The 61,102-nt window shown below is 38.9% G+C and overlaps 2 protein-coding genes across 3 annotated transcripts; one reads left to right on the top strand and one right to left on the bottom strand.

The window, feature by feature from the left end:
* Positions 1-2,711: 2,711 nt before the first annotated feature.
* Positions 2,712-23,971, bottom strand: mvb12ba (multivesicular body subunit 12Ba). The gene is made up of 10 exons (XM_035184869.2): positions 23,692-23,971; positions 15,740-15,862; positions 13,606-13,713; positions 13,306-13,402; positions 12,101-12,230; positions 10,656-10,799; positions 7,952-8,046; positions 6,858-6,913; positions 6,646-6,705; positions 2,712-6,157 (listed from the first exon to the last, which is right to left on the bottom strand). The coding sequence occupies exons 2-10, from the start codon at positions 15,848-15,850 to the stop codon at positions 6,071-6,073; spliced, it is 888 nt and encodes a 295-aa protein (XP_035040760.1). The 5' UTR covers positions 15,851-15,862; positions 23,692-23,971; the 3' UTR covers positions 2,712-6,070.
* A 7,469-nt stretch (positions 23,972-31,440) lies between these two features.
* Positions 31,441-50,571, top strand: mapkap1 (MAPK associated protein 1). Of its 2 annotated transcripts, none has more exons than XM_035184661.2 (12): positions 31,441-31,565; positions 32,773-33,256; positions 36,219-36,308; positions 37,079-37,227; positions 38,357-38,529; positions 38,626-38,802; positions 40,006-40,115; positions 41,306-41,413; positions 46,491-46,631; positions 47,752-47,889; positions 48,828-48,925; positions 49,929-50,571. In XM_035184661.2, exons 2-12 carry the CDS (start codon positions 32,983-32,985, stop codon positions 50,049-50,051), a joined length of 1,581 nt encoding a protein of 526 aa, XP_035040552.1. In that variant the 5' UTR covers positions 31,441-31,565; positions 32,773-32,982; the 3' UTR covers positions 50,052-50,571. The 2 variants fall into 2 exon arrangements, with proteins under 2 accessions (XP_035040552.1, XP_035040553.1); XM_035184662.2 differs by lacking the exon at positions 31,441-31,565 and adding an exon at positions 31,572-31,936.
* The last annotated feature ends 10,531 nt before the right edge of the window (positions 50,572-61,102 follow it).

Here is a 61,102-nt window from a genome sequence, read left to right as displayed (position 1 = left end):
TTTTCTTCTACAGGGAGTTATTTTTCAACAGGTATCTTATTTATTGTAGCAGCAGGCTTCTGTGAAATATCATTGATCGTCATCAATGTACAACCTTCTGCATGTGAAATAGAGGAAAGTTCTTGAACTTTGAAATGTGGTATTTTGTATAAAAGTGATCCACAGTTGAGTTCACGTTGCTTTGTACTGACTGTGATAGGAATTTAGAGAAAACTGAACTCAATATTGAGCAATATGTTTAGCAATTGCAAAAAACTGTAATGGTTTGCATACTTCTCCAAACTATTTACATGAACCGGAGCATCTGGAGAGAACAGTTTTTAATTATGTGAGTAAAACCCCACAAACTCGATGGCGGGCACAGCAAAGATGCACTTATCTCTGTTCAGTGTGAGGTTGTGCAAGGACATTGAGCACCCTAGTGAGGTGCTCATCATGGATGGCCGGTGTCGCACCATGTACCACTATGTCATCCAGGTAGATGACTACTCCTGGAATGCCAGCGAAGATGGTGGCCATGATTTTCTGAAAGCAGCTGGGGGCGGAGCTGAGGCCAAAAGGCATGCGGGTGTAACGAAAAACCCCAACGTGGGACAAAAAAGCTGTAAGGTAGCGGATGCTAGGATGAAGTGGCACCTGCAGGTAGCCCTGGCGAAGGTGGAGGAGCCGTAGAACTTGGCTCCTCCACGTTCTTCCTCCACTGTTGGTAGTGGATACTTGTCCGTGATCACAGCCTTGTTCACTGACCTGAGGTCAATGCATGGGCACAGTCCTCCTGACTTTTTTCTCACCACCACCAAGATGGAAATCCAGGAGGACACGTCCACCCGCTCGATTATACCCGCCTCCAGCAGCTTTTGTAGTTCAGCAGTCACGTCGTCGCGCGGGGCAAGGGGTAGGCGGCGCAGGGGCTGAATGACAGGACGCACCTCAGGGTTGAGAAGGGGCTGGTGATCAAAAGCAGTGAGGCAGCCCAGACCGTTGAACAGTGAAGGCCAGCGCTGCACCCAAGATTGGGTGGATGTGGCGTTGAGCTGGCAGCAGCGGGGACAGAGCGACAGGCAAAATGGTTCTGTTTGCCGCAGCGTTGACACCTCTGCCCCTTGGTAGGGCAGGTCGGGGCTCGTGTGGGGTGCCAAGAAGAGCCGCATTACCACAGATCTGGCGTGCTGCTGCCCCCCAGTGTCCGGCAAAGTTAACCTCTGAGATGTCCTGGGGAGACTTATGACTAGGATACCCAGTGGGTGTGTTAAGTGTTGAATGCTATTTCCACAGCCTTTGTCAGAGTTAATCGTCAGGGGACATCAGCAGTTTCTCCCTGAGTTTCGGGTTGTTAGTGTGTTCAGCTAACTGGTCCCTTTTCAGTTCATCCTCCAGTGCCCCAAATTTATAGAGGCTGGCCAAGCCCCTCAGATTGGCTACGTAATGGTGGCTCACCTGACTCACCTGCCTGTTGCCGGCGCTGGCGGAAAACGATCCGCTGGAGCATAATGTTCTGTGGGGCAGCGAAATGTCCAGGCCGTGTGACATATTTGGCGTATGTAGTAGCGGGTCCGAGAGTCCAATAAATACACTGTCCCTCGCTGCTCAGGTTGTGGATCAGCATGGCTCTTAACCGGACGTCACTAGCATCCGTTAATCCAATAGTGGGGTGAAAGAGGAAATAGAAGGGGATGAAGATGAAGATTTGGTTGAAAAGTAATTTCAGAAGGTGGGTTTGAGAATGAGTTATCTATCTTTTTTGTAAAATAGTTGACAAAGCGGCTTGGTTGAAGGGCAGAATGAGAGGGGACTGGAGGGGGGGGAGAAGGGGGGGTCAAAGAGGTTGGAAAAGATCGTTTTTTGGGGTTGGAAAATGAGCAATGTATTTTTGTTTGACAAAAAGAGCTTTTGGCTACAGAAATCGAGGCATAAAAGGAGGAGAGAATTTATCTGAATTATGAATTGCCTTGTGGGGTATATGGCCTGGAAGCCGGACATTCCCAGATCAGTTCATTAAGTTTTATCAAAAAAACTTACTGTAGTCACAAAGGCCCCCAAGTGAAATTGAACAACACTATTCCTATTTTGAGATGAACAAAAGCTCATGTAAAAAACTGAACTGTTTTGTCAATAGTCCAAAAACAATTTGTTTTGTCAATTCAGACATTAAGTTATAGAATGTCCCCACCTTTTCATAAGGACTTAGGAGTCAAGGTTTTTATGTATTTGTCATTATGTTATTGTCATTATGTTATTGTCGTTATATATATATATATATATGACTTATTTCATTTATTGTTCTAGTAACAGAGATGCTCATCATATTATTTTTAATCAGCTAAGTGTGAAATTCCACTGCAAAAATGGATGGAGTCAAAAATGTAGCTGATCTGATGGATGGAAACATTGGAACCAATAAGAAAACAGTTTTAACCTGTGTATGTTTTCATTGTGGCAAACAGGCACCATCACATGAATTTAACAGTAGCTCAACAATGATATTTTCAGTGAATATCATTGACATTGTGAAAATTTAATTCCACACCCACTGTAAAATGTAAGAGATTAGCTATCACATTTCAGCAGATGCAGGTGGAAATTATAGTCTTTAACACTGCACAGTGAAGCTCAAATACATACGTGTTTCAAATTTAATTCAAAACCTCAAGTTTAGTCTTGCTCCGGCTTGAAGCAGTGACCTCACCAATCTGACCAAAAATAAAATTCAACACGTTTGTCACAGTTTAATAAAACTTCCTTATAATACAAAGGCATCTGATGCGGTTTTGTTCATTCTATAGTGAATAAAATCTATTTGAGGCAAAAATCTAACTTAAAACTTTTACAAAAATAACTGTCACTGAAACTTCATGCATGCAAACTAACAGACATAATCAAAAGAGAATTGTGATTTGCTGTCAATGCAGACATCATATTAGTTTGATATTAAATGTTTCTGCAGAATTGACTGGAAGTTAACACCACAGCTGACAAATGACATGTGTAGCTTATCACAGAGCAGCCAGCTCATATACAGAGAATGTTACGTAGGTATGAACTGTGTGTTTTTTTCCTCCAAACATGTCAGAACTGCCTATCGCATTGGTTACAATTCTGAAAACATTGTCACGACACTGAAATGACTAATACATTAATCAAACAAAAATATAAAGGACCTAATCCATGTTTTTATGAATGGATAATATTGCAGAGACACTTGTGGCAAAAAAGGAAAATGGTATGTTCTTGTAAACATCTGTCTTATGTAACAAATGGAGTGAACAAAGAAAAAATAAAAAATAAAACACCAGTCATTGGTGCTGCTTTGTACAATACTGTATAACCATAAAGAAAAAGTGCCACTAAAAACACAGACATGAAGTGAATTTAAGATTAATACCTGAATAAATACATGACTAGATTTTGAGATTTTTTATCAATAGTACTTAAGGTCAAGATGGACTTTTATGCGGATATGTAACAGTCAGCTTTAGCTCATCACAGATTGTGTTTTTGAACAAATTAAAAGCCTGCCAAATAATGATTCAGCAACTGACAGGTCTTACATTGAAACATCTGGAGTGTTAAAGTGATGTTTAGATTCACTGACTATAGCTTAAAAGCTATTTAAAACAACTGGGGGTTAAATTCAAGAATACTTTTGAGAAACAATGTCTTGTGCAACTTCTTAATAGAAATAGTCTATATTCTCAGTCACCAGAAGCACCAGGAGAAGCAGAGAGGACAGATGTGAAAATAGACTCCTTAAACTAAAATGATGAACTTATAAAAAAAGCTGCAGGTTGAAGAGACTTATAAATGAAGCTTGTGATCCACCAATACTATTATACAGTGCTTGTGTTGTGGGATAACACTGACTGTGAACAAGTGAGAATGAAGTCTGGTTCAGTGCTCACTCAGAGCTAGCACTTGTCCCGTCAGTCTCATTTGAAATAAATTCTGGTGGTCCTGAGTGGGTAGTGGTCTTCACATGTCAAATGGGTTAAAAAAAATGTACATTTCTAAAATAATTCTTGCTTATTCAGATCACAAGGAAGTTTACAAAGGTTTCGAACAAACTGAATCAAAGATCTACCACATTTTTCTTATCTAACCAGTTCAATCGAATAAGAACAGCACTTTTGCTTGATCACGTATGATGTGATGAGTCGACTACCAGTTGTAAAATCCACACTGCAAAATGTTGCCTTTTAACATTGTTCTTAAAAAGTAATGAAAAACGGGGAGGAATGTATATATATGGTTAACAGAACTTTCGGACCTTAATACTTTGTTACTGACTGAATTGTGTCCAAGGCACAGTCCATCAGTAACTGTCAAGAACCAAATGTGATCACGTTGTTTGGTAAAGAAAAGGATGGCAATTAAAAGAAAATCTTATTCACGGCTGTGAAGGATTGTCCTCTGACCAGAAGGTTGGCCGTTCGATCCCCTTCTCCCCCATTCCACATGTCAAAGTGTCCTTGGGCAAGATACTGAACCCCAAAAGTGCCCCTGATGGCTGTGCCAGCAGTCAGTTAATGATGTGTGATAGAGAAAGTGCTGCACATAGAAGCACTGTATGAATGCTTGTGAATGGGTGGATGGCAAAACTGTAATCACTTTGAGTGGTCATCAAGACTAGTAAAGCACTATATAAATACAGACCATTTATCCAACGTGGGATTTACTATTAGTTCAAGGTGATTATAGTGGGATTTTTGTATGTCCGCAAATCATTCAATCATTCAACACTGCTTTGAACATGACGGTTTCTACTTCTGATATCCAGGTATGTTGTAGACACTCAAGATTAACAGTAAACCCTTGGGACACATTTCAATCTTTGAGAGGGCGATGACAGAAACCTTTCATGATACTTATAGTTGAATAAGCTATTGAAACATCAATTAGACTGATTAATCCAGAATTCAAAGAACCCTACTTAGTTTGAAAAGAGATTAAGAGAGTGACCAACTTTAGCTGGGTCACAGTCCTTCTGCTGGTATACAAATTGTCCATAGATGACTGTGGGAAGGACATTGTGTGAACATTTTAAGGAGGGTGTTAAAGCTAAAACAGAACGTTCAAATGTTAAAACAATCATATGAATTCAAAGTAAGGTATTGGGTAAAAAGTATTGTTTTGTCACCTGCAAAAATCTTAGGTATTGAATTATCACTGATATGGAAACATTTTCAGCAACAACAGTAGACAATACATTAAATATGGTTCACAGAATCCTACTAACAGTGCAGTGTAACCTGTGTCCTGGTTTCTAACTTTTAAACACTAACAGTGGTTCTATATCCAGCCAACGTTGCCGGCTCATGTAGAGACTGAAAAGGAGTGGTTTACATAGTATCTGTGGAAACAGGAAGCACACTGAAATTTCCAAACACAAAGTGCACTCACAGTTACACAAGTATATCACAGAAACATCTATAGAACAAGGAGATCATTACCTACAAAGAAGATCAGTACAAGCATGAAAAAATCCCACAAAGATTCCTTTTATATTTCCAACAGATGAGCTGGGATGAGTCACCCTCCTGAATGCAGCAGGTCACTCTTGACTAAGGAAGGCTAACATGCCATCTGCTTTGAGAATCAGTCCATTTGGGACAGTAAAGGCCAGACAGGTGCCATCCATCATGGCAAAGTATCCTTGGATCTTCAAGAGGGCTGTGGTTATTTGTATTACATGGGACCCACAATTCACCATTCTTTTTAGAAAAAATGTATTTTAAAATCATTTAAGATTCTCAATTTCAATATCCTTCTGCAAAAACGTCCAATGGGCCATTTTAAAATCCATCTCATCAATGTTGTATATAGTTGTCTCAGGCACACCTCCAGAGCCCCTCAATGTTCTCCTCGTCTCTTTGTGTTTTCAGTTTCCTTTTCATTTCCAAGCACAACTAATACAGAAAAAACACGTCCCAGAAATCATCTTTTTTTTCTTCTTTCTGTCTTCTCAGTACAGTTGTTTTGGACAGGTGGGATGTCACGGTTTCCTGTAGGTAGGTCAGTAGTTGTGTACAGGTCTCACTTGCTGTCATCGGGAGGGGAGAGTGTTAGTGGGGTCTCAGGCCTCAGAGCTCAGAGAGGTCCTTGTTGGACTGGGAGGGAGGCGAGCTGCTGCGCTGTGCTCTGTGCGGAAACTGTAATCATACTGACAGAGGGAGAGATGTACATTATTTTTAACATTAAACAACAAAAATCTGGCTTTTCTACTCTGGCTATGATTCACAAAAATACAGTGAATCAAACTAAAAAACCCACTGACCTCTGGTGGACACATTGTGGAACCACATTCTTCAACACAAACCAGTGGAGCATCTTATTTTCATAAACAAAAATACCTCTTACACAAGTTGGAGGATAATTCCTGTTTATTACAACTTGTGTCTTTATAGAAATACTAAAATTAAGTCCCGCTACTGCTACAACAAAGTCCAAGGACCAATGCTGGATTATTTGACTTTCTAAATTACTGATCTGATCGTCCGACTGCTCGTGTACTTGGCATATTCCCACATCTCAGGAATCCCATTGGTGACAACAGGGTTATCATGACAAGTAGAAATGATTGACAAGCTTGAATTCTGCTTAAATATTATGAGAATTGTAACCTGTACCTGACTACATCTTTCTACTCACCTCTTTCTCGATCTCAGTCAGGGACTTAATCGTGATGTTCATCAGATCCACCTGCTGCAGCTGGACATAAACAGGGTTGGTTTATTAGTTATAATCACTTATCAATCAACCACTGACTGATTATTTCCTTTCCTCGTATTCCTCTGTTACATTAAACAACATTCAGCAGTGTTAAACCTAAGACTCAACTCAGATAAGTTAAGGTAACTTACATCAGACGAGGCACAGGCAAACTTCTCAGATATCATGAAAGGCACTCCATCCATTGCTTAAAAAAGACAGTTCAAATAGAAACTGTTACATAAATGTATCTTCTGCAGCAAAACCACAGAAATAACAGTAAAAACATACATTCATTCAAGTGAAAAACAAAAACAACTCAAAAATGAAATAATGCAATTGTGGATCTGGATGGATATAGAGTGGCACTATAGGAACTCAAATTCAGACTTTCACACTGACAAATTCACTCACTATCTACTCACCACTAAGCCGATGGAGGGGTGGGTGAAGTGTTTTAGTTCACAAAACACTTCAGGAGTTTCAGGGGTAAACAGCACTGCAGCCAAATCCACTACAATTAAAGTAAATGGTGAGCTATTCTTCATTCGTAAAAAAACATAAAAAAACATAAAATGCCTCCATACGGCTCCTGTGGTGTCATCCTAGTGTCTGCAAGCCCCGACATTCAAATTTAACTCGAAACGGCGTCATTAACACCCTGTTTCTAGCCTAAATGTCTACTGGGATCCTCCAGTAGACACGCTGCATTTGTGTGCAAATCATACAAACATGAGGTAAATGACCGAGTTTCGAGTGGAATTTGAATGTCTGGGCTTATGGATACTTGGATGACATCACAGGAGCAGTATGGAGGCATTTTATTTATTTGTTTCTGTTCTTTCTTTACGTTTAAAAGGAAGTGGTGACCATTTATTTCAATTGTATTGAATTTGCCTGCAATCCTGTTTACCCCTCAAACTCCAGAAGTGTTTTGTGGACTCACACACTTTCCCCCACCCCTCCATCGGCATAGTGGTGAGTAGATGAATGAATTTTTATTTTTGGTTGAACTATCCCTTTAAGTAACACCAATTTTTTCCTAATAAATTGAAATGGATGTTGGACCTCGCACCCTTCAACCCTTTGATGTAAACTGCAAATTGTGAATATGGGCTATACAAATAAAATCTGATTAGATTTTTACACAGTAACAACACTGTGTGTATTAAGTGTGATTGGAAGATTAAAACTTTGATTTTGGGAAGAGAATGTTGAGAAGAAGACAGAAGTAATTCCTGCTGACCTGAGATAGCATACAGGCTAGAGTTCTGGTGCTCATAATCTGGTCTGGTCGTGTTCTTCCCTCTGAAGCTAGCCGGTAGGGTCATGGAAATATGCCTTGGGACAAAAAAAAAAAAATTAGAGTATTAAACATATGGTTACTTCAATGGATAACTAGAAATACAGATACTGCCAAACAGTGCAGTTTCTGTCAATATAAAATATTTTCAGATGTATATAAGGTCACTGTGACATTTACCTTTCACCACTGAGATGTAATTAGTTCAGCTTTGAGACCAAGTGACAAATGATCAAAAGTTTAAGAGATTCCATGAAGGTGCTCTTGAAATATCAAATTCAAGAGGCCAAAAAATATGATTTGTGAGGCCACTGTGACCTTGGCCTAGGACCATTGATCACAAAGATCTAATCAGTTAATTTGTGAGTCCAAGTGAACATGTGTGCCAAATTTGAAAGAATTCCATTGAGGTGTTCCTGAGAGATCACATTCACAAGGCAAAACAACACATATTTGACCTTCAGGCACCAAAATATAATCAGTTCATCTTTGCGTGACCTTGACTTTTGACCGTTACCTACCAAAATCAAATCCATGAACAAGTAAATGTTTGTGGCAATTGAAAAGTTTCCCTCAAGGCGTTCTGGAGATATTGCATTCATAGAGCAAAATGTTGCTTTTTGAAGAGGCAGTGACCTTGAACAATGACCACAAAATTTGAATCAGGTCATCCTTGAGACAACAGCATTACGCATTACAACATAAGTGCCGCAAAGCACCACGCAGCACCAATTCTCGTGCGTGCAGCCGCCTAGCTGCTCACACCGGACGCGCATTTCCCCGCGATTCCGCCTATTCTGCTACTTTGTAATCTCATAGCTGAGATGTTGTTGTATGCTCCGTTCAATGTAGGGGTTCGGGGGTAAATGATGATGTCTTCACAAGCGACTGACCTACACAAGCCTAAAGTCGGTTACCTTTTTTTTTCTTTTTCTCAGAAATATCTTTATTAAGTTTTCACATATTAAACACATATCCCATATCCCTTCCCAACTTTAAACCCAAGTGCCATGCCTGAGGGAATATCACATTCTTGGAGTGGTATGTCTGGAATGTCTGGTTCAGTGTCATTACAAACATATACAAGAAAAAAATTGAAAAGACATTGAATTAGAGAATAATTATTTCATACAAAGTGTAATACTAGCAGAGGTCAACTGAGGGATAGATGATAAACAAAACAAAACCCCAAACAAACAGGCTTTAAAGTAAGAAACATTTAATAATTATTAACAATAGTAATAGCAGTAATACTTTTATAATAATACCAAAGGAACATGACAAGGGAGTGCATTGTTATCTTAACTTAAGGCTCTGAAAGTATTTCAGGAAAGGTCCCCACACCCTTTGGAACTTATTATCGGAGCTATAAACTGAGTAGAGGATCTTTTCAAGTTGAAGACATGCCATGATGTCCCTCCGTGTGGGACATCATGGCAGCGTCCCTCCACCTAAGAAGTATCGCCTGGCTGGCCAGCAGGGAGGCAAAGGACAATGTGCGAGCCTTGGTTGGAGTCAGAGGTGTCGACCTCTCCGGTGGTGCCGCAAAGTGCGACCAGAGGGTTAGGGTCCACATTGAGCTCAAGGATTAGGGACAGAGTTTGAAAAATATCCCTCCAATATTTTCCTAGACTAGGACAAGTCCAGAACATGTTTATAAGGGAGGCCTCACCTTTTTTTTTTTACATCTTTCACAGTAGGGGTTCACATCAGGGTAGAAACGAGACAATTTGGCTTCGCACCACCTTAAACTGATATTGAGGAATTAAGGTCCTGCTCCCAGGCGGTTTCAATTTTGTTTAGAAGAGCACAGAAATTCCTAAATGTGTCATTAATTTCAGTGTGGTCAGAGGAGATTCTTCCATCCTCCAATAACAAAACGACCATTTATATCCGATATCACACTGTGATGTTCAAAGGGAACATTTTGGTTTATGAGGATTGAGACCCCCCTAGCCTTGGCCTGAAAGGTGGAGTGAAAGTGCTGCCGCGCCCAGTGCAACATGAGACGGGAGTTGTCCGAGGCACGAATAGGAGTTCCTTGTAAAAAGGCAATTGAAACTTTGAATTGCTTGATGTGCGATAGCACTTTCCTTCTCTTAATGGGGTGGTTTAAACCCTTGGTGTTCCAGCTTAAAAAATTTAGGAGGCTAACCATTCTCCTTAAATGAAAATTTAGAATGGACAAAATCAATAACAAAACTCCAGGCATAAGTCATAGAATGAAAACATAAGGCAAGTATTAAATCAGGAGCAAACCATAGAAGACCAAGGCTTGTAAAGACCCCCAGGACGGTGCAACCCTGAGAACTCTGAGTCTAAGGTGACTTACGAGATTGGTAGAGTTAAAATTTGCAAATGTTTTTATCCCTTTGCAAATTTGTTGCAAATTGCTGTCCTACAGTCACTCTCAGAAAGTGTGAAAAACTCCTACAACCGCAACGCAGTTTTTTGTGTTCTGACACGTCATGCTGGTATGGACAGGCACGGATGAATTGTCTTTATCGGACGTTTAAATCGGCTATAATTTCCGATTCAGATAAATAAATAATAATATAAAATTCCCATTATCGGGCCAATAATATATCGGGCTGATATATATCGTGCATCCCTAGTAAGTACACAAACACAATAAGTGTGAACATACTTGGGCATAGGAGCTGCTGGGACTGGGGCTGAGCTGGAGGAGGAATTCACATTCTGGATATTGTTGGTGGTTGGTGTATGCGTTGAATCCTGGGTCCGAGGTACGTTCCCCATGCGATACCAGATTCCCATGTTGTTGAGCTCTCTGTCAAACAAGTAAATTCGCATTATTAAGCAGGAAGAACTGAAAATAACATCATAAAATAGAAGAAATCACTGGCAGAACCACACTCAATGTGGGCAGCCATCTTCCTCGACAGATTGGGTGTGATGAGAACAATAGGCCCAGTTGAATCTTCCTCTAAGTCTTTTGTAGGGATGTCACGATACCAAAAATTTACAATATACAAAAAACAACAGTGGCTATCACCATAAATAATAAGAAAAGACTTAAAAATTATAAACAGTGGAATGAAGAGAATTATGAGATTTCAGTTATCAGGTATAGCTTAATGTAAGAGCAAACGGCAGAGGCTGCACACTCAATGTATTAACACACACACACACACACACACACACACACACACACACACACACACACACACACACACACACACACACACACACACACACACACACACACACACACACACACACACACACACACACACACACACACACACACACACAGAGTGCAAGCCCTTCAGCGCTGGTCAGCGTGTGTGTGTGTGTGTGTGTGTGTTTTATTTGCTCAGGAGTTTGTGAGAGACGTATTTAAACAAACACAAAACAAACAGACAAATCCAGTCACGGGTGTAGGGCGTGCTGAGCTCCAAAAAACAGGGATGGTAAACAGTTTTCTAACTTTACTCTGCACCATAGACTGTTTTTATAAAAACTCTGTACACAACGTCCAGCACACAAACAATAAAAAGTGCCAGTATATTGTACAGCTGTTTGAAGAGGACTCACTAATCACCAGGAATAATTCTGAAGTAGACTCCAGAGCATTAACACAGGCCAAACAAACAGCCCATTCCGAACAGGCAGGTTCATTAACGGGCACTGCATTAGGACAAATAAAATTGAATAGAGTCCAGTGTTGTTGCTGCAAAATGAGTATGTTTGACCGCTCACAATTGTGTTGAGTGCATTTATTTCCTCATAAAACATTTGCAAAGCATAGGTGCAGCCTATTGGCAGCAATTTCATAGCGCTATCAGAGATCTAAAACTCCACAGGGAGATGTACATCTACTGACTCTGTTGCCTGTGTCTGGACTGAACACAACATATTCTGTAATATCAAAGACACTCCAGCTTCTTCACGCCCTATTTGAAACATGCCTCAGTTACTGGACACCTGAAAAATAACTCTTACAAGTCTTGTGCTTCAACTTAGTGATCCATGTGATTAGTTGTCTCGAGAAAGCTATAAATACATGATCAATTATTTGCCACATCTATATATATAACCAAAATTAAAATGTAATCCCAAGCTACTCACCCTATAAAGGTATACTGAGGGGGGGCCTGTTTGGAGCGTCCCAGGATTCGGATGTCACAAATGGCTGCCTCTGTGGAGTCCCGCGGAATAAACTTGATGCAGAGACGCCTCTTCCTGAAAGCCTGTTCCTCTAAGGGACATACGAAAGACAGGAAGACTGAGTGTCACTTTACCCAGCTCATTTGCTACACACGATTGGAGTGCCTGTTCTAAACATGTCTGTTTGGAATGGGCAGTTTGCTTGGCCTGTGGTATTACTGGTTGCAGCTTTCTTTAGTCATTTTTAGACATGAAAATGTCCACAACAACACAGAAACCCCCAAAGCATTAAGGTGAGGAGTGGTGCTGCATGCAGGAGGCAGGATGTACTGTATTCAAAAGCTCTCAAATCTCGTCGTCTTTCTAATAGAGGTGTGGAAATTTATCGGTTTTTCGATGCATAGTGATCCGGACGTAGACGACTCTGCATCGATTGAGTGACCGAACATAATCGATTCAAGTTGTCTGCAATGTTTGTTGTTTTAGCAATGTCCCACAGCTGCATAATTATAACCACCGCTGCTTCAGGATCAGGACAGACCCACATTAAAAGTCTGTTGGTGTTTTTTCGTGTCAAAGTCTCTTGTCTGAGTGTCCTCCCTCCACTCTGACCAGCGCTCACTTTATACTTTAACAATAAACACCTACACTAATCCCAAGTTAATAGGACCTGGGGCCTCACTTATAAAACAGTGCGTAGGATTCATACTAAAAATGTATGTGCGCACAAAAGCCGAAATGGCATTCGCAAAAAAATGTATCTGATTTATCTGATTTGTTTATTCAAAGTTCGATGAAGCTCGACTCAGATCCCAGAACACCAAACAGAGAATCAGTTGTGGTTGCTGCTGTTGTCAATGCGCCTGTTGACGTGAATGCACTGTTGTCGTGATAGACAAAGTCACTTATGTTGATCAGTCCCATCTGCCACTGCTAATGAGTCGCAGCAGCCACTGCTACAAAGCATTGAATACGTGTGCATTAAAATTGTATTAATATTGAGCGTTTTGTGTCCAAATCAAACGTACATACATACATACATACATGTGCCTACAAAGATTTCTGGAATTATTAAACAGAATAAAGTAAGTCATTAATATTATTTTCAGACATATTCTACAACACAGTCATGCTATCAGTGCTTTTATCATGACTTGATAACTTACGAGTGTCAACTGTCTCCTGGATCGGGATGAAACCCACAGGCAGAGTGTCCTTTATATCTATAAGCTTCATGTCCACAAGAACGTTGCCTAAATGGCTCTGTAGAGGATATCGAGAAGAGGGGGGCATTTGATTAAGAGAGATTATCAGGGGGAAAAGGCCCAAGTTGTACAAAGAAAATAAGAAATTGGAATAGAATAGTGAGTGAATTCAAATTCTCCACCAAATGGTTAATTCAAATGTTATATAAATGTTCAAATAGTATCACACGCATGGCTGGTGGGTGATGTGAGTTTACTTACATTTTCTTTAGAGAAGACCCTGGTAAAACAGAGGTAACGGGTCACCTTGGATTTAAACAGGCCATCTTTCCATAGGTCAGCATCCAGGCCATCTGTTGTTGTTGAGACCTGTGAACAGTCAGGGGACAAGATGACATCGTTACATACAACATTACATCATTAAAGTATCTCTCTCAGAGTTTTTTTCCATCAACCTGAAAAATAACATCTTCAATAGACTAAAATCTTGAGAAATGTCACTGATACTTAAAAGGTAGTTTTTAATTAAGCTTAGTATAAACCATGACAATTTTCCAATAATGGTGTTTCAACTCCTTACCTTTGGGCTGGTTTTGTCACATCTACAGGAGATTTTTATCCTGAGACATTTTTATTCTCACAACTTAATTCAGTGTTTCCCATTATTATCTAAACTCTTGCTGGCCAGCATTTTTATTTTGTCCTGCGTTGTGTGATAATCTGCGGTAGGGCTGCAGTAATCGATAATTATCGATATAACTTTTCCTCAATAGAAATGTAAGACGTGTCGATATATAAAGTCGATAGAACTCATTTCATCCATGTTTTGACGGACAACACGAACAGCCAATGATAATAAGCATAGTGCTGCACTGAACAAATCATGTGGCTGGAATAGAGTTACACCCACATCAAGTTAGGTTGATGCACACAGCACAGAGCGAGGAAGAGCAGCACACGTGTTAATGTTTGGGCTCTGTTGAGTAAAGTAAAATCTGTTTTGTTCATATGAAAAAATGTTTGTATATAAGAAGAACATTGTACATAAACACAAAGGTGCAAAAAATTAATTTTGTGGTTGTTTGATTTATATTGCGATATATATCGATATCGACTGATATGAAATAAATAAGGTGATACGATTTATTTCCATATCGCCCAGATCTAATCTGTGTGTGTGTGTGTGTGTGTGTGTGTGTGTGTGTGTGTGTGTGTGTGTGTGTGTGTGTGTGTGTGTTAGGGCTGTGACGGTGACCGCATTACCGCAATACAGTGGTCATGTGATGCCTACCGCTGCACTGCGCTCATTAAAGTCATCACCGCATGTCGTACTGAGCCATCAGACGGGGGATAATGTGTATCAACCCAATTGTACCAAGTGTACCAAGGGGCAGACACCCAGGGAGCCATGCATTACACCACGGCACGATGTCGCTTAATTACCGCGATGAGAAAAAAACCTATACGGTCACAACCCTAGTGTGTGTCTGCTTGTCGTAATGGTGGATCCAGTATGGCGGATTCTGTATCGTGCTGGCTGATCGTGATAATAATGGCGGATCCTATATCGTGTTGGCATCTGATAATGGTGGTGGACCACGATGGAGGTGGCAGCTGATGTTGGACCCTAATGGCGGAAGTGGACAATGACTGTGGACTATAGTGGCATCCGATCTTGATGGTGGATCATGATCTTGCTGGCTGCTGACCATAGACTATGATTGCAGCAGGACTGCTTGATATATAGTATTTCTCCTCAGATACTCGACCATTACTGACAATAATCCATCAATTCATTGACCTTCAGTTATGCTACAAAGTGTTTATTCTAATCAATGCTGCTAAAACCCTTATCTTTCTGAAGTTCTCCTTTACACGTGACATCTATTGCACTTCTGTCCGTCCTGGGAGAGGGATCCCTCACATGTGGCTCTCTCTGAGGTTTCTACGTTCTTTTTACCCTGTTAAAAGGTTTTTAGTAGTTTTTCCTTCCTCTTGTTGAGGGTTAAGGGCAGAGGATGTCACACCTTGTTAAAGCCCTATGAGGCAAATTGTGATTTCTGAATATGGGCCCTACAAATAAAATTTGATTGATTGATTGATTGATGATTGTCTCTGTTTGTCTTCACACACAAACTGTCAATTACATTTTATACTAAGGGCCCAGATGAAAAAAGTCTGCAGAAACTCCAGAGGCTCTCACTCCTACATTTGCATTCACACATACAGACCCTGCAGAGAAAGTCAAGAGGATCTCCGGAGATCATTGCATGTCCTAAAGCTTTTAAGTGCATCAAAATGTGCAAGTGGGCATTATCATAGAATCAAGAATTATTTTGCATGGTTATTTGGTATTTAGGTGTCCAACTGTGCTGAGTTGCATTCCGTGACTTACCACATCATATCCAGTGGGTGCCCTGTTCCTGGAGGCCACTACGCCGACCCCTGTAATTGGATCCATTGGCATCTCTGGCAAAGCTTCAGAAAGATCCCGAACCTCAGGCATCTTTGTAGATTTCTGCATCAAAAGGTGTCAGAGGAAATAGCACGGTTTCACTGGTTTTACATTATGGATACTATAGAAGGAAAAAGACACACAACACGCAAAATATAGTAAATATAATACCCTAATGAACAAAAATAAAATAATTAAAACAAGTGTCAAGAAAACCAGAAAGGAAGTGGCGCTCCAACAACTGTGCTGAAAATCACTTAGCCTGGAAAGATAGTGTTAAAGCATATAAGAAGGTCCTCCACAAAGCAAGAGCTGCCTACTACTCCACATTAATAGAAGAAAATAAAAACAACAGCACTCTAGGCAAGCTAATAGAGATTTACACCTCCACCGAAGCCAGTATTCCTCGATCCCTGAATAGCAATATCTTCATGAACTTCTTTAATGATAAAATTCTAACTATTAGAAATAAAATCAACCATCTCCTGCCCTCAGTTGACACTAATACACCGTCAAACACAGAAATCTCAGAATTAGCTGAAAATCCTACCAATTATTTAGACAGCTTCTCTCTGATCACCCTTGATCAGCTGACTAAAGTAATCTAATCTTCTAAAACCCACAACTTGTATCTTAGATCCCATTCCTACAACGTTGCTTCTATTAAATTCTACCCGTCCTTAAAAGTTATTCACTGAATACAATCAATCTATCATTATCATCAGGATATGTACCACAGTCCTTTAAACTAGCTGTAATCAAACCCCTTCTCAAAAAACCCACCCTGGACCCGGAGGTTTTAGCCAACTACAGACCGATATCCAACCTCCCCTTCATGTCTAAAATCCTTGAAAAGGTTGTAGCCAATCAGCTGTGTGAGTTTCTCCAGGAAAGTAATGTATATGAAGACTTGGCAAAAGTCACTAATGACCATCAAATTTTATTACAGAAACTAGAACAGTTAATTGGCATTAAAGGAACCGCCCTAAACTGGTTTAAATCCTATTTTTCTGATCGATTCCAATTTGTTCAAATTAATAATGAGTCGTCTATGCGCACCAAAGTTAACCACGGTGTTCCACAGGGCTCTGTGCTCAGCCCATTTTTATTCTCAATATATATGCTTCTACTAGGAAAAATCATCCGGGCACACTCTGTAAATTTCCACTGCTATGCGGATGACACCCAGTTATACTCGTCAATAAAACCAGAACAGTGTAATCAATTAACTAAATTCAAAGCATGTCTCAAGGACATAAAAACCTGGATGACCCGCAATTTTCTCTGATTAAACTCAGATAAAACAGAGGTTCTAATACTTGGCCCTAAACACCTTAGAGATACATTATCTAATGATATAGCTGCGCTAGACGACATTGCCCTTGCTTCCAATGAAACAGTCAGGAACTTGGGAGTGATCTTCGATCCTGATTTGTCCTTTAATTCTCACTTAAAACAAATTTCAAGGACTGCCTTCTTTCACTTGTGAAACATCTCAAAAATCAGACATGTAAAAAGAGGCAGACATGATTGTGGACTACGGTGGCATCCGATCATGATGGTGGATCCTGATTGTGGTGGCTGCTGACCTTGGGCTATGATTACAACAAGACTGCTTGATAATGTATACTCAGATACTCGACCATTACTGACAATAATCCATCAATTCAAATACCTTCCATTATGCTACAAACTGTTTATTCTAATCAATGCTGCAAATACCCTTATCTTTCTGATGTTCTCCTTTACACTTGACATCTATTGCACTTCTGTCCGTCCTGGGAGAGGGATCCCTCACATGTGGCTCTCTCTGAGGTTTCTATGTTCTGGAGGATGTCACACCTTGTTCAAGCCCAATGAGACAAATTGTGATTTGGGAATATGGGCTATACAAATAAAATTTGATTGATTGATAAATTTGTGTTTCCTGTCATCATAAGCAGTGTATGTGTTTGGGACTTTTATTGTGGAAGGGTCACTTATGGGAGCGACGTGTTGACTAGTTGTAAAAACATAAACGGGCATACTGTCCTGGTTCAAGCACACATGCTTCATGTCCTTATAATACTATTACCTCTCAGTAGGGCTGCACCTATCGATTGTCTTTTTATCGATTAATCTAATGATTATTTTTTAGAATAATCGATTAATCTAACGGAAAAATTTCAAATAATCTAACGATTAATTTTTATTACTCAATTCATAAAAAAATGAATTTATCACAAATAAAATTAAAAGGAAATCTAATAAAAAAACAAAGTAAACGGCCCATGTTGTGTAAAATACATTTTCTGGGCTTTTATTATCCGTAATTACTTGAAGGGGGTCAGTAGGTACCCTCAAAGTAAGAAAACAGTCACTCCGTGGACTTTTTCACTCAGTCCATTCTAAGAAATATGTTATCGAAACGGCTCGTTTCGTACTTCTTCCCCCGTATGAGTCATTCGGGATCGCACTCGTCTCTAAGCCGCAACCAGCCGGTACCAGTCGAGCCTCCGAACCCACCACCCCCTCTCCCCGTCACCACCACCACCCCTCCACATCAAACGCGACACCAAGCAGACATGTTGCTGAGGTAGCAGCTTGTTAGCTACCACAGGCTAACCACAACGAACAACACTGAAGAAACAATGCAGCATGGAGGGATGGATGCAAGGAAGAGAATGTGTCCGTGCACGTTTCTCCTAAGAACGTTAGTATTGAAACTCCGTACTGTAACTCGGGACGATACTCCTACATTGGCCAACTGTCCTTCTAAAACTTGAACAAACATGAGGACGGTGTAATTTACTGTTCAGAAACATCCTGTTGTAACCGACTGTGAATATGTGGCTGGTCTAATATAGCTGTATCCAAACATAACAACGTGACTTTCAGCTGTGTTTACCAGAGAAATCGTCAATGCGCCAGAATGAGACCGGTGATAGGCCTGGTCGCATGCCACTCAAAGTGCAGTCAGCCAATCAGAGGAGGGGCTCAAGAGGCAGGCAGAAGAGAGGACATGGAAATACCCATTGCAGCAGTTTTGACTTTAAACCACTGATATATCATCTTAGGGGGACCAATAGCTCAAATTAAGTCCTAGAAAGGTGTAAAATATGGGCCCTTTAAATAGTAAGTCACAAACAAATGTTATTCTTTCAGAGTAATCACCTGAACAACTGAACTCAACAGTGCAGAAAATCGAGGAAAAGACCATAATGGCACACTTTACGCCATGCCACACCGTGTGACAAAAACTCACAAACTTGATAAGATGATACTGAATTTGAAGTTGATCTGATGAAAGATCTAGGAGGAGTTTGTTAAAATGCACGGCCAAAATGGCCACAAAATCCCAAATGGCTTAATTCCTGTTGCATTAATCAAATTGGTGCCAGAGACTTTTTTTTTTGGTCCGGTCATGATACACATTTTGCAACGCCCATTTCGAATTACTCCAGAATACCTACATTTTTATTAGGCGTGCCCGCGAAGTTTAGTGAGTTTTCGAGTATGTTCAAGCCGTCAAAAATGTGATTAATTTTCCTGAATAATCAAATGAAAAGCAATAGGGCCTTCGCACTGTCGGTGCTCGGGCCCTAATAAAATAAATGTTCTTTTCTGGTTTCAAGCAAAATAAGGTTTGCATTTAAAAACAAAACAAAGAGCTTTTAAAAAAGACTTCTTAAAATAAAGTGCTTAATTTTAGAAAATAAAAAAAGATGTAGTTTGAGTTTCTCCTTTTCTTTTCTTAATACATTATATAACTACACAACACATATAAACAATATCAACAAATATTAACAACTATACAGCTTTAACACCTTTTCTCTTTGTTCCCACGTTCTCTTGTTCATTGAAAGAACTAAACTCTACTGTGTGCTACCAGGATTTACTACTAAAAAAAAAGCTGCGCTGGTAAAAATAAGACTACCGTAAATTGGAGAAAAGTTGCGCATGTTAAAATAGAAACACTGTCAGAATCAGGTCTGGATCTGTACAGAAACGAGTCTGGGTCCAGTCCAGAGCAAGGTCCGCCTATTGGTGACCTATGCTAGATGATCGTGGGCGATTTATTTAGCTCCAGGTGGCTCTTCAGGTGAGTCCATGCTGCGACTGTGCGAAGCCACCTTCCTTACGACGCGTCGACACATGTTTCGCAAGCAGACATATTTATGTAATCGATGACATAATTTACATAAATGTAAACAAATTGCACCATTTAAGAAAAATTATGCACTTATCTCAGCCCTGGCTAATTGATAACATGCAAAGCAGAGCATCAGTGGAAGGCCTCCAGGCTCCATGGCCACCTTGAGAACCTAAAAAACTCTAGGCATGCCTATTCTACTAATCTTATTGAATCAAATGCTTTGGACCCGAAGGTGCTTATTAACATTGTTAGCCAGGCCAATGATGCTCCCCCTATCCCCTCTGTAGAGGCTACTCCTCAAGCCTGCAATGACTTTTTAAACTTCTTTAACCAAAAAATCTCCATCAACCGTATTATTGCACCCGTAGATCATTCGTCAGTTACCTACACTGCTCAATACAGTCAAAAAAATGAACCCCTCATCAAGCCCCCTTGACACTTCCCCCTCGATTTTTTCAGTTTTTAGTTTTTAATACAATCTGTCCTTTTATACTGAACATTTTAAATAGCTCCCTCTCCTCTGGGACTGTGCCAAATTGTTTTAAAAAATGCTATTATCCAGTCCCTTTTAAAGAAACCCCAACTTAACTACAATGACTTTAACAACTTTAGACCCATCTCTAAAGTATTTAGCAAAAGTCCTGGAGAAGATCGATGCAAATCAACTTTTAGCTTTTATAATCACAAAACTCATTGTTTGAATACCTTCAGTCTGGTTTTAGAGCCCACCACAGCACCGAAACTGCACTCCTGAAAGTAATGAATGACTTGCTTTTAGCTGCTGATGCTGGACGCCCTCATACACCTGGACGTGCGGCATTCGATACTTCATCATTGTGTGTCTGTAACATACTTGGTCAAAATACCACGGATCATTTAACAGAGTTTTCCTTTAAATGCTAATGAGCCAACTCCCCTCTCCCCTGATAACAATATAAATTACATATTTTATATTATAAATTATCAAATATATCCCAACTTGTACTTCTGTTGTCCCAAAAAGACAGAAATATTTCTGATTGCTACCAACTCTGCACACACCAAACTCACAAACATGCTAGGTCCTTACTCACATCTCATTACTTCTCAGTGTAGAAACCTTGGTGTTATATTTGACAACAACCTCAATTTGAACAGCCACATCAAATTTATCACAGTCATGCTTCTTTCAACTCCGGAAGATTTGTAAAATTAAGCCCTTTCTCTCTGCCAAAAACCTAGAAACAGTCATTCATGCATTTATATCAACACGGTTATATTATTGCAACTTCCTTTTCTCCGTCTGCAGAACAAAATCTCTCTCCTCACTTCAGCTCATCCAAAATGCAGAAAGTAAACATTTAAGCATTTTTCCTCTCGCTGTTAACTCTTTTAGTATTTTGGTTGTACGTTGGTGGAAATAGGGCTGTTATGTTAGTTCCCTCTTCTCAATTAACAGACAGACAAATAGATAGCTCTTACTGTAGTGAAGTATATTTAAATGAAGATATTGACAATATTTGATGTGAGAGAAGTAGAGTCTAAGTACTGAAACCAAATATAAACACAGATCTAAAGATAAATAAATGAAACAATTCAAAAGACTAACATAGCCTGTAAATTGTGGTACAGAAGATGTTAAGTGTATTTAATAAAAAGGGAAAACAGTTATATTGCTATCAATGACAATTATATGACATTAATTATTGATATAGTTTTATCGCCCACCCTATATTAGATTATGATACAGCCACAGACTTGGTAATTAATGGGGAGCAGTAATATTAATAGGATAAGAAAATATATAACATTATACAGCTACACCTTGATGAAAGAAACCCTGCTGCCTCAACCAGTGAAACCTCACCCTCAGCCTTCAATTAATTTCACTATTAACATTTTCTTTCACTTTTTAAACTGTGCAATGTTCATTTATGTCCGTGAAATTCAATGGCTTATGTGCAATCCATTTCACTGTACATATGTTGTCACTGTACATATTCTGTTTACACTGTACATATGTTGTCACTGTACATATTCTGTTTACACTGTACATATTAGTTTTTCTTGTATAAGTATTGCATGCTACTTATTACTTTACCAATGTCTATTTTTAACTGATGGATCACACAAGCCACTTGATCACACAAAATTGTAGTCATTCAAAGTAATCTAATCTGGCAAGCAGCAAGAAAAAAAGAAAAAAGAAAGAAAACAAATATGGGCTTTCAGAGCATTCTAACACCTGAGCTTTTGTATCACAGGGATTAGTTTTTCGATTTTTCTCATATTTTGAAATGTTGGCCATTTTTATTATGGTCAAACTGTGCAAAATTCTTTATACTGGTCATATTTGTAGTTAAAGTCAAAACTGAATTCAATAAAATTGTCAAATCCTTTTTAAGTTGCTTATAATGAGTTTATATTTGTTGAACAGATTTTGTAATATCTACATATAATATTGTTTCATATCGATCCCAGGCAGATAGATGATATTGACAAATATTGTATCATTGTCCAAATAGTAGATATCATATCATAATGACAATGCAGATTTACAACCTTAGCAGCAGGTTATGGTAAGGTTTGGTTTGAGAGAGAGAGAGAGAGAGAGAGAGAGAGAGAGAGAGAGAGAGAGAGAGCAATCACATCTCAAATGCATCCTCAATGTTTTTTGGGTGTTCACCTCTGTTAGACCTTGTGATCTGATCACTCAGGATGGGTGTTAATACCAGATCTAAATGGGGTCTAGGAGTCAGGACCCCTTCGAAGGACTAGTAGATGTTTTCCGGAAATCAAATAAAATTTTTAACCATGAGTGTATTTCAGCCACAATTCTTGAGATATTTATTACACTATTTAAAATAAAACCATGTAAATAAATATATGTCGACAGCCCTCTGATTTTGTATATCCTCACATGACTCATAAAGTGATTATGACAGATTAGTGACAGCATCAGTTTCAGCAGGTCACTTTGCAGCACCACAGGAAACGACTTGTGCATGAGGATGATGTTTTCGTGAAGTGCCTCATATCAATATCCTCTGACTGCTGAAACTTCCTCCAGGAAAATGGTAGTCGCAATTCTCTGTCACCTATATTTTGAGGGTTGGAGGCTGAACAGTCCTGGTTTATTACAGCTCAGGTCTTGGCGTGCGCAATACATGATCGTTATTCACCTCATCTAGAAGTAGTCCGATGTTGAGGCTCATTGCTGACTTTAACATGATGATTGAAAACCTTTCAAAACCAGTTTGAGCGAACACTTAACACCACACACAACAACACAGGGGTAAGAGCACCCACACATTACACCACAGTACACCCCAGTAACATTGCGTTGTTATTGTTAACTAGCAATACACCAAAATCATAGCAACAATTAATATAAATGTCACATCAGCATTGACCGACAAAGCCTAATACCCTTATTACACAGAACATTGTAGGTGTCAATAAGCAGGAGCTAACTATTGCGGAGACAACAATTCTATGCGACACAGCCAACAAGCTAGTCAGCTAGCATGCTAGTAGTAGCTACACACCAGCTGTGATCGAGGCTGTCAGACCTGCCCAGGGTGCTGCAGGCCAGGCCGATGCGCAAACGTTATCCACCGTGCGATTAAAACATGTATCCTTAATATCAGAGTCATTATGCTACCATAGTGTCCAAGACAAAAACTGCCTTTTGTAACGTAGTGTTGCTTGAACACATCGAATCTGCAGTAGCTGCTAATGCTAGCTAACTTGCTAACTAGTTGAGCAGTCCACTTACCCAGCGGTGATAACAGTTGGATCCAAACGGTCTTCGTCTGTTTGTTTCTGATGTGTTAACCTCTCTAACTCCTTTTCACAGCGTCAGGGAGGTTCGCATTTCTACGAAATAACAGTAATCACCAAAGCACTCCACAGCACAAGATGATGTTTGCATAGTGGTCCTTCAGCTAGTGCTTTCAGAGGGTTCAGGAACGGGAGTGGGGGTGTGATCAGCGAACCGACAGTGGGGGCTACCACAAATTGCAGTAAGGACAAGCCTAAATCGTGGCAGCAGCGGCTCGGAGAGGCACTTCCGGTGGCAACAGAAACTGCCACTGATATGTAAAGGCAGCTGCCGCGAACTGAAACTTGAAATCACACTGCTGCCAGGCTGCATCAGGGCACCTGCTTGTGTCTCTGTTGCCACGCTGTCTCAGAGCAACTACATCTGATTGTGATTTATTCAGGGAGATTTGGACTATTTTGTGAACGTTTACTTCCTTGTTATTGATCCGGGGCATGGATGGTTGAGACACTGCATACAGTTATGGTGTTCTCCCTTCACATCTGTTTTATTCTTTTCTACTTCTGTGTTCGTAGACTCTACGACGTAGAGCATTATTTAAAAATGTCCGAATTCCCAAATACATATTTTCTCGACTAAATATCCAGATATATTGTTTTTTCTCTGAAAATAACTGTTCTAGGGGTTTGGTTAAACTTTAATGACCAAATTTATAAACCATTTTATGGGTCCATGCCATGTTCATTCTTTTATTTTTGTTTACTGATCATTTATAAGATGTGCCTGTGCCACACTTCAGACTCCTAACAGCGACACAGAACAAATAACATAATAATGTTTTCAAAGCCAAAGAAATCCAGTCTCCATTGAAACATAAGTTGACTAGTCGGCACATCATGTAGATGAGCTCTTGGGCTACCCACACTAGGTTTCCCTAAAGATCAAGAGAACAAGGTAATTTCTCTTAAGTATTGTGTCCTCATATTGCTTCGTAATTGTGTTTTATAAACTGCAATTAAAAATAAAGTGATATTACTGTTGGATACGTGTATGCTATATTGCATGTTCTGTTGTCAAAAAACTTTTGAGGATACGCTATAAGGGATTGTAGCGTAGTTAAGATGATCGCTCTCTTTCCTCTTCTCCCTCTTCATCACATTAATGTCTCAAAAATTAATGTTACTGACTTGACTTCTCCCATGGAGTCCTTATGCTTTATCATTGCAAATCCAGGGTCGCAGCTACGGCCACATTGTGGATCAAGATTCTGATTGTGGATTAAATATCTGGTCTTTTTCTGCAGATATGCAAATCAGAGGATGTCACAACTTGTTAAAGCCCTATGAGACAAATTGTGATTTGTGAATATGGGCTATACAAATAAAATTTGATTGATTAATCGATTGATAAAGATAACAAAAACCTCCAGTTTCTACTGAGTGACTTCTGTGACCTTTGTAACCTACATAACTGATGTAACTGACTTAACTAACATAACTGATCATCACAGTTACTCAGATCACACCCAGCAGTACATATCTATGAAGCCTGATGAATCTAATCAGTGTGCATTGGACGTCTGGGGGTTCCATACTACTGGACTGCTTGGATTTAGGCTGAGTATATTCTTTAAATAAGCCATTACCACATGGTGCCTGATTGACTCATTAGCAGGGGGTGTGGTCAGCACAGCTGTAGCTAATCTTCGATGACTCTGGTGTAAAAAAACAGGAATTGTTTGAAGTGTCAGCTTCAGCGTCAGTGAAGATTCGTCAGATGAAGACAAAGTTGGAGTCTTTCGGGGGAGGCTGAGTATAACGCTGCTCATATCTACTCGTAGATACTATAGGCCTTGCACTCGTTTACAACCTTACTGTAACCTTTCATCTATTATCTATCCCACCCGTTCCACACATACCCAACACCTTGTCACAACTGTCCAGTCAGCTACCCGCAAAAGGGACTTTATCTCTGGCTTTTCTACCCAGCTATCTGCCAATCGGCTTGTTGCACCCTCACTGCAAGCTAACCACTCAACAAAATCACGACTATTTGCTGTCCTACACATCTTCCGCCGCAGGCTAAAGACACATCTCTTCCGACTTTACCTTGGATAAAAAATTATAATACATTTTTTTGAAAGTAGCACTTTAGTAGCACTTATATGGCACATACATATAGCACTTTGTAGTTTGGCTTTCTTGAAGAAAATTGTACATGCTTGACTCTTGTTGTTCTGGGTTTGTACCCTCATGGTTGAATGCACTCATTGTAAGTCGCTTTGGATAAAAGCGTCAGCTAAATGAAATGCAATGTAATGTAATCACTTCAGGAATGTCTCAAGAACATCAAGGCCTGGATGACCCAGAATTTTTTATTTCTTAATTCAGACAAAACTGAGGTCATTGTAATTGGCCCCAAACATCTCAGAGAAACACTGTCTGACCAGAGAGTCACAATGGATGGTATTAGTTTGGCCCCTAGTGAGGAACCTTGGAGTTATGTTTGACCAGGACATGTTTTGACCCACACATAAACAAGTCTCTAGGACAGCTTTCTTCCACCTGCGCAATATTCAGAAAATTAGGAACATCCTGTCTCAGAGGGTTGCTGAGAAACTAGTCTATGCATTTGTTACCTCTAGACCGGTATCTCTGACTGCAGAGCTGCAGGATTCAGACAAGTATTATTAATTTTACTGTTGAATTAATGTTGCTATAATTAATAACATCTTTACACTCTTATTGTTTTCATTATAACTTTTCAGAGCTGAAACCTGATGGTGCACAACGGTTCCTGAGTTCTCTCCCTATATATATATATATATATATATATATATATATATATATATATATATATATATATATATATATATATATATATATAAATAAATAAATAAATAAATAAATAAATAAATAAAGGTGAAAGGTAGATATTGTTCTGTTTTTTAGTTCACAACAGGGTTCAGCTTTTAACACCTTACATTTATGGATATACGGAGCAGAAAATCCATCTGGATTCTTTGAACAAAAACATACGTGAATTAAGAGAATTATATATTAAGATACCACAAGAAAGAATACTATGTTAAACTTCTGGAGACATATAGAAAGACCACACAAAGGACATGGAGATTACTTAACAGGTCATAGAAAAATAGACTATCCAAATTATTTTGTAAAAGACAATACACTCATAAACAAAGTTTATGAAATTGCCAATGAATTAAATTACTACTTTGTAAATGTCGGATAACTTAACTTAGCAAAACAGATTGTTGACCCACAAAATAAGTTTGGGATGGAAGAAAAAATTGTGCCAAGAAACATCTACTCTATTTTTATTAGAGGGGTTGAGAAACATGAGATATATTACATTGTAAGATAATCGGAGAATTAAAAGTCAATAGACTGGAACGAAATTTACATGTCATTAGTAAAATATATCATATCATGTGTAGTGAAACCTCTGACTCTTATCTGCAACCTGTCCTTACAAACCGATATATTTCCCAATAAAATGAATATAGATCCCATTTAAAAAAGTGAAGATAGACATTTATTTTCCAATTAAAGACCAATTTTACTGCTTACACAATTCTCAAAAATTCTAGAAAAAATCTTTGAGCAAAGACTTGACATTCATAGAAAAACATAACTTACTTTGTGATCATCATTATGGCTTTAGAGCAAACAGATCCACCTCAATGGCAGTGATGGAAATGGCAGAACAGGTATCTACTGCAATGGACATTAAGGAATATACTGTGGGGGTGTTTGTATATTTAAAAAAGTTTTCGACATCATTGACCATAGCTTACTATTGAAGAAATTGGAACGATATGGCATCAGAGGAATAGCATGGTAGTCATGGTTGAACAGTTATCTTGAAGACAGATATCAATATGTACACTTAAACAGTGTTGACTCTAATTTACTGAAGGTCTCTTGTGGGGTGCCAAAGGGTTCCATCTTGGAACCCAAACTGTTTATACTGTATTAATCAGATTTGATTGAAGTCTCAATTGTTAAAATTTGTTCTGTTTGCGGATTATACTAATATAAAGTGTTCAGGAAAGCATTTGGTAGAACTTATATATATAGTGTAAAGAGAGCTGAAAGTTATAAATTAATGGTTTGACACTAACAAGTTATCACTGAATTTAAGTAAAACTAAGATTATAATATTTGGTTTTAGGCTAATCAAAAATCAAGTCAAAATTAGGATCAATGATGTTAAAATAGAAAGCCAGAATAAATTCCAGGGTGTGATTAATAATCTTTTTATAAATTGAAAATCACACGTAAATAATTTCAAAAGAAAACTGTCTAAAAGCATTGCAATACATAAAATACTGTCTACAAAGATTATTTGAATTGCGACAGACCCAATATTACATAAATATACAATGCCTATAAAAAGTATTCACCCCCTTGGATGTTTCACCCTTTTGTTGCTTTTATACATGAAATCATGGTCAATATAATTTGGCTTTTTTGACAAGAATTTGCACAAAAAAACCTCTTTAATATCAAAGTGAAAACAGATTTTTACAAAATAATGTCAATTAATTAAAAATATATAAGGTAAAGTAAATGATTGCATAAATATTCACCCCCTTCAGGTGAGTATTTGGTAGATGCACCTTTGGCTGCAATCACAGCACTGAGTCTGTGTGGAAATGTCTCAATCAGGCTGGCACATCTGGACACTGCAATTTGTCTCCATTCTTCCTTGCAAAACAGCTCAAGCTCTGTCAGGTTGCTCGGGGATCGGGCGTGAACAGCTCTTTTCAAGTCCAGCCACAAATTCTCGATTGGATTGAGATCTGGGCTTTGACTTGGCCACTCCAGAACATTCACCTTGTTGTCTTTGAACCATTTCTGTGTAGCTTTTGCTGTATGCTTGGGGTCGTTGTCTTGCTGGAAAATAAATCTTCTCCCAAGTCGTAGTTCTCTTGCAGACTGAGTCAGATTATCCTCCAGGATTTGGCGATATTTTTCTAATGTAATCTTTCCAGGGCCTGCTGCTGAGAAGCATCCCAGAGCATGATGCTGCCATCACCATGCCAGAGAGCAGCTCAATTTTTGTCTCATCAGACCAAAGAACCTTCTTCCATTTGACCTTGGAGTCTCCCACATGCCTTTGGGCGAATTCCAGGCGAGACTTCATATGAGCTTTTTTCAACAGTGGCTTTCTCTTTGCCACTCTCCCATACAGCTTCGACTGGTGAAGAACCCGGGCAACAGTTGTTGTATGTACAGTCTCTCCCATCTGAGCCACTGAAGCTTTGAACTCCTTCAGAGTGGTCAGAGGTGTCTTGGTGGCTCCCTCACCAGTCTTCTTCTTGCCCGGTCACTCAGTTTGTGAGGACGGCCAGCTCTAGGCAAATTTAAACAAGTGCCATACTCCTTCCATTTCTTAATGATGGATTTAACTGAACTCTGTGGGATGTCCAGTGAGTTGGAAATCTTTTTGTAGCCATCTCCTGACTTATACTTTTCAATGATCTTTTCTCTGAGTTGCTTGGAGTGTTCTTTTGTCTTCATGTTGCAATTGGAGCAGGAATCCTGATGAACCAGAGACTGGACCTCCCAGACACAGGTGTTTTTATACTCCAGTCACTTGACACACATCAACTGCACTCAGGTGATCTCCATGTCACTAATTGTGACACTGCTGGCATCAACTAGCTGGACCTCTGTTGAATTAGGTCAGTCACTTTAAAGGGGGTGAATATTTATGCAAACACTTATTTTACACTATATATTTTTAATTAATTGACATTAGTTTGTAAATATCTGTTTTCACTTTGACATGAAAGAAGCTTTTTTTGCAAATTCTTGTCAAAAAAGCCAAATTATATTGACCATGATTTCATGTATAAAAGCAACAAAAGGGTGAAACATCCAAGGGGGGTGAATACTTTTTATAGGCATTGTATGCTATGACAGATACCGAAATAAACTAAACTGAACTGAACCACAGAGAAATGAATGACGGCTATTTTGGCCATAGTGCTCTATAGAGGGCTTATGTGTCCCTGCATACATGTAAGCAAATATCAGCTTTTGTCTTATTAACATAGAGATTTTATATAGAACATTCATCGGCATAAAAATGCAGATAATGACTTATTGAATTTTGCTAATGTAATTTTGTTAATTTCATGCTTTTTGTCTGTCTATTACTCCTTAAAATAAATGGAAACAGAAGTGAAACCAAGCTAAATGGGAATGAAAGGGATGATAGATGAAACAACTTTTAACCTTTTTAACAGAGGGTAATATCAGTAAGTTTCGTTCCTAACGAGTTATAGCTCCAGTTATGTTGTGGAAAGTTGTATTCCGCAAGGGAGTAGTATCAGTCCAGTTCAGTCCTAATAAATAACTTTTAAAGTAGTGTATATAGGTCTATTAGTGTGACTTTATTTGCTGATGATGGAGTCATGTGAAGAAAGGGGATGGAATAGTGTTGAATACAAAATAAAAGAAGCAATATGCCAAGGAAAAACCTGGGCAATTAAGTGGGGATTTAGATTTTCTGTGTTGATTTTAAAGAGTTTGTTTTATAAAAAGGAGAATTTGGGATCAGAATTAACATTAAACTTTATGGAGAGAGCTCAGAGAAGGTGCAATGTTTTTGGGCATCTGGTTCGAGAACAATTTTGCTTTGACGATTCAAATTGAAAAAATGGTTAAAAAATGTAAAGTGTTGAATATTGAAAGATGTTTGAGAGGCAGTGTGTGGAGAGCAAGCCGACCGGCTTTAAAAACGACATATATTGGATTACTCAGGGCAGTTCTATTGTCAGTGTTTAGGGTTAAAAGTAATTATTTAAGGTCTGTTTTACAGTGACTGTTAAGATCTCAGTTGCGGACGACGTAGTAGGCGTGGCGTGGCCCATGGTGTGGCAGAGCTCATCGGCATGGCTGTTGTTGAAGCCAGGTGGATTCCACAGAACGTTTGACGGGAAAACAGGCAGTCAGGATTCAAGCAGGATTCAGGTAGGATTCAAGCAGGATTCAGGCAGGATTCAAGCAGGATTCAGGTAGGGTTTCAGGTAGGGTTTCAGGTAGGGTTTCAGGCAGGATTCAGGTAGGGAGCGGACAGGCAGACAAACCACCTGCGGACTGGTTAGTTACTTGACTCAGGCAGGGACACAGGTTAATGGATAACAAAGACAGACGCAAAACTTGAGCCAATACTTGTTGATACTAGCCAAGGCCGTAGTCATGAAGTGAACATTGATTAATTTGTATGTATTTTGTTATTTAAAACATGTTTAATACTGTATTGTAAGTCTAATTTGTGCTTGGTAATATAAACATGTTTATGTGTACTTTTAATAACTTTATATATGAATTTGTTATATTTACATTTATATTTATTTATATTACAATTACATAAGTATATCAAATTATATAAAATATACATAAATATCTTTAAATTAGCATGTATACATTAGACTAAAGACATAAGACAGCAAACACATTAGGGCCCAAAATGTTTAATATTTTTTTGTATTCTTTTTTTATATTTTTTTAACTGGTCCACCAAAAATATGCTGGACCTGTTGTGGTTGGATGTCTGTGTATTCTCGAAAACAGAACAAAATCAAAGCCCTAAGGATTTTAGTTTTAAACTCAGTTGTGAAGAAACTGATGGACTATCTACACAGTATTGGACAATATAAACACATATGAATAACGGTCAAAAGGAGCACAGATAACAAACAGTAGATGGCAGCAATACGCCCTTGCACCTTTCCGTCAAATCCAAGAAGAAGAAGAAGAAGAAGAAAAAAATAGAAAGAGTATAAAATTGGGTGTTTGGGTAAAATGTTTCTTCGGATGGAGCTTTTGAAGGTGGGACGCCGTCATGTACTAAGTACTCTTTCTGGTTTGGTAGTAGTTAACTACTACAGCACAGCTAACTAGAGACAGCGTCAGTGATTTTAGCCTAAACAAGCTTACAAGCTAACGAGAACAATCGATGCAGTTTTCATCGCATTTTGCGGATTAATGCTTTTGCAGTGTGAATAGTTACCACTTGTATATCTATGTTGCCACATTAACCGTGTGAAGGGCGACTTGGTTTAGGTACAGGACCTTTTTCGACTGCAAGTTTGTTAGTTTCAGTAAAGCTAGGAAACACAATAGCTTCCACAGCTTACGTCAAACTAGCTACTGGGAACAATCACTACGTATCTAGGGTATCGATATCAAAGACTCCCCAGGTAAATACAAACCACTTCTTCCTTTTGTAACGCTGATCAGGACACTGTCAATATGCAATGGTTTGTCTCATGTGACTGCACAAACTTGTCATCACACCGCAGCTTAGCATTAGTGTAGCATTAGCTGCATATGGAGAAGCCTTTTGGTAAAGATCACCTTTTAAATATTTAATAACGCCACGCACACATTACAAATACTGATTGCAACAATACAGTGTTGGCCATCTGGTGTTTGTTTGCTAACGTCAGAAGAAGTCCTTGCGTTAACGTGTGCTATCGTCCTGCATTTTAAACACTAACGGTGGAACCTCAGACACCACGTACTGGTCTCGATTTGTCATTGCTCACGCTTCTCACCACCTTGTTGCAACGATAAACAACCTTTTGTTCACAGTGTAAATATTCAGGACAGTAAAACAACTGCATTTTGAAATAAGGTCCTTTTTTGTTTAGTTTTTAACCCACGCAGTCTTTGACAAAATATCAATATTGTGTCAACACAAACATCATTTGTTCAGAGACGCTTGTCCACATTAACCCGTATATGGCCCTTGCTAGTGACATTATCTACTATGTTGACGCAAATTGTTAAATGGCAGATGATGTATAATGCAGTCAAATGCTCTCACTTAAACACGTTATAATACATAATGGACCTGTGCTATATATTCAGACTGTAGGACTGGGTCATCAGGCTCTACTTTACTTCTGTTGTACCTTAACTAACTAAGTTTTAGAACCATAGAGCAGGAAATGTAAATGCACTTACTTTGCAAACCAATTTGGTTGTTTCTCAAGCTGCAGCCGTGGAATAACCTTTAACTTGCTCCAAACAGGCACTGGAACCTTTCTTCCTTTAGAGCACAGAGAATAATCAGGAGAAGGAGATGGAGAAGATGACACCCCTCCACTTGTCATCAGCCACTGCTTTAACACTCTCCAAGAGACACTGAGAGGAAGTTAAAGTGATCTTCTGGGGTATCAGACAAGACAGGCAGACAAAGAGAAAACACCCAAAGCTATTAGCCACACTAAAAGCAAAGGAAATGGCTTTCTTGGACAATCCAGCCATTATTCTGGCCCACATCAGACAGTCCCATGTTACCAGTGATGATACAGGAATGTGTGAGATGGTACTAATAGACCAGGATGTGGATCTGGAGAAGTGCCAGCTGGCTCTGGTACCTGGCAGCAGCTGTGGGTCAGGCTCCCTGAGTGAAGAGGGCAGCAGTGTGACGGATAATCATGCTTGTGACCTTTCCCAGTCCATGGACATCACCTCCAGCTGGGACTTTGGTATCCGTCGGCGTTCTAACACAGGTAAGCCCATCTCCTGGCTCTTGCTGCTCAGCTGTGCAGGCTTTCGGTCAAGCACAGTTCCCTTCTGTCTTTATGAAAGGAGCAGCCTCAGAGCCTATTTTGTTGTTTGAAGAGGGTTTGTGTGTCTAATCGGGGCTAGTGGTTTACTGAGGCTCGTGTCAAATTGTGTGTGCAATTCAAATTTCTTGTTGTGCAGGTAAAAGGCATGGGGTTACATTGCAGGTCATTTTGGGAATTCTCATTGTCGTTCATATTGATTCAGGTCTTTATGTATGCCAGTATACTTCGTAAATCAACAGTCAATGTCAGATCGTTATTTTATGGTTGTGTCATTGAGTGAAAAAGTGAAGATCACAAGTGACCTGCAGTAACTGAAAAGTGGCAGGTAAAGACCAGCTGCGGGACTCGGGCTGCACAACCCTGAAACTGAACTATCGCTGCTGCACATAGAGCGGTTCACCTGTTTATTCAATAAGCTGGACTCAGTATGCACAACCCTGAACTGGAGAATCAGTTGTCTTTGCCGGTTGTTTTGAATGCCCTGTTGTCATGATTGACAATGCCACTTTCGCTGAGGATTTTTGCGTTTGTCGCATGTTAGAAGCGTCATTGACCCCTCCCCACCACAATTGCTCATGGTGAATCCCCCGGGGGGATCCCCTGCTGTGTCTCACATCGACTTCCTCTGGATTTCTATGGACATTATACTAGGGGACCAGGCGGAGAAGTCTGCAGACATGTCTCACTTGGACATTTGCATTCACACACGCACTTCCCCTGGAGAAAATACAGAGGAACTGTTGTATTCAGTGCATATCTGGAAGAAGCTATAGTAAGGTGGGGACACAAACCCAAACCCAGACACATCTACAGTGTATATACTCAGACTTGGTAAAACTAACAACATAATGATATTTCCAAACAAATAAGAGGAAGTGAGATCCAATCAGTGGTCACAGGAGACAAATTTAGGATGCATTTTAATGCCAGGTGTGAACAGACGAACTCAGCTGCACTTGCGATCAGATCTCTCAGGATGGATTTTAATACCAGGTCAGAGGTGGGTGTTCGACTGGGTTTACGTCTGGTGACTGGGCTTAGCCACTGAAGTTCACTGAACTCATTTGCCCTGTTAAGACCTGGTATCAACTTCCATCTCAGGTGAATTGAAAGACTAAGGCCGGACATATACTTTTTAAACACGCATTTGCGTAGACAACTGACTGCACCGTGAAGGTAGTTGTTCACATACTTGCGTGTTACCGGAGGATACCTCGAGAGGGCCCACCGGAGAAATCAGACCGTATAGAACTTCCGGATTTGCATGATGTAAACAATAAACATGGCAACACTTGAGGAGGTTACTATTTTGTTCATTCTGAGATCACTGCAGAAAAAGAGACAGCGGCGCCATCGTAGATGGTCTGTAAGGCCCTTAAATCAATCACGGTCTGACAATGGCGAGTATGTTTCTCTCGTTCTGCCAATGCGTGAAATCGACGATGAAAAACACCACCAGTATTTTCGAATGTTCGTCAGGACCTTTGATAATTTGCTCTGACAGATTAGCCCACGGATGATACACCACACATTCCATAATACGACCGCTACACTGCCCCTAACGGTCAAGTGCATATTGCATCTGGTGTATGCATAGTGTTAATTTCTGAGGACGTGCACAAATGGATGCAGGATACGCGAGGCAGCCATCATGCGCACACGTATGCGTAGTTAACAGCAAGTATATATCCGGCCTAAGACTGTATGCAGCACAGTTGTAGCATATTTCCGAGTGCCTTTCTAGTTTGATCTGTCCTTCCCATTTTATTTGTGTTTCCCTCTAAACTTTATGATTTGGGTTTGGCTGTGACAGTTTTGGCACTTTTTTTATTGGTTATTGTCTTGTGGTGATCAGTTTTTACCACTCCTTCATCTACTTTCAGTTTAGTGGTTTTTGATGTGGCAGCAGCAGTCCTAATCATGTAGGCAGACAATTTTACACCAGAATACCAAAGGGGGTTGCCAAAAAGGCACCACATAAACAATATATAAATATTCACTACCATTCAAGTCCTGGGACATATTTACTTGTCACTTTTCTCCAGTACAAAAACACATGTTGTTTTTATAAAGGCAACATATCTAATTACTTCAGTTCTGATTTGTCTATAACTGTTGAGCCACAGTTGTAAGTCAGCAGTAGCCACTTTATGACAGTATTGAGTTCTTTTGATTTTCAGTAACAAAGGTTTGGTGTCCTAATCAGCATTAAATCATTAAAGCAGTCATCAAATACATATAATATACTGTGTTTCTGTTGGGAAATGGGTATGTTATCTGTTGTGTTGTAAAATCTGAGTATAGTGAGTTTCAATCAACTAAAGAGTGTGAAGCTACATTCAGCTGTTTATCTGGAAAGTAAAATGTTGGTTGGGTGATAGAGGGAGTCCAAAGGTAGACACAATCTCTCCTTTTGGCTCTCTTGACTTTTCTATTCAGTTTGGTGGAGTGCTGGTAGTGGTAATGTGTTGTGGTTAGAAAGCGACAATACTTGAGACTTTCAGACTGACCTGTGGTGGCTGTCTCATCAGGACCTCAACAAGACAGCCGTGACAAACCGGGGGCTGCTGGTAAGATCAAAGGGATGAACAAAACTATAGCAAAGTATATAAGTTTTATATGCTGTTCCTCTTTATGTGTCACACAGTATTTGTGTGAGACTGTTTTTATAGCATGGGTCATGTCAGTGAGAGTATCACACTTCACACGGCAGGTGTTTAGAAATCTACCTTTTCCTCTGGTATTGCTCTCAAAATCCCAGTATAAGAAAAAACATTAAACCAAGATGTACAGATCGCTGATATTTTTATTGTGTGCTTGATCTCTATTTTTTTTATAGGTTTGTAGCGACATTGACTTGTTTGCATATAACAGGAAGGTTAAAGTTGTTCTTTCTTTTCAGCCCAAAGACTTGAAAGGCTAAGGAAAGAACGGCAGAACCAAATCAAATGTAAAAACATTCAGTGGAAAGAGAGGGCATCATCCCAGTCAGGTATGATTTTGTAAAATGTTTAAGTCCATATTAAGATTATAAAATGTCAAAGCACTCGTGGCAATTTTGTAGTAAAACACAACCTGTTACTTTGCACTTACTGATGTTTCTTTGTGGAGTGAGTTTGTAAGTGGCAAACACTAAATATAAATAAAAGAAAAGTGTCCCGCCCCTGATTTCTTCTATTTTAGATTTTTTTGTAAAATTTCAATGTTTCAGATCATCCAACTCATTTTAATAAAAGATAAAGACAGTATAAGTAAACACAAAATGCAGGTTTTAAATTATCATTCAATCAATCTAACCTAAATCTAAAAATAGAAGAAAGCAGGCATGGGTCAAATACTTTTTCACAGCACTGTAATTATGTGAAATACTTTGAAACCAAATTAAACTTCTTGATCAGTACCAAATGTCAGTGGTTCCGAACCTGGGGATTGGAACCTGCTAAAGGGACCAAAAGGAGGAAAAAAAGTGATCTGCGATGATGAACTGGATTAATATGCATGCTTGTAGCAAAAGGAAAACAACTGGAAAAAAATTGGCCAAAGCAAATTGTTTTCATAAGCTAATAATAAATTTGGTTTACAGAGAAGATCAGATAATTTTACCTGTTTAAAAAAAAAAAGAACTACAGTAGTCACAACTGCTTAACACTTGCTTGTGAAATGAAATATGCTGCACTTTCTCCAATATTCTATCCCTGGTTTTGATCAAATCAAGGTTTTACAACATTATGTTTTTTTTTTCCTTTAATGACTTGTGTCCAGTGGAAGATCTGGGGTCTGTGTTTGAAAAACGTGACTTCAAAGACAGGCCGCGGTTAACAGGTACTAAATCCACCCTTTCACTGCGATTGGAGCAGTGTCCCCAGCAGCTCAACAACCCCTTCAACGAGTACTCCAAATTTGATGGCAAGGTGAATTATTCTACATTTATACAACACTGTGCCTCAAGAATGACGTGAGGGAATTTCTTCAAATTTGGTACAAAGGTCAAGGTCACTATGACCTCACAAAGCTCTCTTTTGCCTCGGGAACACCATATCTTTAGAATGCCTCAAGAGAATACTTTCAAATTGGCAGAAACTTTCCCCTAGACCCTGTTCAGACCTGCTATTAACATGAAAACAACAAGTGGTCAATGCTAAGTCCAAGTCTGAAACGCACCCGAATGCACCCTGAGATCAATCCCAAAAAACGCATTCTGAGGTGGTCTGAGACGTTTGTCGTCACATTTTATTCACTGTGTGAACTCAAATCCATCCTGGGCCAAATATGAATGACCGCCTATTCAGTTGATGGCCTCTGACCCACCACAATTGTTTGCGTTTCTCTGAGACCATATGTTGACCATTGACCAACACATAATTATTTTAATTTTCTTTGTCAAATGGCTAAAATCTTTCATCATTGTAGATCTATGCAAAGCATCAATTCAATCAGCCCCTCCTGGCTCGCTTGCTCTACTTCTCTCCTGCATCACAAACACTCAAAAACACACATGCATGGCACGCACACAGACACACACACACAAACGTTGTTGGACACGTCTCTAAACTCACATTGTGTGAAAACAACTTCATTTGGTCTTTGTGAACAAACGTGACAGTCGTGATTATTTGTATAGAGAGGAAAAGTGAGATATGATCACTAGTGGTCACAGGAGACATATTGGGGATGTATTTTAATGCCAGGTATGAACTTAAAAAGGGAAAGTAACGCTGTCCACATGAAATTGGATATCTCAGGATGGATGTTATTCCGGGTCTGAACAGGGCCTTAGACTCAAAATGTGTTTTTGGCCGTTTGAACATGACATCTCAAGTCTGCCTTTTGGAAATTAAGTATGACTAGTTGTCACTTGGACTCAAAGATAAATTATTGGAATTATTTTTAGAAAATTGCAGGGTCATAGCAGGTAAAGGTCTAGGTGACCTCATATAAGTCTTGGGGAAACAAATTCTGTAGACTGAAACTACACTGGTTGGCAAAGGCATTTCTAAGTATTTCCTCTTCATAATTTTCTTTCATCACTTCATGTTTTAGGGCCATATTGGCACAACAGCTACAAAAAAGATCGACGTCTACCTTTCAATGCAGATGGCTCAAGAGAAAGTACATCCAATGACCGTGGTGACCATCGCAAATGCCCGTGTCCATGACCTCATCGGGCTCATCTGTTGGCAGTACACAAGCGAGGGACGAGAACCCAAACTCAAGTGAGGGAAAACATGTTAACAGCAGTTTCATTAAATATTGCTTTCTATGTAACACTTCAGTCACTCTCTGCACTTGTTTGTCACATCTCTCCACAGTGAGAATGTGAACGCCTACTGTCTCCACATTGCAGAGGATGATGGTGAGGTGGACACTGACTTCCCTCCACTTGACTCCAATGAGCCAATCCACAAGTTTGGTTTCAGCACGTTGGCCTTGGTGGAAAAATACTCCTCTCCTGGTCTCATATCCAGACAGTCGCTGTTTGTCAGAATGTAAGGAGTACATATGTGCCATGGCTGGTTTAGAGGAGAGAGAAGAGTCCAGAACAGTTGTGTAACTGTTGTATTTAAGTGTTATTTAATGTTTAATCATCACACTCATTTGGTGAAATAGGAAGCCCATGGAACCAAAAACTCTGGTTTCTCCGATAGCAGTTAAGGGAGATTTTGGCTAACAAAGTTTAAGCTTTTTTTTTGGTTTTGGGGTTCTGTGATTTTGACTAGCCATATCTCCCTTAATTCAGGTCACAGATAAATTGTTGTCGTGTCGTATTAAAGCTATTTTCCTGCTCTATATTCAACCTATATTTTAAACACTATGCTTTCCCCGATATAAAAATAAAGAATTATGGGTGATCATAACAACTAAGGTTGAATTGCAAAAAAAAAATGTACACATTCAGAAAGTTTCCTCTTTGGTTTTTGAGTCATTGCTGAGATATCATAACTGGCATCACATCATTTGAACTGCATGATCAGGCACATGTTAAAGGCACAGTTCAACCAAAAATGAAAATTCACTATCTACGCACCACTATGCTGATGGAGGGGAGGTTGAGGTGTTTAAGTCCCTTAAAGTCCCACAGTTTCAGGGGTGGACAGCGTTGCCTCCATACTGCTCCTGTGGTGTCATCCAAGTGTCTGTAAGCCCCGGAATTCAAATTCAACTCGAAACAGTGTCATTTACACCATAGATTTAGCCTAAATGTACACTGTGATCCATGCGTGACTGTGGAGTTTTTGAACATTTTCCTCGCTTTCTCAAAAAATAATGCCTGGATGTTGAGGGAAAAAATGGCTAATTTAGGGGACTGATATTTATTGGTTTGTGCAAATCTAGTGATTTTAAATGTGGTTTCATAAGGGGACTGTTGGGCCATTCTGGTTATCATATGCAACCACGATGTAACCTTTTGATGCTGGCAAATTTGCATGTATTTCAGATAATGATATCTCAGCAACAACTTAAAGACCAAACTCTGGATGTTTTGATGACAAGTTTTATTAATGTTTGTGACAGAACAGTCGAAGTGTGATGTTTTGACAAGGAATGATTCTTCAGTGTGTTTTGTATTTGTTGAATGTATAATGGTTGAATAGGTTATATATATTTTATACATTAATCTATTGTTTTTAGGCTGAAATGCCCATCCACAACAAAAACACCCTTAACCTTTTCTACTATTTCCATTTTAGAAATGCTGCTCATGGTTTTTCTCTGATCCCTGTGGACAGTTTGAAGGTAACTATGAAGGAAATTCTCCAGAAAGCACTCAAGAAGAGGAAAGGCTCACAGAAAGGCTCAGGTAATTATGCATAAGATGTCCTGCCCTCTTCCTTGAATGTGACCATAATGCCAAAGCCAGAACAGTAGGGTTAAATGTTGGTTCTTCTTTTTCATTGAGTAAGTACATTGAGTAAGTCAATATATGTATTTAGTTAGTTTGGTCCTGTCTCATTTTGCACACTGGTACTTTGCATTTAGGCACAAGCATGTACACTGTGGAGCACAAATAATAATAAAAAAAGAAGTTTATCTTGGAATTAACACCTTTTTCTGTGAGATACCAAACTGAAGTTGCATTTGCTGCCATAAACCACCCAACCATCACCCTTTGCAGATATGGGGGCTTATGTCTTTGAAAATAAAGTACATGATGGCTGGCAGGGGTTAGAGGGTCCTACACCAGAAAAACTGTTATTCAAACAGCTACCTAACATTACTAAAAAAAAAAGCCCTATCACAAGGCAGAAACAACGTTTCCTCATGTAAATTATCAACTACACTAAATAGAGAAATAACATTCCTAAATATATCCATCGAAACCTCTACCTCATCTTTTGAGAGAAGACTGCTCAATGTAGTCGTTGACATTTGAAGCAGGAAGGCCACCGTAGTTCTCCTTCACACTTTGAAAAGGGAGGGGATGAAGTGAGGGGTAGTAAGTTTGTTACAATATGAAACTTCAATATTAGATGTGCTACACCTTCAACCCGGCTAAGGGTGGTTCCTTCAATGCCAATTAAATGTTCCAGGATCTGTGGTAAGATGTGTCAAATGATGCACTGAAATCTAATAAGACTAGGAAAAAAGTCAAACCCTTTATCTGTAGCAAAAAGAAGGACATTTATGATTTACAAAGCTGTCTTTGCTGTGATGAGCTCTAAACCTTGAGTGTATATGACAGTTTCCATATACACAATTGTTAAAAAAAACAAGGCCAAGGACTTAATTCCATTTTGGTTCTCTGGAACCAAATTAGTAGAGTTGTGAATTTGTGTTTAACCTGTCTACAAAGTTTTAAAGGTTTGTCTGTCAATCTGTTAAAAAAGAGCTTGACTGGTCAACAGTCAGTCAGACAGGTTGGAAACTAACTAACCATTTAGCCTAAGTACAAGAGTGCAACCTTATTATTACTGATAGCGCTGGAAAAAAGTTCAATTTAAAAAAAGCTGAGTTCTGTTGCTGTTTTCTGACTCCATCATTCTCCAACAGGGCCCATGTATCGCCTAGAGAAGCAGACAGAGCCGAACGTCGCAGTAGACCTGGACTTGACACTGGAGAGTCAAAGCACCCTGGAGTTTTGCCTTGTCAGAGAAAACAGTACGTAATCCCAGTAGGCCAGCTGGGTTCCTCTAACACAGGGGTCGGCAACCTTTACTATCAAAAGAGCCATTTTGCCCCCTCTTCCACCCAATAAAATTTGTCTGGAGCTACAAAACATATTTGATAACAGTTTATAAAGTGTTATATATATATATATAGTAATACTCAGTGCTGTGCCAGTTCACACTTAATAAGGACGAGTTCAAAGTTCAGTTCATGCAGATGAAAAATAACTAGTTCACGTTCATAGTTCATTTTTTACAATTTTCAACTAAGTTCACGATTTCAAAATTGAACTAGTTTACGTTCATTTGTTCTATTTTTTTTATTGGGATGATTTAGGTGACAAACTTACGATCATATGTTTGGTTATGAATCGATGGTGTCGGATCATGTCTGCGTGTCGCTCCTCATTTTAACACCGAGTCCTGGCTGAGCGTCACGTCTCGTGTTGTACTGAGCACAAAATGTTGAAGAGTCATTTTTAATGATGTTTAAATGCAGTCTCATAAACTCCGGATCAAACATTAAGTTACTTCATGTGCTGATCAGGTCGCTGTGAGTGGGGGCGGGGGGTTGGAACCCCGGGGCCTGTGTGTGTGTGTGTGTGTGTGTGTACTGTCTGGCAGCACACACACACACACACACACACATTTTCTTTCGCTTCTGGTATTTCACATGAAGGCCTGATACAATTATGATGAAAAAATGAAAGTAAACATTCGTCATATGAAAACTGAATCGTTAAGTTCATCGCTCACGAAAAATATGAATGCGTTCCTTGAACACAACACTGTACAGGGAGCCACTGCAGAGGGGCTGAAGAGCCGCATGCGGGTCCGGAGCCGCGGGTTGCCGACCCATGCACTAACACATCTGTCTTTTCTTCTCAGTGATGAGCTACAACTGGTTACACTTCATCAGCTTTACTTCAGCAAACAGTGGTTGTAGATGTAACTGTTTAAATAGTGGTTTTACCTCTTAGGAGAGTTTGAAGATGTGAAAGACAAAGAAAACACCCGCAGGCATGCTGTTATATGCAAAAATGGTGAAGAGGTAATGTGTTTGTGTGAAAAGCAGATGGGTATGTGTGTGTGTGTGTCTTAAGAGGAGATAATACACAGAACAAGGGCCTATTTCAACAGGGGCCTCTTTAAAGGTCCTTGTGGAGGAGGCTAGCACGGATATGTGGCTCTTTTACAGAGACTGATACCTAGTGCATCTGCTGTGAGGCAGGTCATCAAAGGTCAAGAATTGTGGTCAGAAAAATGTAATGATGAGACATTCATGTGATAAAGAGGGAGAAGAAGAAAAATAATCTCCCATGTGTCTTCCGACAATCTAAGACTATAGCAGCATAACTAAAAGCTGGTCCAAGGCAGACCTGAAAGAGCTCTTATTGTAAGCTTTATCAAAAAGGAAGGTTCCCCTCATTAACTGAAAGTGGGAGATGATTCCACAGGAGAGGAGCTTGATAACTGAAAGCTCTGGCTCCTACTCTACTTTTTTAATTCTGGGAGTGCTGTGCTCTAGTGGGGTGATATGGTAGTATGAGCTCTTAAAGGTATGATGGTGTCATCATTAAGGGCTTTGGAGGTGAGGAGGAGAATTATAAATTCTCTTCTAAATTTAACAGCAAGCCAGTGTAGTGAAGCTAATACAATATAATTGACCGCGGGTTGATCCCGGTTTGATTCCTGTCAAATGAACACCATTGATCCCCTTAAACCAGAGGTCTCAAACTCAAATAAGCTTGGGGCCACTAATGGTAGTGTCATCTCAAGGGAGGGCCACTTCAATGTTCAAGGAGTACAAGAAAGTGCAATATTTCTAAAACTGAACATTTTAATTTCTATTAAACAGAAAATTATGCAAAATTAGAACATCTGTCTTAAATAGTAAGTGCAATTCTTTTTTTTCCTTACCCTTAGTAAGTGATAGAAAGTAACTTAAACTGAAACCTTGCACTTACTGAATTATCGAAATGACATCCCTGAATAGATTTGTATTTTTTGTCTTCCAAGACACCTGACATTGCGTCTACTCATATTTTGGTCATACTTAATAAATAAAATGCAAACATCCACATTTTTTAACAGTTAGTGCAAATGTTTTTTTCATAAAAATGACACAAAGCCTTGCACTGTGCTAACAGATGAAATCCCAAAATGCATTTATGTCTTGCCAGACACCAGCAGCGCGTCTGCTCCCACAGCTGAGCCACATTTGCCCTGATGGAGGTCAGAGATGATTCCCTGAGTACAGCTTCAAGGTGGGCATCAGTAAGCCTGGACCTGTACTTGCATTTATTAAAGTACATTGTTGAAAACAGTTTCTCACACAGATATGTGCTTCCAAACAGACTAAATTTAGTTTTTAGCTCACTGTTGCAATGCAAGTCTATAAGTTCCATTTGCAACACACTTGGAACACTCTCCACATCAGCTGAAAAGGGGTCTGCAAACATCTGGAAAGTGTCACGGTGTGCCTTGAAGTCAGCGGACACTCATCAAACTCCTGCTGTAGGTTTTCAATAGCAGAAACTTATCCATCACCAGAGAATGCTGTGCCCTCTTCCACAAGAGGATCTGCACACTGAAATGACTGAGGTTTTTGCAGACAGCTGGGTTTTCCACACTTACTTTTGTGGAGAAGGCTTTTACACTTTCATAAGCTGCTGTGATGAGCTGACCAGGATCCTGCAGCTTTAGTTTAAAGATGTTCAGCTCCTGTGTTATGTCCACTCAAAATGCAAGATCCATGACCCATTGTGGATCGTCAAGTTCAGGAACATAAATATAGTACATCACCATATTCTGACTCAATTTCTTCTAAAAAGACACGGAACTGGCAGTGACAACTGCTGGATCCACATTTTCCTCATCAGTGGTTATGCCCACCAGTTTGTTCCACTGCAAACCAGCCCACTCAATCGCGCCACACAACTGCTAAAATATATCCCTGGCTGTGGTACAGCCGTGCATTGGACACAAACTCAGCAACTCCTCTGTCATCTCGAATTCCTCATTAATACCTCTGATGAAAATGGCCAGATGAGTGTTGTAGGTTTGGTCTGTACTTTCGTCAAGCACCACAGAAAATGCGTTGAAGCATCGGGCTTTGTCGCATAACTGTTCATATATGTTACTTGATAACTCGTTAATCCGCTCCGCCACTGTATTTGCTGATGGAAAGATATTATTGAACAAGCTCTTCTTTTCTGGACATAGAATATCAGCAACTTGCAACATGCAGTCCTTAAGAAACTGCCCTTCGATGAATGGCTTCCACGCTTTGGCGATTAATTCACTCACCACGTAACTTGCTTCAACCGCAGCATCAGCATCCTTCATTGCTTTGCAGAAAAAACCTTGCTGAGACGTTAATCCTCTCTCTAGTTGTGAGGCTCGTTTTTTCCTCATCTCCCTGGTACTTCTTGTAATGTTCGCCGTGTTTAGTAAAGTAGTGACGCTTGAGATTATATTAGAACAGCGACTTTTTCCTTGGATATCAGGCAGGTAGCATTCGCACTAAACTCCACGAGTTTGAGGAGTTTGAGACCTCTGCCTTAAACTGAAGTTATAGGGTCATTTGTGATTTGTGTCAAAGTTGTCTCTGTGCTGTAATGAGCTCTCAAACCTGCTGATTAGCGACAACTCAAGGATTGTAGAAAGAATGGGGAGGTTAGATATTGGTCTGTAGTTGGCTAAAACCTCTGGGTCCAGATTGTTTGTTTTCTTTTTTTTAGAAGAGGTATAAGTATGGCTAGCTTAAAGGATTGTGGTTCATGCCTGATAATAGTGATAGATTGATTGTATTCAGTAAAGTACAATTTATTAAGGACAGAATTGCTTTGAGTAGCTTTTTTGTTTCAGAATAAAAGACAAGATTGTGAATGTCCCTTGTGCGTTTGAAGGTCTTCTGCACAATTTAAATTTCCAACAATTATACCAAGGAGCTAATTTTCTAGGGTCACTTTGGGTAATCTGGGACATTAGGTTATGTGGGGAAAAATCTAGTCAACAAGACTTTAGGTTTAAAATTAGACGTCATGTGACTGAATCACATGACTTCATGCGGTTGATATCACAGAAAGGGACAGGGAACGTGTCAATTAGAAGCTCCCCCTTGGAATTGCATGATAGGGTCAATGAAATAGGATTCTGACACGGTTAATGTTAAGGTTATAAATCATTAATAAGACATGTTCATAATTGTTGATGTCTTCAAGCAACAAAATATGCATTGAGTAGTTTAAAATGTGTTTTAGTTTATTTAGCTGTCCCACTTTATCAAATATGATTGATAATGTGGGACAGCATTCTCTGGGTAATCTGGGACAGTCATTTAAGTTCTCTATATAGGGGAAATATGCATTAAGGGACTTCCTGAAATTAAAAAGTAAAAATAAAAAGATAAACCAAAGATATTTTTCGTAGGATCTGCAGTTGTCAGACAGGAGTTACTGGTAAATACAGTCTGTCCCTGTCTGTTAAAACTGATTGTCTGGTTAGGTAACTAGCACATCAGTTAGCTCTCTAGGTCAGAGAGGATCCGAAAACCACAGAAGAGTCTGTCCTGTCGTCTGCAGCCATTGGTGTCACCAAACATGTGGAGAAGACAGTGGGCTGATCCATGATGATGGTCTCTCATCTGCAAGGACTGTTTGTTCCCTTAGTAGCCCCAATGGAATGGCAAATTATGGAATTAATAATCTGTTATTGTTATTGTTGCTTACTCTTGATTGAATTTCAATTGATAAAAATAAGTGATTTACCTTTAATAGAATGTTTTTAATTCATTTTATAGTTTCTTTCTTTAGGTGAGGGTTTTTTCAGAAAAAATGACTTTTACATGTTAATATGAATTAATAAAAATAATTTGTAGTTGACGCTATGGAGTCTAGTGTTAGTTGAATGAGTCTGCAGTGCTATCAACAAGATTTTCTTTGTCTGATTTGTGCTTAAACCCATCTATATTTTGGAAAGAGTATTTTTTTTTGTGTCTGATTAGGGCTTCATCCCAGAATTTCTGTTTGTAGCAATATTTTAGTTTGCTTTTCTTTTGTCTCTAGGCTCTAGGGGAGAGGAGAGTTCAGAGGAAGACCCTCCTGTTGACATCACCACAGTCCAAGACATGTTGAGCAGTCACCACTACAAGTCCTTCAAGATCAGTATGATCCACAAGCTACGCTTCACCACAGATGTCCAGCTAGGTACACACTGCTGCAAGCTGTATAATTTGTGTAATAATTTTTCTCCAGTTTCTTGAAGTTACACAAAATAATGTTTATTGGAAAAACTCTTGGTAATTCTTGAAACAATTAGTCCTTGATTCCAGATGGTCGTAATGAGCATGTTCTAGCTGCAGCTTGTTAGTGAATTAAGAGGTTTGACACAAACTGTCTTTAGTTGAATGCTAGTTAGCCTTAATTTGATAATAAGGTCTGAGTTTTTATCCATAACAGTCATGCTCAGCTGGCAATTGAACCAATTGATGAGTTTGACAAATATATTTTAGGTAAAAATAAAAGTTTGAGTTTAAAATTGTAGCTTAATACAAAGTTGGTAACTAGGCATGCTACTTACGCTGAAGCAGACAAACCAGTTTTCACAGTCAAATGTTTTTATCATTTTCCAGAGAAGGAAATGGAAGATGAACAGCCCATACAGACGCTACCTTTTGACACCTGGTTTTTATCCGTTTACCAGCAGCTCTATGTGTTTGTGTTCATCTCGAAAGGATATATTTCATGCTCATCCCTATTTGTCAGTAGATGGACTGACTGAAATTGTCATCCCTAGAGTTGCATCATAAAAATATTGATTATCATGTGTTTTTATGCCTCAGCCAGTAGCCAGAAGCTTTGTTTTCAGGTTGTCAGTTTGTTATCTCAGGAACACCTCCAGGGAATACGATCAAATTTGGTAAAGATTTTCACTCGGATTCACGGAGGAAATGATTAGACGGTCACTGTGACCTTAAAACCCCTTTTTTCTTAATAAGGCCTAAAGAGAATGCTTTCAAATTTGGAACAAATGTCAATTTAGATTCAGGGATTAACTGATTAGATTTGGATGGTCGAAGGTCAAGGTCATGTTGGCCCCTTAAAATATGTTTTTGACCATATTTTTGAGCATGATATCTGAAGTCTGCCTTCTTTTTTTGTCATTTGGACTCAAAGATGAACTAATCTGATTTCAGTGGTCAAAGGTCACAGTGACCTCATGTGCCTCTGGAAAAATAGTATTTTAATTGTATTGACTGAAACTGCACTGGTGTACAGGGCAGCTTTTCTAGTCTATTCATGAATTGACATACCATTGCTTCTTCAGGCATTTCAGGAGAGAAGGTGGAGATTGATCCTGTTACCAATCAGAAGGCCAGTACTAAGTTCTGGATACGGCAGAAACCCATCTCTATTGACTCAGACCACCTCTGTGCCTGTGACCTTGTAGAGGAGAGAAGCCCCAGTGAGTGTACCATGGCTTATTTTCTTCAACTTAACATATAAAGCAATTCATACTTACATTATCACCCATTGCTGATGAGCTTTTCTCATGCAGCAGAAGGACTTCACACAATTCTCACACAATAGCAGATGTTTAATTTTCATTCTTTTCAGTCTAACTCAGCCAGAAGTTAATGGGGTTGATTTCTGACATTTTGAGATAAGCGTCCCTTGACTCACAAAGCTGATAAACCAAAAATGTCTGCAGACACATCGTCATTGTGGCTGCTGTGGGATGATGCTAGTGCTCCCCCTAGTGTCAATGTCACCATTCTACAATTAAGATATTTTTAACTTAATGTTTCAATGCTGGATGTAATGTTACCTGAGAGTAAAAGTCTGCTACTCCCGAGTAGCTGGGGTTGTAAAACATTTATCACACTTTGGGATTTAGGCTTGTTGTGGGACATCAAGCAGTTGTAAGCCTTTGGTCTACCGCTCTTAAGCACATTACATACATGGCGCTTAAAGAGTTACACCAACACTCTGCTAGCAGAACTAGAAGATAAACACAATATTGATACAGATCAGTTAAAATATGGGTGTAAGAATATTGCATAAGATAATATTAGAGCAGACAGTCACAATTTCACTAAGATTCTTTTGTCATGTAAAGATTTTTCCATTTTTGTATTATAGTGCTTTCCTTACATTCTGTGGTACTCAGCATTTAATTGTTAAACATTTATGAAAAATAGTTTTGGATCATTTACCCTTTTTTTCTGCCTCTATCCAGCAGCCTGTTATCTTCTCAGACACTTTCATGGTTTCACACATGGTTCACACAAACTAACATGACTAAAGATGTGCAGAAATGGACAGGAGAAGTTATAGCTGTGATCTGTGCATTATTGCTGTTGTCAGTCTCTGTCTCATCAATGTTTTTCCTCTGTTTTACAGCTCATGCAATTTTTAAGCTAACTTATCTCAGCAACCATGATTACAAGCCCCTCTATTTTGAGTCTGATGCTTCTACTGTCAATGAAATAGTGCTAAAGGTGAGTTCTGACTGTGTCTGTATTCCAGGGTGTCTGTCTTGGTTGTTTCTCAATCAAATATTATGCCGGGACATGCACAGAGCTGATCAGATGAACACGATGACCTGACAGCCTGTCAGTAAATAGATGATGAGACCAGTCTTTACAAATGTGGAAGGAGAAACATACACTGCTCCAAAAAATTAAGGGAACACTTAAATCACACATAGGATCTCAATGAATAAAATATTCCTGTTGAAAATCTTTACTGATATACATTTTGTAATTCATTGAGAGCAAAATAATGTAAGAAGGGTCAATGGAAACCAAAATCATTAATCTAAAGGCTGGATTCAAAATCACACCGAAATTAGAGGGGAAATTTGAAATCGCAGGCTGTTGCAACTTCCGACTCAGGGGTCAGTAATTCCGAGGTATAATGGAACACGGCATTAACTATCTCCATTTTACCAGACTATTGTTTTATTGCAGTGCTGTATGTTCTGTGAAAACACTTGTATAATATCAACTGTATCTTTGCAAGACCTTTGTCAAGTCTGAGAAAATACCCAGGATGAGACAGCAGAAAGATAGTTTGAAACTTGCTACTGAACATGTCTTCTCATTCTCATGATCTCTACAAAGGGATATGTCAGATGTCAGTCTTGTGTTTGCAGCCCGCTCTCCTTAATGAGGTCAGAATGCATGATATCATGTAGAGTTTGCCAATTAGTCATGTTAAGAACCATTTCAAAATAAATGCATATCATACTATGTATGTATTTTAAAATTTGATAACAATAATAGCTGCTATATTCTCAACTGTTGCAGACAGTGCACAGGATGAGTTTTAGTTGATGTATTAATAGAGATTGTTCTGTCTTCTTACTACTACATGATGGTGAGTTACAGTGTGTTACCATGATGATGATTTAATGTCTTTGTATCTATGGTCAAGGCCTGGGGAAGTCATACATGCAGCTGAATGTGGTACCTCAACATTTTTCTTGTTTTTGATTATCAGGTGAACTATATCTTGGAGTCGCGTGCCAGTACCTCTCGGGCTGATTACTTTGCTCAGAAGCAGCGGAAACTGAGCCGCCGGACCAGCTTCAGCTTCCAGAAGGACAAGAAGACTGGCCAGTAGACAGACCTAAGCTGCTCAGCCACCTGTCTGTCTGTTAGACATGATAGTCTCATACACTGACAGCATCAGGCTAAACAGGACTGGAGACTGACTGACTGGACAGTCAAGACAGAAGAGATGAGAGCAGGGAACACAGCTGAAACTCCACCAGGGAAGAGAGAAGACAAGTCAAAACAAATGTGTTTTCTCGTTTAAATTGTATTGTAAAAAAGAGACTTGTGGGAAATGTTGGTTGTCATGTTGCCATCAGTTCCTTTTTTATTCACTGCCTCTGAATTGATCTATCCTCCAGGATGGATTTGTAGAGCTTGGACACGTTGGTTTGTACACCCAACAATCAAATCAAAGCTACATCAAATCATGCTACGTGTTTTCTACATGTTTGCCTCAAGCTTCCAGCATCTTTTTACACAATATAAAAAGAAAATGCTTCACATTGTTAATGTACTGTAGTTGGCATTTTAACTTGAGTAGATTAAATACTAATGATGAAATAGCCCTGTCTGGACTAAAAAACAAACAGGTGAGTACCTTCTGTCTGACTCCTTAACATTAAGGCTGTTGATTGGCCTGTGATAAATCTGTTTGCAGCTTTTGAAACTGTAAACATGACCTGCAGCAAATTAACATTTTTGAATAAGACCGGCTGTGGGACTCAGAGACCGTGTCACCGCCGCTGCTCAAAGAGCTGCTAACCTCTGGAGAATCAGTTGTTGTTAACACACCCCCGGTGACGTGAACATGCTGTTGTAATGATCGACAATGTCAATTACATCGACAAATCCCAGCTTCTATTTTATTCATATTGAACGTATCACGTGTCCAAATCGCACCATGTTTAACACTGCACCCCCCCCCCCCATATACAAAGAGTGAGGCCAATAAGATGACTGGTTCACAAGGTCTGTGCTTCACAAACAGACGGATGTTTGTAGAATTAGTAGGGAGATGAGGTGAACAAGATAATAAAAACAGTATAATGCTGTTAAGTGTAACAGCACCACAAACTGCAGCCTCCAAAATTATCCATGGGGTTTTTAAAACATTTAACAGGACTGGACTAGTGGACTAGCTGGGTTTGCCTAGTGAGGAAAGGTGTTTGAATGCCTTAGTTTAAATGCTTTATCCTTTATCCCTGCACATAGTCTGAGGCTTTTTCATTTAAAAGTTAGCAGCTTTTTGGTAATTGCACACCAAACAGGTGTAGGAACATACACAGCTAAAGCACAAACCACCATTGTCATGGTGAGCCTTGCCCACCTGTATAGGAGAGTAAACACTTAAGGAGGGAAATCAAAGTTTTCCTCATCAATATATCTTTTAACTTTCCTTAACCTGAACTTTCCTTATCCCTAAACAGTCCTGTCCTATGCCAACCCCCTACCCCAGCATTCATATCCAGGGAAATTTCTTTATCAGAACTGGGAGGAATTTTAGATGTGTTGTCCATCTTATATAGAGTCTTGGATTTGAGCAGAGTCAGAGGCACAACTTAAGTCTTTATGCAGCAGAGATTCTCGAAACTCGTCTGTTTTTCACAATCTCAAAAATACTGTTGGTTGTCAACATAAAACGGACACCTTTCACAATAGTTCTGTCTAGACTATAAATATGTTACAGACATGAAACAAATCTAAATATTAGGACATATAGTCCTAACAGAAACCCAATGTAGGCTCTCTATCTCCCCTGCGATTATTGACAGCCAGTATGCAAGGTAAAATGGTGCTGGAGGAAAGTCTACTGTCAATGGCAGTGCTGCAGCAGCAGCATTGTTGGCAGTCTGGACTCGTGTGTGTGTGTGCCAGGTTCAGCGGTTAAGCGAGGTAACCATCAACCACTGGCGAGGTAGGTGATGAGTCCCAGGCATTGTGGTGCTTAAAGGGTTAGTTCACACAAAAATGAAAATTCCCTCATCTACTCACCACTATGCTGATGGAGGGGTGGGTGAAGTTTAAGTTTCAGGGGTAAACAGCATTGCAGGCAAATCCAATACAATTGAAGTAAATGGTGACGTAAAAGAACAGGAAATAAAAATGTCCATTGTGGTCCGTGTTCAAACGCGGCTCTGCAGAAGGATAACAGCTGGCTCATATGGGATCAACATTTCTGTGAATAACTGTTTCCAGGTCAGAGTGTGAGTGTCCTTGGGCAAGATGCTGAACCCCGAATTGCCCCTCATAGAAAAAAATAAGTAAATGTGCTGCTAATAGATGCACTGTATGAATGTTTGTGTGAGTGGGTGAATGGCAAACTGTACTGTAAAGTGCTTTGAGCGGTCATCAAGACTGGAAAAGAGCTATATAAATACAAACCATTAAACCATTGACTAATGACAACAAATAATTTCAAAGTAGTACCAGAGGCCAAGAATACAACTCATTGCAAAAAGGCAGGTTTAGAACAGGCACTGCACTAGTAGGAGAAATTTAGGATACGAATAAGAACTTGAAAACACTAGTTCAATGAAATCAATGGTGCTATACATACACATACAATGTGGAACTGATGTGCCCAGAATAATGGCAGGGAAGTTTGTCTAATCTTTGGTGGTTCCATCAAGTCCCACTGAGGTCCCTGAAGGGGAGGGGTGGGGGTCCTAATACTTCATTAAAGATATATTTGAAAGCTTAGCTAAGTTTAAATGAGGCTTCAGCAGTTATAACATATTGTTCCCTTTCAGTCAATTCACTCAGTACATCATATAAAGTATGATGGGGGAAACAGTTTCCAAAATGCCAATCACAGACATTAAAAAATGAATCAGAAATTTGAATCATATTATGAAAACCTATTTAAATCTGACTATGAACTTTGACCCAATACCCCTTCTAAAATCAGTCACTTCAAAATGTCTCTCTACTGAACAAATAAAAGAAGTCAGAAATTGATAGCTTTGCTAAAAAAAAACGCCAGGTGTAGATGGATTAGAACTTTATTTAACATTTTGGACACCGATTAGCTCATTCTTTTGAAAGGTAATCAATGCTCTCCCTTAAACAAAGTACTAAGCAATTAGTAATGTGATACCAAATCCAGGACAAAATTATAGATCTATATGTTTAATTTATAATGACAATAAAATGATTAATTGACAAACGGAGGAAGTGAGTGGCATAAATATAGACAGGGAAAAATATTAATTGATTTTGGTTGCTGAGGATAAGATTTCTCTCCGAGGCAATATATATCATAAATAACTTTTTTAAATGGTTATAAGATGAATATGATACTGACTATGAAAACTGAATTGATACAAATTAATGAATGACATGGTAGTATCCCAAAATAATTTTAAAAAAAAGATGATACTTAGGTTGCAATATAAACTTTGAAAAAACACAATTATACAAAGATTATTTCCTTTCTCAAATTAATGAACTAAAAAGTAGCATTAACAAATGGTCCGATGTTTTTCAAACCATAACTTTAGTTCCTCCAAAACAATAATTTACGCAACATATGTGATGTTATCAATAACCCTGAAGAACAATCCCTGGATAATTATTGAAAGTATGCAGTCTAACCTTTTTACATCTTTGTTTACAAAACACAGAATAAATGTCTCTAATTTTGTAGTAAATAGTACATTAACATTATGGAACAAGGTAGGAAAGAATACTAACAGTACAATATAGTATTTGCAGGAACGCAGGGATCTGGAATAATTTATCAATTAAACTCCAAAGTGTTGTGCTTATCTGGGACATGTGGACTTCAAGAGGAATTGCATAGTTAATTCATTAAAATTGTATTTGTATAGCACCAAATCATGATATTCATTATCTCACAGAGAGAAGAGGCAGAGAGAGGTGGAGAGAGAGGAGAAAACCCAGGAACAGTTGTGTAACAGTCATGTTGCAGCTCTGACAGACTGGTGGTTATAATGAAAATAATAAGAGTGATAATTATAGATGTAAAGATGTTATGAATGATGGCAGCACCAGTTAATATAATAACAATAATGATCTATCAGATGTAATAATTCATGATAAGGGTCACTCATTTACCAAACTCCTGAATAAATTCTCACTGATCAAGATTTTTTTTTTATATATATATATTGATAGCTAAAGAACTAGATAACTGAAAGTGTTACTTTCAATTAGGCACAAAGTTTTTTAACTAATTTGATTAGAAGGCAAGGTAATGCAAGTTTATTTGTATAGCACATTCATTTTAACAAGGCTATTCAAAGTGCTTTTACATCACAAATTGTAAAAGCAAAACAAGACAATACAAAAAGCATTTAAAAAGAAATTAAAAGAGTTTAATACAAAATAAAAGAAGACATAAATATTATTTATGTATTATGAGATTGTGTCTGTCCACCGTCCCATTAAATTATGTAAATCAAACAATAACAGAGGGAGAATTCTACACAAAAAACTAATACAAATTAACACAACCTCTGCAACAACTCAAGAAACAAAGACTTTTAAATGTGGACTTTTAAATATAAGATCATTATCATCAAAGGCTATTTTAGTGAATGAACTGATCTCAGATCACAACATTGATTTATTGTCCCTCACTGAGACCTGGCTGCATCCTGATGAATATGTCAGCCTAAATGAATCTACTCCCCTCAGTCATGTAAATACACACGTTCCCCAAGACTTTGGCTGAGGAGGTGGAGTTGCTGCTATTTTTAACTCCAGTTTATCAATTAATCCTAAACCTAAACTAAGCTACAACTCATTTGAAAGTTTTGTTCTTAGTCTTCCACACCCATCCAAGAAATACCAACAGCCAATCATATTTGCTGTAGTTTACCGTGCTCCTGGGGCTTATTCTGAATTTTAAACGGAATTCCCTGAGTTTTTATCAAACCTAGTCCTAAAGCCCGATAAAGTTATTATTGTTGGTGACTTTAATATTCATGTTGACAATAATAATGATAGCCTTAGCGTAGCATTTATTTCGATATTAGACTCAATTGGTTTCAGTCAGTGTGTACACCAACCTACTCATTGTTGTAACCACACACTTGACCTTGTATTATCATACGGTGTCAAAATTGAACATCTAATAGTACTTCCGCGCAATCCGATTCTATCAGACCATAATTTAATAACCTTCGATTTTTCACTATCAGAATATATGCCACTAATATTAAACTCATTTTCTAGATGTTTACCTGATAGTGCTGTCCCTAGCTTCCACTGAGATTGACCATCTCGTCTGGACACAATCAATCTGTCATTATCATCAGGATATGTACCACAGTCCTTTAAACTAGCTGTAATCAAACCCCTTCTCAAAAGACCCACCTGGACCCGGAGGTTTTGGCAAACTACAGACCATACCCAACCTCCCTTCCTGTCTAAAATCCTTGAAAAGTTGTAGCCAATCAGCTGTGTGAGTTTCTCCAGGAAAATAATATATATGAAGACTTTCAGTCTGGGTTTAGAGCCAATCACAGCTCAGAGACAGCCTTGGCAAAAGTCACTAATGACCTTCTAATAGCTTCAGATCAGGGATTTGTGTCTGTCCTCGTTCTGTTAGATCTTAGTGCAGCATTTGACACAATTGACCATCAAATTTTATTATAGAGACTAGAACAGTTAATTAGCATTAAAGGAACCGCCTAAACTGGTTTAAATCATATTGTTCAGATCGATTCCAATTGGCAAATTAATGATGAATCATCTGTGAACACCAATGTTAACCACGGTGTTCCACAGGGCTCTGTGCTCGGCCCAATTTTATTCTCATTATATATGCTTCCACTAGGAAACATTATCAGGACACACTGCGGTAAATTTCCACTGCTATGCGGATGACACCCAGTTATACTTATCAATAAAACCTGAACAAAGTAATCAATTAACTAAACTCCAAGCATGTCTCAAGGACATAAAACCTGGATGACCTACAATTTTCTGTTATTAAACTCAGATAAAACAGAGGTTCTAATACTTGGCCCTAAACACCTTAGAGATACATTATCTAATGATATAGCTGCGCTAGACGACACTGCCCTTGCTTCCAATGAAACAGTCAGGAACTTGGGAGTGATCTTCGATCCTGATTTGTCCTTTAATTCTCACTTAAAACAAATTTGTAGGACCGCCTTCTTCCACTTGCGTAATATCTCAAAAATCAGACATGTCCTTTCTCAAAAAGATGCAGAAAAACTAGTCCACGCCTTTGTTACATCCAGACTTGATTATTGTAATTCCTTATTATCAGGCTCCAGCAGTAAGTCGTTAAAGACTCTGCAGCTTGTCCAAAATGCTGCAGCATGTGACCTGACAAGAACCAAGAAAAGAGACCACATTTCTCCTGTATTAGCTTCACTACACTGGCTTCCGGTTAAATCTAGAATAGAATTTAAAATTCTCCTCCTCACCTTCAAGGCCCTTAATAATATGGCACCATTATACCTCAAAGAGCTGATAGTACCTTATCAACCCACTAGAGCACTGCGCTCCCAGAATTCAGGCTTACTTGTCGTCCCTAAAGTCTCTAAAAGTAGAGTAGGAGCCAGAGCTTTCAGCTATCAAGCTCCTCTCCTGTGGAATCATCTCCCACTTTCAGTTCAGGAGGCAGACACCATCTGTACGTTTAAGAGTAGGCTTAAAACCTTCCTTTACGATAAAGCTTATAGTTAGAGCCGGTCCAGGCTTGTCTTAGACCTGCTCTTAGTTATGCTGCTATAGGTCTAGAATGTCGGGGGACACATGACACTCAGAGCTTAAAAATTAATATCTCATCAATACATGTTACTGACTTCACTTCTTCCCCCGAGTCCCTTTGCCTTATCGTCTGCAGATCCAGCATCTGCGGCCACATCGTGGATTATGATGGTGGATCACGTATCAGAGATCGTAATGGTGGATCCAGTATGGCGGATTCTGTTTCGTGCTGGCTGATCGTGATAATAATGGCGGATCCTGTATCGTGTTGGCATCGGATAGTGGTGGTGGACCACGATCGAGGTGGCAGCTGATGGTGGATCCTAATGGCGGAAGTGGACAATGACTGTGGACTATAGACATCCGATCTTGATGGTGGATCATGATCTTGCTGGCTGCTGACCATAGACTATGATTGCAGCAGGACTGCTTGATATATAATATTTCTCCTCAGATACTCGACCATTACTGACAATAATCCATCAATTCATTGACCTTCAGTTATGCTACAAAGTGTTTATTCTAATCCAATGCTGCAAATACCCTTATCTTGGTGATGTTCTCCTTTACACTTGACATCTACTGCACTTCTGTCCGTCCTGGGAGAGGGATCCCTCACATGTGGCTCTCTCTGAGGTTTCTACCTTCTTTTTACCCTGTTAAAAGGGTTTTTAGTAGTTTTTCCTTACTCTTGTTGAGGGTTAAGGGCAGAGGATGTCACACCTTGTTAAAGCCCTATGAGACAAATTGTGATTTGTGAATATGGGCTATACAAATAAAATTTGATTGATTGATAAATAGAATAAGAAATAACGAGTGGAGCTTGTTCCACAAAAGTGGAGAATAGAAACTGAATAATGCTTCTCTGTGTTTAGTTTTGACTCTGTGAACAGCAAGCAGATGATGGCAGCACAGACGACCTGAGGGGTCTGGATGGTTTATAGAAGAACAATCAATACTCACCACAAAAGTTATACAACCAATGGAATAAAGATCGCAATTTTCAAGAAATTCTCAAGAAATGCTCATATCTTACCAACCACATTACCACAAATCAAAAATCTAAGGTTAATACAATACAAATTGATGGCAAGAATATATCATATATCATACTTGAGATTCGATAAATAAGTTTTATCCAGACTCCTTTGGATAGTGTGTGAAGTGTGACTCTCATGACTCCCTCATACATTATTTTTGGCTTTGTACAAAAGTTAAAGTATGGCATGAAATCCAGGAATGGATATCTGCAACTTGGAAGACTAAAGTTCACATTAAAGCTGAGGTACGTATTTTTCAAAATGTAGAAAAGAAGAAAAGATATCCTCTGGGATCGAACATTATGTTTCCCTCCCTTGTTTATAAAAAGTTCCCTTTAAAACACTGGGAAAAAAACAGAGGCTCCTAAAATGTATTTATTTTTTAGAAAATCAGGTGTAGTTGCACCAACTGATAAGAAAATGCATCTTTCACAATTATAAAAAACTTCAATTTTTGAGTTCTACATACCAAGAATTCCAAACAATAAAAGTTGTACTAACTACTTGTGCTTTGTAAAGAATACAAACAAGGTCAATTTAAATGTTTATTTAAAACATGAAACAGTAGTTTAACTGCTAACACTTGACTGTATCCTTCAAGTTGTGACAGACAGACACATTATGGTCATCTATTAGCCTTTGTAAGATCGGTGTGGACAATGCAACACAACCATACTTCACTTTGAGGGGGTCACAAATGTCACCTGACTGTGGGCAGGGAGGCAGGTGCATCCTCGTCTTCTGGACACCTTTGGTCTGCCTATCATCTGGATCAGTTTCCAGTTGATAGGAAGAGGTTGTACCAAATTAAGATTGAATACTCTCGCCTAGCAATAAAAATCAAGAACATTTCTGATTGATCAACCATCATGCAAGTGTTGAGAAGAATATGGGTGCTATCTCATTCATTATAGTTTTGAATCAGGTCACATTTATTTATTTGGGTTTTTAAGTAATGATTGTCAAACTAAATAATGAAAGAAGCTGTATGGTATTCTTTATTTGAATATTTTATCAACCTTAATTTGAATAAATGGTATAGACCTCTCTTAAATAAATTGGATAAAAACTGAGCATTGTGATCCTCATGAAGAGAGGATTTATTGCAGGCCTGTTGTATTACACTCATTACACTCACGTTAGTTTTATCTTGGCCGACCTTATACAGTACATTGGCAAGACTGTTTTATAATTTTAAACTACTTTACATATAACCCTACCGACTTATGGCCAAGGAGAGACAACTGTAGTTGGTGGCACCTCAGGAGACCTTTGCCCTTAAGACTGACCGAGCAGTGGAACTTCTGCTTCACAGGACAACTGCAATAAGAATCAAGCTCTTTCTTAGACCAAAACAGATTAGCTTCTTTACGTTTTGTGTGGGATGTACATTGCAAATGTAAAAATACAGAGACAACATGTTTTACACTGAGTATGCACTTACTCATACAGAAGAAGTCTTCAACTCCCTTTAAGCTTGACCATGATGGTAGCATAAAACAAGTGAAAATATAGTTTTTTTTATATGTTGGTTTAACAGGTAGCTTGATAAAAGACCAGTGAATGTCCCTCACATGCCTCTGTGACTGGTCTTATTTAATTTTATCGTAGCCTATTTAATGTGGATTCAAAGAAATCACTCACCTTTAGTAAAACAGGCTTCACTCAAAGAGGAGGGAAGATGACATGTGGATGAATTATTATATTCTTTATATTATTACTCTACTATGTTTATATATATATATGCTATATTATTCTGCTTTAAATATTTTTGTTTAGTTTATTAAAAAATCATATTTAGATGAGCCATTATCCATGACCTACCTCTTCGGCATGGGGCTACAGAGAATACCTCAGTCTGGATCAGGACAAAGCCACACTATAACTATATGCATAAAACCACACAACATTTTTAGTAGACCATTAAAAACTCATCTTTCTCCCCAAATCTCTCTTACCTGCACTGACACAGCAGTCACACATCTACCAGGCCTCACACATTGAGACAGTAAACCTTCTGCTCTTTTTATAGCAGTTGCCAATGAAACTTTTAGGAGCATTATACTGCTACCTTCTGAACTGGAGTGTGGACTAAAATGTTTTTTACACTATATTATCGATATTAGTCCTGTTCTAGTTAATAAATAAAGCCTACAAATACTTTGATTTGGCTTGACTTCTTCATATCCACCTAGCCAACAGTTCCCCTGTAAAAACTGATAAGTGATTGTTAACTTTTTTGTTTGACATGACATTGAACTCTGGGATGATAAAAGCGACTCCAACTCTATTGTTGTATGTTTTTGATGCATCAGTGTATATTTTAAGATACTCAGGATACTGTCTTTCTATATCTATATTAACTTGTCCTCAATATTTCCCATTTTTTTTATTCTAAAGGGTACATGTCAACCATCAGCTGTGGCTCAGGTAGTGTGTGGGTTGTCCCCTAACCACATTTCCCCCATTGGACAAGCTACTGAACCCCAAATTGCCCCTGACAGCTGTGCTGGCAGTGTATGCTTGACGTATGATAGAGAAGGTGCTCCACATATGCACTGTATGAATATGTTTGTGAAAGTGGGTGGATGGCAAAACTCTACACTAAAGCACTTTGAGTGGTCATCAAGATTAAAAAAGCGCCATATAAATAGAGACCATTTATCTCTTGAACTACATTTCCTATTGTCCGACTAAAGCTCTTGATCTCTTTATTTTTTAATTATTTTAAACCCACTGAGTTGGATGATACCCATTACAGCCTTTTAGGTTTGCTCAGAATGTGAATGACAACTCCTCTCTTCTAACTTCGAGTGGCATTTCATTAATCTCTACTTGCAACACTGAAACTGGAGTTGTCTTATGGCACCACAGCAGAGTCTGATACTGAATTTGATCCAACTTGATGCAGATATAAATGATGTTACCATAATCTCCAACTGCCATAATAAATCCACTACATTTAGTTTTTGATGCTGGCTCTCCACTCGCTGCCCCTTAAACATCTTACAATATTCAACACTCTTTACACTTTTCAACCTGATTGAATCATATACCTCAATATTTGAAACATTGCACGCTTTCTAAACCTTGTCCATAAAGTTTAATGGTAGTCTGCTTTCTAATTTTCCTGTCTTTGTTTCTGACAGACTATTTAACTAGCCACTCCTTTTCCTATTTTTTGCGTGTGTAAACTCTATTTCTCCCTCTTTTCCACTTTACACCATCATCTGCAAGTAATGCCATACCAATAGATGTGTCTATGCAGTACTTCTAAAAATTATATTTATAAGAACTGAAAACAAAACTTGGCAGACAATGCTTCCTTGCAGAGTACAATTTTCCACTAAATACTTTAAACTGTAACTTT

The sequence above is a fragment of the Hippoglossus stenolepis genome, chromosome 18 (genome assembly GCF_022539355.2).
Source record: "Hippoglossus stenolepis isolate QCI-W04-F060 chromosome 18, HSTE1.2, whole genome shotgun sequence".
Lineage (NCBI taxonomy): Eukaryota > Metazoa > Chordata > Actinopteri > Pleuronectiformes > Pleuronectidae > Hippoglossus > Hippoglossus stenolepis.
The sequence above is the reverse complement of the archived record's forward strand: the minus strand, read 5'-3'. Positions and strand labels throughout refer to the sequence as shown.

Bases quoted from the DNA above. Each gene is read 5' to 3' on its own strand.
- mapkap1 (XM_035184661.2), top strand. From the start codon at position 32,983: ATGGCTTTCTTGGACAATCCAGCCATTATTCTGGCCCACATCAGACAG. The intron at 41,414-46,490 runs GTACGTAATCCC...TTTTGTCTCTAG, and splicing joins TTGCCTTGTCAGAGAAAACA to GCTCTAGGGGAGAGGAGAGT. The intron at 46,632-47,751 runs GTACACACTGCT...TTGCTTCTTCAG, and splicing joins CACCACAGATGTCCAGCTAG to GCATTTCAGGAGAGAAGGTG.
- mvb12ba (XM_035184869.2), bottom strand. From the start codon at position 15,850: ATGCCTGAGGTTCGGGATCTTTCTGAAGCTTTGCCAGAGATGCCAATG. The intron at 13,403-13,605 runs GTAAGTAAACTC...TATCCTCTACAG, and splicing joins GGGTCTTCTCTAAAGAAAAT to AGCCATTTAGGCAACGTTCT. The intron at 10,800-12,100 runs GTGAGTAGCTTG...CTTGTTTGACAG, and splicing joins CCTCAGTATACCTTTATAGG to AGAGCTCAACAACATGGGAA.